The sequence below is a fragment of the Oryza glaberrima genome, chromosome 6, assembly GCF_000147395.1.
Source record: "Oryza glaberrima chromosome 6, OglaRS2, whole genome shotgun sequence".
Lineage (NCBI taxonomy): Eukaryota > Viridiplantae > Streptophyta > Magnoliopsida > Poales > Poaceae > Oryza > Oryza glaberrima.
This window is the reverse complement of record NC_068331.1, coordinates 18,703,360-18,773,633: the sequence shown is the minus strand read 5'-3', so window position 1 is coordinate 18,773,633 and position 70,274 is coordinate 18,703,360. Positions and strand designations below refer to the sequence as shown.

Genomic DNA, 70,274 nt, shown 5'->3' with positions numbered 1-70,274 from the left:
CCGCAACGTGACGCTCTAATAAATTAGAGAAAATCCTAGAAATTCTAAGAAAAAATTAAAACATCTACCCCTCGATTTTCACTTAAATTGGTGGGTCCAATATTATACATTGTTAGATGAAATTGATCTTAACACAAACCAAATACTATGGGTCCCACCTCTCCTCCTTCTCCCACGCATATGTACGTATACGTACGTATACTTCCTTCCTTTTCTTTTTCATTTTTTTCTTCTTTTTTTCCATTTATATAATGGATATTTTTTTTAAATAATCGATCATAATTTTACAAAGAAAGAATTAACCATCGTACAACTCACATGTAACTAAATTAACTCTACAATATTTGAAAGTAAAATTTACACCATTATATGTTACCCATTAAATTAATAATGTAAGATAATTTCCACTTAAACCGGTGTACTCATTACTTTGTACTATTATTTAAAAATAATGCACTATTTTAAAATAAAGTTTACACAATTATATTGTGCACCTATCAAATAAACAATTTAAGATCTATATACGTGCACTAAACCGATGGACCCATTATTTAAATCATCGTATCTATTTTTATTACATTGGACTCTTACTCTCAAATAATACACTGTTTCAAAATAAAGTCTACACCATTATATTATATTGTGTACCCATTAAATTAACAATTTAAAATCTATATTAACTAATTTACACTTATACTAGAACCAATGGACCCATCATTTAAATCATCGGATCTATTATTTGCAAATAAATAAAGCATCCAAAGTTCTCTTTTGGCCCATTGCACAATGCACGTCTACACCTTTACCTTTCGCACACGTGACAAGCGTTGTGTCTGAGACATTTAAGGTGATCACGACCGCTGCAACGCTATTGCTTTGCCACATATCAAATCATATATGGAGATCATTAATTTTGTTAATAACATGAAAAGAAAATTAAAGGTGTGTTGCAACGAGAGAAGAATTATGCACCGTGGGTTGTGTTTTTTCCAGCACTTAGTTCTGTTTAAGCTGAAACCGAGAGTTGGTTACAGAATAATTATAATGTATTATGTTATGTCGTATTTGGATTTTGTACTATTTGTTCGTATAGGTGAAAGAAATCATTATGTTATAAATATGAGCATAATATTAACGAATAACAATAGAACTCTTACTAAGACAAAGTTGTTATAAGGGAGTTTATGACCCTCTTTTTTTCCCCGATTCCATAGTTTTGATTTTTGTTCGCACACTTTCCAAGTTTCTAAATAGTGTATTTTTAAACGATAATTTAACTTTCTAGAACCTAATTCATTTATTTATATCCTCAAATAGCTATCACATAAATCAGATAATTCATCAATTTAACCTGTCCAACACTTTTTTTTCATGCGAGTCATGGTGATCAGTAAATTGGGGATCAACCAATAATCAAAGTCGTAAGATGAATATGTAAGAGCTACTATGCACAACTGTAAATAGGTGTCAAAATTAATTTTTATTAATTAGACACATAATTAATTTCTTATATAAACATGGATGAAGCTGGAACAAATATTACCATATGCCCCATGCATATATATTACATGGTTAATATTCTAATTATATGTGTTAAGTCCTTAAAAATTCCTTAAAATGCTCTCAAGCTGCCACATGGTGCTCTAATAAATTAGAGAAAATATTAGAAATTCTAAGGAAAAAAAGTAAAGTATCTATTACTTGATTTTCACTTAAATCGGTACGTCCAATATTATAAACTGTTAGATTAAATTAATCTTAGAACAAACTAAATACTACGAGGTCCTACCTCTCCTCCCGCGGCATAGGTACGCACCTACATACGTGGGTATGTACGCTTTCCCTCCCTTTTTTTTTTCATTTTTCCCTTTCTTCTTTTTTTCCATGCATACGCTTCCCTCTCTTTCTTAATATATCTTGCGCCTTCATGAGATAATTTAATCCCAGGAATTTTGAGTATCTTGCTCTCGCATTTTTCATTTGTGGCCATACTACATGATATGTATATAGATGGACTGCATTGATAATTAACTAGTAATAGTTTCTTATTTAGTCAAAAAAAAACATGATTCAAAAGTCGTAAGTACTTAATCTATCTCCTACTCAAAATTTTGTGAATGGTTTTCTAAGATATCTTAAGAGAAATAGAACCCTTAAATTATTATGAAATAACATTATATGAGATGAAATTTTTGAGCAAACAATAATCGTAACTTTCAATAATATAAGTGCCCGCACATGCGCGCGGGCCACCTTCCTAGTTTTTATATAAAATTTAGAGCATTCACGATGTAGAAATGACCTTATCAATTACTGTAAGAGCATGAGAAGGGACAGCACCAGCCACCAGCACTCATGCTGCAATGGTTTTGTGCGCGAGAATCAATCTAGCAGAAGTGCTCAAGCATAGTACCAACTAGCGAGAGGCCAAATGAAGTCTAAGTTTTCATTGATGCCATCTCTACCACTCCGCCACTGTCCGTTCTGGGGGCGCCGCCGGCGTTGATCCCGGTGACAAGAAGCCATCATCGATAGGCTCTGCCGCTAGATTTCAAGCTATGGTGAATCCCCAAACTTACACTGTAGGGGAGCGGCGCGCTAAGACCTGCGGCCACTAAAGCGCAGAAGGTCACAATTAAGAAATTTAGGATTATTGACAAGGATGAGGAGGTAAATGAGGAGGTGGTTCAAGATTACATCAGGTCTTCGACAAGCCGCTGCCGCCATAGCATGTGCAGGCACTGGTGGAACTTCTGCAGCTTGACATCTCTGCCTCTACACAGCAACTGCCAGAGGACGACGCGGTGACATTGCCAAACGCCACCCTGCAGGCTGTGGCATCGTTAACATGAGGCGTCTTGCCCTGTGTGGTACTGAATAGTGTGTGAGTGTGTATATGTCCTTTTAATGTCGAGTTTTAATCTGCTAGTGTGGAATGTTAGAGGTCTAAATGATGTTGCCAAGAGTGCTAGTCAAAGGGTCAGTGTTGTTCTCCAATTCTTATGGAGTTTGTTTCCAAGAGTCGAAATTGGATGTTGTAACTCCCTCATTGATCTATGAACTTTGTGGTCCTAGGTCCAATTGTTTTGTTGTGTTTCTTGCAATCCACACAAGGAGAGGAGTCATTATCATTTGTGTTGTCGAAAGACAACTACGTCACGTCAAAGGACGTGGTTCACTCAATGAGTTGTTGGAATAGTAAAGCAATATATTAATCGGTAAAAATTTTTGGGATCCCCCAATTACACGGCCCTAGGGAGCTATTTATAGTTTTAGTGCAGGCTCATACCCTCTAGGGTTTAGTTAATAAGGGGAATTTACATGGTTACCCCTATGATAGGGACACTAGAGTTGGTATACAATGTGTTTTGTATTCATGGGCCCTAAGGCGATCTTCTTGGGCCGGCCTATTAGTGGAGAAGGGCCTCTATGGGCCGCAGGACCTCCTTGGCCCTTAGCCGAAGGCATCTTCTACTTTGGACGACGACCTCATGCTTCGCCCTACGGCCTTCGCCCTTAGTGGTTCTTCGGCCGAATGGTGAGCTTGGTGGCGAACCCTTCGGTCTTTGTCGCCTGGCTTTGCCTAGGCTTGATGGTGAACCCTTTGGTCTTCGTCGTTTGACTTCGCCCAAGAGCTTCGCCTTAGGCGCACCCCTTAGACTTAGCCGAAGCTTGATGGATTAGGTTGTTTCGGCAGGTTGGTCGAAGGTCCTTGTGACATGCCTCCAACAATTTGGAAGGGGGATTTATTCCAGAGGGGGTGTGGTGCACATCGGGCAGTGGTTAGTCTCAGTTTACCTGAAATGGATTCAGGGGGGACAAATCTTGGTTTTGTCTTCGATGTACTGGCCTCAAAGGGATGATGAGATGTTGATGTTCCTGGAAGAGATGACAACTATTAGAGAGGTTTATCCAGGGGAATGGATAATTGTATGGGACTTCAATCTTATCACCTCAGCTACATACAAGAACAATTCTAGAATCAAACACCAGATGATGAACATTTTTAGAAGCAAGATAGATGAACTAGAACTCAAGAAGATGTACTTGTTTGAAAGAAGGTACACATGAAGCAATGAACAATAAAGACCAACCTTGGTGAAACTTAACAGGCTTTTTGTCACAACACAATGGTAGGAGGTTTTTCCTAAAGCGCATATGCAGGCCATGAGTTCTTCTGGCTTTGTCCACTGCCCTTTGTTGCTATCGTGTGGGGACAGACCAATTAGGCACAGAAGATTCAAATTTGAGACCTTTTGGACAAAGTTAGATGACTTCATGGTCCATGGAGGTGGTTTAGGAGGCATGGTAGAGGGATGTTGATAGTGAAGACCCCTATCGTATTCTATATGTCAAAAAAATGGAAGATTGTAAGGTGCTAACCAAATGGGGACAGCGACGCATCAACAACTTTAGGTTGCAACTGTAGATTGCGAATGAGATAATTCTCAGGTTGGATGTGGCGCAAGAAAATCAAGTTCTGACATATTTGTAGCGGCGACTTAGGGCACCGTTGAAGGAAAGATATCTTACACTGGCCTCTCTTGAAAGTATAAGAATAAGGCAATGAGCCAGAATAAGAGATCTGAAAGAGGGAGATTCAAGCATTGTCTTCTTCTTCATGAACATGAGAACTCGACGTAGAACGCTGTTGATCCCAAGGCTGGAACATGAGGACACTTTGGCTACGATAATGAAGGATAGGCAATAGATGACTACCAGCTATTTCAAGACGGTTATGGGCTTGGCCAGGAATGCATCTAAACAGATATTTTCCATGAGGTGCAGATGGCCACACTCAATCTGTCGGAGTTAAATGCCCCTTTTACTGAAGAAGAGGTGTGGGCATCAATCAAAAACATACCAATGAGAAGTCACTAGGCCCGGATGGGTATACATGCCTATTTTATCAAAAATATTGGAGTATCATCAAGCCAAAATTAATGGCAGTGTCGTTAAAGTTTGGTTATGGTAACAACCAAAACCTGGACCTACTGAACACGGTGATCATCACCCTGCTTCCTAAGAAAGAATTATGAACCCTGCTGAAAGATTACAGACCTATCAGTTTAATTCACAGCTTGGCCAAGCTGGCAACAAAGATCATGACTCTTACACTGACCATAAAAGGTCAAGAGCTCCAGCCAAAATTAGGTTCTTCATGTGGCTGGCCATTGTTTAACGGCTGACAACTTACTCAAAAGAGGACGGCCACATGAGACAACATGCATGCTGTGTAACACCGGCTTTGAGGACCGCAACCACCTATTCATCAAATGTGTCTACACCAACAGAGTTTGGACTTTGCTGCAGGACTGGATCAATATGAATTTCCAACTCCCTATCAGTGATGATTGGACGTTGGCAGATTGGTGGCAACTGGCGCGGAATCATTTCCGAACGAGCTATAGGAAGTCTTTTGACTCGCTGTTTTTGATGGTGTGTTGATTCATTTGGAAAGAGCAAAACGGGACAGTGTTTGAACACAGATTTGAAGTGGCAGAGCAGCTCGTCAATGATATCAAGGAAGAAATCTCCATTTGGAAGACAGCGGGCATTTTTTCAATCTGGTGAGGAGTACTCTTCTCTCTCTCTCTCTCTCTCTCTCTAGGTTTACATGTTTTCTTGAGGGTGCTCAACCACTCTTAACTTGGCAGTTTAATGTTGAGATTATACTCATGAAATTATCTTATCTAAATCTTAATGAAATTTGGTCGGCCAATTTTTCAGCTGACCCGGCAAAATATTTCATGCTCTTCCTTTTACTATTAAGAATAAGAATTAATCTCTGCATCAAATAGGGGCAGTTTCACAAGCATAAATTTTCTTAACCAGAAAAATCATCCTTAACCTTCAAAATGGTGGAAGAGGGCATATGTGCAAGGTAACCCATAGAACTGATGATGTGTTCTTTTAGAACTAATACTACCAAAATAAATCAAAAATCAAAACATCAAACTGAACAACAATCTTTTAATTGGCCAAACTTGGATGACCTCTGAAACTAAAAGAGATTCAGAAAGGCAGAAACTAACGACCTCATCTTTTTGCTTATGCTTATGCTTATCAACCAAAATTTGAATTTTCAACCTTAAATTTGAAGCCAATTTTGAGGTTTTTTCATTGAAGTTTATTTTTCAGCCTTTGCTTTTACTCCCTCCGTCCCATAAAATAGCAACCTAGTACTGGATGTAACATTTTATAGTGTCCAAATTCGTTGTACTATAAAATGTCCCATCCAGTTCTAAGTTGCTATATTATGGGACGGATGGAGTAGATCACTAAGGACACGTATATAAAAATTTTATTCACAAATTACTTTTCGTTTGCAAATATGCCGTTTGGCTTATTCCGCAGATAAGCCAAACGATGGGATGTAACTTATGAAGGCCAACACAAGTACTATGTACTCTTGACTCTTGACAGTCAAGGAACACAAAGCTGTAGCTGAAACTGTGAAGAGAGGATACATCGATCTGAGCTCTCAAGCTCAGCTTAGCTTGTGTGTCGCGGAGGTTGTAGTGTAGGAGTTGGAAGCAGCAATCTCTTTGGCTTGCCTCTATTTGGTTTGCCCTTCGAGGCTCGAGTCCCGATGACAACGACACAACAAACTTTGAACCCTATTATTGCTCTATCCTGACGATAGTGGTGTGAGCAGAGCAACCCACGAAGGGGATCCCAGCTACGACTGTGCGAGCAACGCGGGAGTGGATGGCGTGGGCAGTGGCGAAGCCAGGATTTAGAGATGGGGGGTGCCATCTACGAGACGTGGTAATTCACTTAAGGTTCAGTGAACAGTGATTTTGTAGTGTTGATGCATGATCGGTAACTCGATATCATACATGTTACAGCGATTAGCTACAAGAGAGAACAAGAACCCATATATCATGATTCGCCAATTTAAAATTCAGTAATATTTTTAATATATGGATGATTGAACAGTTTGTTCCATTAATTGGAGTCTTGCAATCACTTCTAAAATGATAAATCAGTTAGCTAAGTCATTTCATAAGTCAGTTGTCCTATATCCTATATAGTTAGTCTCATCTGTAACTAATGATATAATTAATAGCTAGATTATAAGTGCTAATCATCCTTGGGAGAAGAGAGGAGAGGGGAGGTCACATAGGGGTTAGGGGGGTGTTGGCCCTCCCTGGCCCCTACGGTGGCTTCGCCACTGGGCGTGGGAGCGATGACAGAGACAAGAGGGCGGAGGGGATTCCATGGTGGCGGTAGCTGAAAGACGAGCGTGGTGGATGAGCGAGCGAGGGTGATCCCACCGTGAGGAATACATAAAAAGTAGTAATACTAAGAGCAAGTTTTAGATTAGAGGTGATATTCATCTCTAATATTATCCACATCATCAACTCATTACTTAAGAGGTAATATACACAATACATTGCCTCTATCAAACTTGCTCCAATGCATTATGGTAATTTTTGTTTTATTTATTTACTCAATTCATTGGCCCATTTCTTTCATCTCTTGAAGTTTGTGTAGAGATTACCCCTTACGCAAGGGGTGGCTTCTCCTTTTTCCTCCCTTCTCTCCACCACCTCACCATGGGAGCTTATATGGCACATAGGAGTGAGTGTTTCGATGCTTATAGTACTTGTTGTAAACCAAATTTCTTTCAGGGATCCCGCTAAGCCTAATTCCCTTCAAGTGATCACATGTAAGATAGACATTAGAAATGAAATTTAAGAGCTTTTATGGTAATCTTTTTAGTTTTCTTCAATGTCTCCACTTCTCAAAGGATAGGATGGATACTTGGGCATCGCAACACTAGAAGTTTTTAAATAAACTAGAAAAAAATGCCCGTGCGTTGCAACGGGTAAAAATATTTTGAAATTGATATACATTATCCAGCTTGCTTGGTTTTTTTAGTTGAATACTCCTTGGTTTTAGGCTGAAAGTCCCATTCATTTCTTTTGAACCCTCAGCCTTGTTCGCTAGCTCCATCCGCTCGGCTTGCCTCTTTGGCACGGCCAGTGTTGGACTCAGGATGTTGCGGATGAAAAAATTTAGGTAAGGACGGACGAATCCTTACGTACTTTTTTATTATTAGGTACATATTAACACCATAAAAAGTGATCGTGGGCCCTTTGCATGTGCAGCAACCTTTTGTTTCTTTCATGGAAAGAAAGGGCATTAATTTTGTATACTTGAATATGTATTACATCCTATATATCGGTAAGCATATATTTATATATATTTTTGTGTATATAATATGATTATCTTTACTTTTCGAATTAAAAAATGGTTCATTATAAGATTTCAGAATCAATAATTTCGAATTAAAAAATGGTTCATTATAAGATTTCAGAATCAATCTGTTGAAGAAAGAGGTGCAATACATTTGATTTTTCAGCAATGGGATGTGCATGGTAATATGATTTGACATGAGGGAAGAAAAGTAGACTTATTCTAGGATGGGCCCATAGATATAGTGCCAGCAATAATAGGTGAAAAAATACGGGAGATTTGACACGAGGGAGGGAAAGTAGACTTATTCTAGGAGGGGCCCATTAGCCCATAGGCATAGTGCTAGCAATAATAGGTGAAAAAATGCAGGAGAGGAAGGTGGGAATCAAACCCTGGTCGCCGGGATGAAAACTTTCGATGTTAACCATGTAGGCAGATTACTATATGTGCTATGAGGTTACATGGAACTTACATATAGTATATAAACCTCGGTTTTGGAGTAGATTGAAAACTGTCCGATCCGTCTATTAATCAGATTAAAACGGATTTAGCTACACGTGTGGGACGGACGAAAAAACGCCCGGAATCCTTACATATTTTTTAATTAGGTATAGATAATCAAATTTATAGCTGGACGTGTAGTAAGAAATGTGACAAAGAGTTCATCTCATTTGTACTACCTCCGTTTCACAATGTAAGACTTTCTAGTATTGCTCACATTCATATATATGTTAATGAATATAGGCATATATATGTGTCTAGATTCATTAATATCTATACGAACATGAGCAATGCTAGAAAGTCTTACAATATGAAACAGAGGGAGTACTTCATAATATACTTAGTTACTTACTGAAAACAACCCACCACTTCTATAGTAAGAAGGTATGTTCGTCTCTTATATTAAGACGTAAGTCCCTAATAGGTGAGGCTCTCCCTTATAAAGTCATAAGCCCACACATCATAAGAGCTTTATTGGGATCTGTTCTTTAAATAGTCATGATTAGCTCCTTTGTAAGGTAGAACACAAACCGTAACATCTAACGAGATGTTGTAAGTTTGATCAGAATATAAACTCCACGCAGTTTGAGTTCTTTAGTTTATATTACACCGTCCATCTAACCCTCCTAATTCACTAAAAACTAGTACCACCTGTCATTATTGTGCTCTTCTCAGGAGACGACCAAATTGACAAGGTACTACATCAGAACTGCGAAGTTATGGATTCTTAGTTATTACTCCATCCGTTTCAATTTATAAGACTTTCTAGGATTGCCTACATTCATTCAGATGTTAATAAATTTAGACACGCACACACACATTTATTAATATATATATGAATATGAGCAATACTAGAAAGTCTTATAATATGAAACGGAGAAAGTACTATATTTTAGTTAATCTCTCTTATTAACTACCACCATCCAAAAAGAATGCGATTCTCATCTTCCTCAGCGAAGAAGCACGCACATCAGCGATAAATTAATCGCAAGTTCGGCATACACAAGAAACACTAAACAGTAACATACATAACTTGTATGTGAAATCAGTTAATCACACGAAGTACATGACAAAAGAAAACTTCTGCAATTAAAAAAAATGGCATGCTATATGTATTGATCCACCATTATCTAAGTTTCACATTTTGCAGGGAAGAGTTTAACTTCTAAAGAAACATAAGCTCATTAATCAGATCATTGTTGCAATCTAGAGTGGATGGCAACACCATAAACTTAATTGACTAGAGACCTCAAAAACAGCTTAAGTAGCAAGGAAACTCAATATCAGAGCTCAAACGGTTAAATGCATAGACAGGAGCCAATGTACCAACCATAATGCTAATATTGCAATCACAAACACTCAACATGAGTTTCGAAGATATGTTACATCTTCAACAAACATTAGAATTTTACAATTGCGCACTAATATAAATTACACTACTTTCCCCTTTTATTTATGACACAAGATGGCTACAAACGAAGCACTAGAAGCCCCCTATTAACACAGCACCACTAAATCATCAGGATCCACAGTTCCTAAATACACAGCACGGTAGGAACATATAAGTTACTTGCCAGTTGAAATGAAACAGGGCCCAGCGAAGGGAATGGTTGGTGTTTTTTATGCATGAACTGTATTACAGCCAGTTGCGATCAGAGGTGCTAGCCCCGGTGAAGTTCAATTGCTTCTGATAATCCATACTGTTAGCAAGCATAGCCGCAATGTTGCCACCATGCACCCTGCCTTCTGGAACAGGTGATTGAACATGATGAAAAGCCTGCTTGGTGTTAGCGGCAAATGTCTCACCAAAGTTGAAAGAGTTTCCAGGAAGGGTCCCATGACTAACATCAGAATCAGCACCAGTAGAACCAGGCAGGGCAATAGTTCCAACTGTCTGACCACCACGGACTCGGCTATCTTCCACCAGCGCATTGTGTGCAACGCACAGGCCTTTCTTACCCCTTGCAAAGCGCTCACAAGTACCGCTGCCGTCTCCAAGGCCAGACCCTGATTGGCCCCATAAGCAGCGTTTACCTCCCCCATGTGCCTTGCAAAAGTCTGTACTCCCCTGTGCACTCTTGCTGCAGCCGGTAAACTGGCACCGCTTACCACCGCCATGACGGACACAGCAGTCAGTCCGTCCCCTTGCACTCTTGGTGCATCCTGGTACCACACATCGCTTTCCGCCTCCATGGGCAACGCAGAACTCGGTGCCACCATGGACACTCTTAGGGCACCCTTCAGCTGAACAGCGTTTCCCTCCTCCATGGGCCTTGCAGAGAGCAGTGCTTCCCTCAGCACCCTTGCTGCAATTCGGATGTGTGCATCTCTTCCCACCTCCATGAGCTTTGCAGAAATTAGTGCTGCCCTGAGCTCCCTTTGTGCAACCATCATGTTTGCAGCGACGGCCACCACCATGAGCGATGCAAAAGCCTGATTGGCCCTCTGCACTCTTTGTGCAGTTCAGTTTTTGGCATCTCTTCCCTCCACCATGCTTAATACAAAGGCCAGATTTTCCTCTCGCTGCCTTTCTACACCCATCACGGCTACAACGGCGGCCACCTCCATGGGCTATGCAGAAATCTGTGCGGCCTTCAGCGCTCTTTGTGCATCCAAGGTGCTCGCAGCGTCTGCCACCTCCATGTGCTTTACAGAAGATAGTTTTTCCCTCGGCTCCTTTCTTGCAACCTTCTCTCTGGCACCTTCTACCCCCACCATGTGCAATGCAGCGCCCTGAAGAACCTCTAGCACCTTTTGCACATCCTGGTTGTGAACAGATTTTTGTGCTGTTGCAGCGTTGTTGAAAGCTGACAACACCAGAAGTACTGGTTACTGGACTTTGTGGCGTTTGTATCATTGTTGGCAGTGGGGCAAGATCTTGAGACTGGTTGGAGCTACCTGGTAACTCTTTACTTGAAAAATGACCAGTGTTGTTCCTGGACTGATACAGATAAGGAAGTAGCTTACCACCAGATTTCCAGCGAGCAGATGTTGATCCTTCGTCCACTGTAGGCACTGAGGACATATTGCATGATTGCAGAAATACGGCCTGTTGTTTGGTTGCTGCAGAGAAGTCCACATTCGTCACAGCAGATTCACAGGGTCCAAAATTCAAAGATAACTCGAGATCCACAGGCTTCTCCAAAACTTTCTTGCCATTACAATCATAACTATCCAGTTTTGAAGTGCCTTCATTATACAGAGTAAACTGAAAATTCATGTCCAAATCAACAGATGAACCATCGTCCCTGTCCTTTGCTGAAGACATGGTGCAGCATGTTCCCATGCTCTGCTTGCTCGAGTCTGATGAGCTTGAGGAGTTACCTAAACCCAATGACAAGTCAACCCACTTCCGCTTGATCCCTCTTGACAAAGGATTGTGCATGCTGTCTTGGGCAAGCACATCAAGTTGTGAAGAACAAGCCATTGGTTGGCTGACTGGTGGACTAACGGTGGTCCATTTTTCAACATTTCTTGGATTCGTGCCAGTAAATTCCAAGAATCCAAGCTGTTTATCCATTGCCTCTAGTGGATGAGGATATGCAGTAAATCCTGGGAGCCCAAGTTGTAATTCAACTGCTTCAGGTGGCTGAGAATATTAAGACTCAAATTTGACCAATCTTAAGGGAAAAGTACAGTCAGTGGCGCTTCTGGGTTACATAATACACAAAGAAACTAAGAAGTCAGAAATATAAGCAGCTCCTTTGCCTTTTTGCATCCCCCACTGACAAATCCAGAAGTATCATTGCGATCCATTTCTTAGTTTTTAATTAAGAGAAAGGCTTCTTATTCAGATGGCAACAGTAAAGCTACAATCAGAAGCAAATGTCGCTGCTTTCATCCGATCAAATCAAGGAAGTTAGATTCTGCATGAAAAGAAATACACGTGTTGAACAACCCATTTAGAAGAGCAACATATAAAAAACAAAATGCACATAATAGAAAAAAAAAAGAACATACTGCATGGCTGTAATAAAAGTGGAGCATTTGTTTTATGCCTTTGAATGTTTAGAGGCTTAAAGCCCATATAGAGTGGTTCAGAAGAAATGTTAATAGATTATTTCCATGCAGCACTGTAGCTAAAAAAGTTTTAGCATGGAATTTAGTCATATGGAATCTAGTCCTTCAATTCGATGTCTGAAATTTGGTTGAATTGCCTTTTTTATTTAAAAACAAGAAAAGTCCATATTTGATCTCCAATTTTTCGTCCCTCGATTACAGAACCATCCATTATTTGGTGCCTCAACTTTTACAACCGTGAACATCTCATTACTAGGCACAGATCATTTAATACCATCAATTTCAATGACACATCATTAGAGAAAACCCCGGTTTGGGCTCAAGGATGAAATATGGACAGTTTTAACTAGGTCAACGCGACAAAGTAATCTGGTTATCTGAATAGATGAAACCAAAACGATAACTTTTTACAGGAAAAGGACGTATACATCTAAAGCACTAGAAAAGTTTTATCACAATTGACACCAAGCCTAGCAGCTTTACACGAAGGGATCGAATATTTGCACATGCATGCAGTACAACAACTACCACAAAAGTAGAATCAGTGCACTCCAGATAGGTATCACAGTCAGCAACTTTACATGGTAGGATGATGCATCATATAAATCGAAAATCAGTGTCGGGCGAATATTATTATTATCACAGTCAGCAGCTTCAAATCTTAGGAGCCATGACAGATCGATATTCAACCTAAAGAGAATATTCTATATTCTAGCCATCATGCACCAGGAGAAGTGGAATTTGGTCTCCAGATTCAACTATATCACTTGATAACTAATGATCAGAAATTCATGGTTTACATCCAAGAATCTATGAAGCACCGGACGGATAAAAGAGAGCATCTTCCACGCATGCAACCTAATCAATAAACCGAATCAAAACCCCAAGATTTTATATAATACACCCCAAGCACCACACCTACATCCTCCATATGCCTCAATTAAGTTTTCTTTTTTTTTCTTTTAAATATTGCAAGATTCAGTATCCACACTTGTTGCACGGTAAAAGGTAAGAACAAATATTTCAAAAAAAAAAACTGAAGAGTTGTATCATGTGGATACTGGTAAAAAAGATTGGATCAGAGTTAACACTCCCAATAGGCAGGTTTACACACGCATCCATCCAAGCGTCCACTTGGAGCGAAGTCAGTGATCTAACAACTACCGAGGCAACGAGAGACAATGAAATAATCATGACGCAATACACAAACACTACAACTACAAGGGCTCGGGCTCCCCGCGAGAGAGACGGATAACAGTATCGTTCCCGGGGGCGGCGCAACGAAGTGAACGAGAAACCCTCTAATTCCCTTCCCCGTCGCCGGTTCGCCGCCAAGCGCCGCCGGAGGCCGGAGCAGCATGCGCCAGAGCAGCAATCGAACTCGCACACCAAACCAGCACGCGTCCCGCCGCGCGCCCGTTCCAGCGAGCTATGGTCGGGCACGGGAACAGGCGGCCGACAGGGGAGGAAGAAATGGAAGGGAAAAAAAAAAAAGAACTAGAGAGAGGCAGCAGGAGACGGACCTGTGGCAGCGGCGGCGGCGGAGGAAGAGGCGGCGAGTCGGAGGGGAGACAAGTGGAGGAGGGTGGAGAGGAGAGGCGAGACGAGACGAGGCGATGAGGTGGTGGGATGGGATGGGAGGAATGGAGTGGTGTGGTGGTATTGTGGTGGTGGAGGGAGAGGGAGGGTGATGGTGGTGGGGAAAAGGGAAATCTGAGGTGGGTGATGCAGAGACGGATGGATGGAGAGGGGGAGGGTGGGCCGTGGCGCCGTGCAAAAGTGGAGATCTGTTCTCGCAGATGTTTTGTCCCCTCCCCATGTGGGAAAGTGGGATGCGCGGTGGAAAAGTTTATTTTCATTTATACCCTTCACAAAGGTCATATTTACACATATTGCTTTTTTATTGTTGATTTTACAGTGAGTCATAATTTGGACAGCTCATGTTTAATTAACTAAGTCGTATAATGGTGTATATCTTAGCTTACGCTTTTACGCTGGACTATATTTTTTTCTACAAATTGTATGTGCATTTTGGATTTGGTTTTTCCCTTCTCTTCTACCATTATCAGTCGCACACCACCATCAATCTTGGCTATATATTGTCTCGCGACACCTAAGCGCTTGAGCTATTGAGCACGAGAACCACATGGCTACATCTACTCTACCTAGCAGCCAACAAGTCTTTGGCCACTACCGCCTCTATAATCTTTATCCAAATTGTGCTTACTCACCTTGGTGCTAAGCACATGACAACTCGAGCTCGAGGGCATACCACGTGTAGGTGAAGGTTGAGGCTAGTCGTCTCAAACTAGCACAGAGCAAAAGCATGTTGCTTGAGCTCGATGGTCACGTTAATCTGAGGTTGGCCACTACCACCTTTCTCCTATTTCTTTCTAGATTGAGCAACCGGTGCTTTCATCCAGATCGGGCTACTGGAATTGGATATGATCGCTTGTCCAGCCCGCTGCAAAAGAACTCTAGCATCCTATTTCTAGCCACCTCCCCATTCATTTCTTTCTCGATTGAGTGTGGAAAGGTTGGAGCGTTGTCATAAGGGACCGCTCTGCGAAGCTTACATTCCCTCCGCTTTCTCTACCAATCCTCCTCACTCCTCTCAGATCAACAGCTTTGTGACATGGCACCCAACGATGGAGAAGACCATTGCGGCCTATCTGTTGGCAACTTTTTTGACAAGTAGACAAGCACGATCGGACACCTAAACGCATTGCGGTAATATGGAGTCACCAACCACCCCCAATTTAGCAAAAAGCTAGACCAAGATGGGTTTTGATATATTAAACCGGTTAACATAGCCGATTTAGATAGAACGATAGATAACTACACGTCTTATGGGCAAACGGAAGGTTTACGGGACAAACCTACAAAAGATTTTGCACTCTCGCAGCGAAGGCGGACGATTTACAACGCAAATCGACAAAGATGGACGAACTAGACTAGAACTATGTGAAAAGTAGATGCAATGTTTGAAAAAGCGATTCAATTGGCTAATTATAATAGATCGTACATTGTATGTTCCTTGTCCCTTATATTAGGGTTGGTCTTGTCTACTACAGGTCCTCCTCCACGTCCAATTTGGCATAGGAACCAAAGGAAAGTCGAAACATAGCCTCCCGAGTAAGGAATCTCGAGACTCGACAAAAACTGACTTGGGCTTGGACCCTGCCGGTCTGCCCGACCCATACACGGCGATCAAACCGGTCCAGTGGAGGAAACTGGCAACTTTCCCAAATCTTGGCAATTTTCCTTATTTTGAACCTAGCTACCAAATTTGGGTGTAAACAATATCGTTGCTCGAATCCCCTCAAAGAGAGCTTGTCGCTGAATCGCATTGTTGTTGCGTTGCCTTAGTTTTCTCTCTGACTCGCTGATCAACAACATGTAGAAAAAAAATTTCACACAAAACATACTCCCTCCGTTCAAAAAAAAATTAATCTAGGAATAGATGTGACCTCTCATTGTATTAGGAAGGATCACATTTTTCCTAGGTTAAGTTTTTTTGGATGGAGGAAGTAAGTGATAGAAAGAAGTGGTTGTATAGATCTATGTTGGTACAGAGATCGGGTTTTATAAATTCCCAATATCTTTTAAAAAAAAGGTGACGAAGAGACCAAACCAAACGTAAGGATCCATAATCAGTAAATTCCTACAAAGCGAAGGCCGTAACTGCAAAGCTGGCAAGAAACAACGCCAGTAGTCCAGACTTCCAGTACACCAAAACCAGCACGAGGCAAAACGGGAAAACAGCCAGGAAGGCACCACCCTCGCACGTTGGAAATCGGCGGCAAATTAACCAGGCGACCTACCTACGATTCCCCGAATATCTCCACACCCGTGACAGACAGGTAGGCCACACCACCATCTGGGACCCACATGTCATCGGCAAAATCTGGGCTCGCTGGTCACCCCATCTCTCCCCAGTGGCTGCGGGCCGCGGCGACCGCGGGCATGGCGGAAAATCAAATCCCCACCTCCACGTCACCGCTGACGCGAACACCCCCGCCGCCTCTCGTACCACTGACACGTGGGGCCCACCCCGAGCGACGTAGCGTTCGCAATCTTGGATTTTTTTTATTCTTTACGCCGTTGTGTGGGCCCCACTCGCTCGCGCGCACGCACTAGGGGGAGGGGGAGGCGGAGGGGAGGACGAGATCTTTCGCGTGGGACCCACCCCGTGTGGCCTGTCGTGTGTCGGAGGCACCAACTTGGCACCGCCACCGTCCAATTTGGCACGCTGCAGTGCAGGCGCACGCTCCCTCTGTCGTTTCTTTTCAACTTTTCACTTAAGTACAAGTGTACAACTACCACTACTACCATATCAAAAAAAATACTGCCCGGTATATCATATAAAATACTAGTAATTCTGAAAATAATAGGCTCCGTGGACCTGCACGATTTGGCCATTTCGATAATTCGATTGTGTGACGGCGACCGTGTTTATAACACTGATAATTAACTATCATATAAAACACTGTGATAACTGGTAAATTAACATATAGGATTGTCTAAAAGCACTAGAAAATAAATGGAACTCATTTAGAATCAGAAATTGAAACGACGAGATGCGCCGGTTTTCTTCTTGTTTGCTTTTCTTTTAAAAATATCCAAGTAGCTCGCCCATACAACTTAATTTCGAAAGCATTGGAAAATAAATGGAACTCGATTTAGAATCTCAGGATGCGCCAGTTTTCTTCTTGTTTTATTTTCTTTTAAAAGAATCCAAGTAGCCCATGTAAGTCACTGCTATCTCTAATCTCGCCGATACAACTTAATTTCGTAAAAAGAACACTTCTTGTGGCTCTATTTTCTCTTCTAACTTTCTACCTTGATCTAGTTTGTAGTAATTTCCTGTTGCACTTAGCGATTTTCTTATACTCTATGGACCTCTAGCATGATGAGCTAAGTTGCTCCATGTCTTCTCTGGTTAGGCATGAAAAATACACATCTCCGTAGTATATGATTGTCGTTGTGTTTCGTCACCATAGTGTTAAAGGAATTAAAGTGCACAAAAGCATAAGGTGGAAGGAGGCTGAGGTACATGCACTTTTGGTGTCGAAGGGTTAACTTCGCTAACTAGAATGGAGGTTTATGGGTGTGAGAAATCGTATAAAATTGGATAGAGACGAGAAATAAACTTATGAACACCGTTATAAGGGTGAGAATTGAAAGACTAGTCATTTGTAATTGGTATTTAGATTCCTTTTTTTAAGAGGTTAATTGGATCCATGCCACTGTAACTTTGCGAGAACAAAAAAGGAAAAATTGGAACCATGTCATTATAATTTTGCAAAATTTGAAATATGCCATCCTGACCCACATGTCATTGACTCATGTGGGTCCTACATGTCATTGAGATACCGATAGCATATCTCAAATTTTGCAAAATTATAATGGCATATCTCAAAATGCCACTACTATTCATCATATCGGCTACTCCCGTCCCCTTTTCCGTCTCCTCTCCCACACCGTTTCTGTTCCCGTCCCACATGTCGGTCCCATCTCCCCATCTTTTCCTCCATCCGGCGCGACCGCAGAAGGACAACGGCAGCAGCGGCTCCCGAGCACTCTCTCCGCGGATGGCGTCGAGGACAGGGACGCGGGGGACGAGGCTGAGCACCATGTGGCGGAGGGTGGGGAGGGGCTGAAGGTGAGGTCGCGGTCAATGGCACGGCGCGCAGGGCGAGGTACAGGTTGTGGTTGCCGCCCTGCAGGTGCGCGTTGGCGCGGTTGGCGAGCACCAGCAGGCGGACGCGGCGGCGGGAGGAGGCGAGCGCGGAGGAGAGGTTCCCGGCGAGCCCACGTGCAACGAGGAAGGACTCGAGCGAGGCGAGCAGCAGCGCGGCGAAGGAGAGGAGCACAGCGTGGGAGCCCGAGAGGGAGCCCTTGAGTGCATCGGCGTCGGCGAGGAGGGAGCGGAGGTTGTCAATGGCGCAGATGAAGTCGTGGAAGTGCGCGCGGCAGAGCTCCTCGATCTCGGTCTCCCGGTCCCGCGCCGCGGCCCAGAGCGAGGCGAGTAGTGGCTCGGGGCACCTGCACGTGAACACGCGCCGCACTAACGGGCCCAGGTCCTCCCCGGCGGTGATGGCGATGGAGAGCTGGGCGAGGTCGGCCTCCGACGCCGCCGCCGACATCGGCACATCACCAGGCTGCTTCTGCCGCATCGGGATCTGGTCATCCCCATTGAGTTCTTCGTCGTGTTCTCGTCGTCCTGCCGCCTTTTGATTTGATTGGATTTGTTCGCTTTGGTCATTGCTTGTTGACGATGAAGTTGGGCATGGCAGATTCCGCCAGCAACAAGGTGGCGTCGGCGGGGCCTCCTCTCCCAGCTCGCTGTTGACGCCGCCCTCGCCGTCGTCGATCCAACTCACCCGGACCTCCTCGCCCAGTTCACCGTCGACGCCGCCCTCGCCAGGAAGTCCGCCGCGGTGGTCGGGATGAGGACGGGAATGGAGACGGCGTGAGAGAGGAGGACGGAAAATATGATTAAATTGGCATGGTTCTAATTTTAGAAATTTCCAATGGCATGTAGCCTATATAACGAATAGTAGTGGTATTTTTTCAATTTGACAAAGTTATAGTGACATGGATCCAATTAACTTTTTTTTTTAATGTTCACAATCATCCATATAAAAGGAAAATTTTGTTGCACACAACACTATGGTTTGGAATAAGAGGACTCGCCCATACCCTCTTTTTTTTTTCTCCTTTTGTCCTGACATCTTAAAGTTCTACGAAAAATGAAAGGATGGATAATGGATGAAACTCCTAGCCAGCCACTACGGCGAGACCTTTTAAAGTTTACACTTTATACATGTGGTGATGAGTAGGCAAACACTATACTCCCTAAGTCCAAAAAAAAAAAAAGTTCAATCCCAACTATAAATCTGGATACACTTATACACAAATTTATAGCTAGGATTTGATCTTTTATGGGACGGATGGTATACCGTATACACCACCAGATGATCCCTCCTGCATACATGGAAGCTCAGAGTACTCATCGGTTGAACACAAGAATTTAAGCGATTTCATATCGATTTACTTTCTCTGATTCACTTTTCATACTATAAGGCGTTGTGGGTATCAAATAGCTAGATTCATGGATCAATGTATGTGATTTATATATGTGTCCGAATTCATATGGATATGGAGTCCAAAACATATATAATGTGAAACTGAGGAATACATATTATAAAATGGCCAATTGCATAAATGCCACAGTTTCTTGTATTTGTCAAACTGCCAATGGTTTTTTTTATCTAATCTCATGTACCACTAGTTTCATTAAAAAAAAGTTGTTCTAAAATACCACTTACTTTTAAAGTTGACTAATAGCAAGTCAAAATGGTTTCAACTCTCCTTGAAAAAAAAATGTTTCACCTTTTTCAATACCAAAATGCTCTGAAGACTGAACAATTGACTAAAAATTTAAAAGCAAATTGATAAAAAGAATACAAAAAACATAGAAAACTCCTCATCTCTTCCCCTGCGTCACCATCCTCCTTGCCAATTGCCATGACTGGCCTTCCCGCACGTCTAGCGGGCCAACGACCTCCAAAACCGTTTACCCTCTCATTATACTGTTGCACGAGCTCTCTCTCTACGTGCATGGCCGATGGCCATGAGCTTTTAACACGTGAAACCGTTGATATTTTGATACACGTTTGAGTATTCATCTTAATTATTAAAGAAGTTTATAGAATTATTTATTTTTTATTATGATTTTGTTTATCGTTAAATGTACTTTTACCATTATTTACATTCGTATATTTACACGTGATTTTTTAAAAGAACAAACGATCAATCGCGTGTCAAATAGTTAACAACGTGATCTATGAAAATCCGAAGGTGATTTTAGTCCCTCCGGAAGTATATTGGATGCTTTATACATCGACATATCGTGTATCACTGAAATTAACCGTAATTATGAACACTTGTTAAATTTAGGATGTATATAAACCCGAGTTGACATGTTTTACCACAAGAAAACCTAACCTGCCGAGCTCCACACAATTCGCGGAGGGGGCATAATATATTAATGTAATGCTACAACTTAATTGCAATTTTAACCACTGTCATGCTTAATTAATCACCCGTAGAAGAAGAACACGACTAGTTGAGTCATGCATCTGATGCTGATCGAAGTTGTGTGCCGTGCAATGCGTACGTACGTAGGCTGCATGATCTCATCAGGCTATTTCATATTTTCCTCTTGGAGGCAGCAGGTGTGGAATAATCTAAGCTAGGAACCAATGGAAACTTCACCCACTTTGCCAGGAAATTAGGGGTAACCGTGTGTCTAATCACCTACTACTCTGCTCATGACCATGAACGCCTACGTTTCATTTGTTTCTTTGAAAGGTTGATTAATTAACCAGGCGATATATGGGCAACGCAATCAGCCTGGAAATATATTGTTAGAGGGAAGAAAATAGGCGTACGCTAAAGAACGTGAAGACGGCATGTCGACATTATGGGCCCACCAGTGACGCGAACGAGTCCAGCTATAAGCTAAATTAATTAAGTCTAGCACGATGACGAAATGTGATGAACTCATGATGGTTAATATCTCGATCGATCTGCTTTGATTAATTTCCGCTTCCATCGATGGTGAGAGCTTTCTTTTCTTTTCTTTTTGAATGAACAGTTAGACCAAAAGCAACCTCTACTCTACATCATCTATCAAAAAGAATGAAATTCGGGGAGGATGTACTCGTTCAGATTCATCTAAAAAATTGTTTCTACTAGGATGGAGGGAGTACTCATATTAAGGGGTATTCACGCTTTTGATCATATTTTGTAACTTAACTATAAATTAATTTGATCTTTTTTTCAAATTTACTCATTGGACCCTTTTTTTTAAAAAAATAAAGGTCAGATCTAACCCTATTAACTCAAGAAAAATATATTTTTTATGGCGTTGATTTGATCCAACTTTCTCAGTGTTTTTTTTGCGCAAACCTAATTAATCTTGATAAGTAATTGTTTTACCATGATAAAGCTCATGACATTTACATAAGTAAAAAAAGTTACACATCTAATTCCAGCACTATAAAAATGACAGAAACGTTCACTTCCACCGCCACACGCTCGCTCAAAGCCGAATCCTGCAGACCATCACTTCCAACCGCACCAATGTCCTCCTGATCGGATCGAGGAGGAGGAGCGCCGCCGATGCCTGTCATCCATCGTCCTCCTCATTATTTGGATCGCCCACTGCTACCCGTCATCCTCCCCGAGTCCTCACTCGGATCAAGGAGGAGGAGAAGCGACGCCACTCGTCGTCCTCCACGTTTAGATCTAGGAGAAGAAACGTCGTCGTCCTGCCACCTTTGAGCACGCAGCCGTCCTCCCTATTCGGATCAAGGAGGAGCGTCGCTGTTACTGCCTCCCACAGCTTGCACATGCCCTCCGCGCGTCACCGCCGCCATTCCCTCCCTCCACGTGCCGTCCCTCCCTCCGAGTCCCCGTTGACAAGCGAGATCCCAATAGCCTGCTAGCCCCGACGCTTCCCTTCCACTGCATGAAAAACCCTACAACTTGAAGTTGTGGCTGTAGAGATGGAAGGATAAGGCCAAGTGAGTTAAGGGGCATTTTGATCATTTTCCGCCTCTAAATATACTTTCTAGTTGCATTACTAATGTTATGGTTACGATAGGGGCCAAATGGTAGGTTTGGTTTGGAAAATAGGATCTAATGGGCAAAGTAAAAAAAAACCAGGGTCAAATTAATAGTTAGCTTTTGGAATGGAGTCAAACGCACAATTAACCCTTAATGTTAATTAGTGGCAGCAATTGACGTAGGCTAAGTTCGAGCAAACGAATAGCCTAGCATTTTAGGCAGCACGTAAAATGAATTATAATAATCAGAGTGTATTAATTATGAGTAAATTTAATAAAACATCACCTATTATGATACAAGTTGTACGAAACCATGGGGATTTTGGCATGTGACATATATAATATTAGTATTATGTATTATGGTTCTAAAATTTCACAAAACCACAAACGTTAACCAATTTTACATACTTCCATACTAATAAATTTCAGATGTGATTATAGAACACAAAAGTGTGATAGATTAAAGTAAAAATGATGTATAGTGTGGTTTTGTGAAACTTGGTTATGTGCCACATGGTAAAACCCTAGTGGTTTTTGTGCAAAAGTTTACTCTTGGCTGCTACGGGTGGCTGGGTTAGTAGTAGTACTGGGCTTTGCACCCTGCGGGCTAGAGCTTCCGGCCTCGTGAATGTCTTGGGCTCTTGGCGTGTGCTGCTGGGCTAGTCATTTCACCGGAGCCTGTGGCGCTCGTTGTCACCGTGTGGCATAGAAAGCCACAGGGCCTTCTGTCATGTGGGACATCTCTTTCAGTGTGCTACTATGGTGCAACGGCGGCCCCCCGGAGTCGAGGGATGTAGTAGGGAGCACATCACACTCACACCGGCAGGTGATCCGGAGGAGGTGGCGGTAGTGGCAAGCGGATCGGAGGTGATCCAAGCGATCGAGCATCATCTCAGACCCTCTCTCTATTCCTTTCCTGCCCTCTCCAGTCCACAGTCCCTATCGCCCATCAAAGGTACGTAGCTCACTATTTTCCCAAGCCCTAAAATCTCTCAGAGAATTTGTAGTATTTTTCTGTGGGAATGAATGAATATTAGGCTGATTAAGGGATTAGTTGCTATCATTCAAAGAAACTGTATATTGTGTGAGTTTTATAATTTGTCATGGTCTATATATGCAGATAGAAGTAATATTGGAATCAGCCAATCTGATTCCAAATTCTCGAGGAGACGTCCTCTCGTTATTTGCATGTCATTTAAATAATTATGAAAAAAAATTATAAGATATATTAATATGTGATAAATTAGATCACTCCACAAACTTTGCAGTGATACCTTTTTCATACGTGCACCAGACGAATGATGTGTTAAGATAAGAGAGATGAAAAGTTCCTGAGTATAGAGGACATAATTAAAATGTCTATGTTGATAAATAAACTTTTTCCTTCCTCGTACCTTTGACGAAGTTCCTTGATTTCTAGCGAATAAATATATCCGCCTTATAGCAGTCTGCTGCTGTGAGAAGGAACAACTAGTTTGTAGTATTTTTATGGTGCGGACTAAGAAGTATGGTCCCTACTGCATGATCACTTCAATTTCTTCATTGAGACAAGATTGGTGTGTGTGAGTGGATGTCACACTTCAACTTTCTTCAGAGATATCATCTAAATGATTGGAATAAATTATTGGCCTTCTTGGCTGAACTTTTGAGAACTGCACCAAAAGATTGATGACATTCAGGATACAACTTTTGAGACCTTTACATGCATGTCTTGTAGTTGGGTTGTCACCGCAGCATAACAATTGTAGTGTAATTAAATTTATTCCCGTTGCAGCGCAAGCCATTTGGCCAATATAAAAAGTATCATTTAGGTTCCTTCTTATATTTACCTAAGAAAAGTGTACAGAGTACCAAATAGACTTATTATGACAAACATTACCCAAATCTCACATCTAAATAGCTGAAAATATATGCAACAGCACTCAAATAGACTTATTTTGAAGTTCTCTATTGTGCTGTATGCATTATAATTTTTTCGTATTCACATATCTAATTTATATTGCTGGTTGCTAAAAATATGAGAAACTTTGCTGAGATCTGACTTATAAACAGTACATACATCATACATGTACAGGAACAATGACTGTAGATGTACAGTACACTATCTCTGTCAATTAGCGGTACCATTCATTTATAAATCCATATAGTCCATGATTAATGAAATTTTGAAGTACATGCACTGGTTAGGCCAATTTCTGATTCAAGTCCACATCCATTCTTTATTATTCCTTTGGGATATCAATCATTTGACATGTGAAATACTGTGTTCGTTTGTGATATCATTCATTATTCGTTTGGGATAGAGTTTTGAAGGAATTAAATTCAAGATTGTGTTCTCAATGGAAATGGACATGAACTCATAACTTAACATATTGGTTTTCTAATAAACATACTTTTATATTAGATTGCTACTCAAATAAAAGGTGAGGAGACCGATCGATGGGATCTGGCAGTCTTAACCTGTGATTGATTGAGCGAGTCTTGTTCTCTGATCCTGACGACCTACTCTGCTCCAGATTGGAAGGAATGCGGCACCCTCACCTTTACACGCCGGTAGACCTGCACCTCCCAAACTTCGTTCCTCTGTGATTGTCACAAGGGGAAATCATCGTGCCCTACCTGGGAACCTCCATCTTTATCGTCTTTGCCATCTGGTTCATCTCTGGTACGCGACTCTCCTTCTACCTACTGTCTATCGTATCATCTGTATCCCCTACTTCCTTTCCAATCCCGCATTTGTCTCCAAAATTGTTTTTTTTCAGAGTCCAGAAATCATTCCTTTGACCTCCTTTGTGCAAAGTTGGGATCTTTAACTACATATCACTATGCTTATTGTTTGCTTTGGCAGTTATTGGCATGCTTCTAAGTCTCTAAAGACCAAGACCCAATGACTATAAACACTACCAGTTAGCAGCAATCTCCATCAGTGGCGTAGCCAGGAACTTTTCGCCGGGTAGTCCTACTTTGGAAGTTTACATCACATACGAAAATTTTATCGCAAACCCCACATATAAGTATAAATTTAGGTAAAAGGTGATACAAATATAGCAATAATAATATCTTAATTGACTAAAGGAGCTGCGCACTGGTGAAGGCCGAAAGGAGCTGCGGCTCCATCCTCACAACTCTAGCGCCTGGCCGCCTGATCTAGTTGGGTTCTTGGGCTTGTGTTGTTGGGCCAGTTGGGTCTGATTTTTTTTAGGGTTGGGGGATCTGGTCTCTGGGCCAAAATCGGGGTAGTCACGAGCCCATCGGGACTACCCCTGCTACGCCCCTGATCTCCATGCCATTGCTTCTGCTTTTACCTTTGCAGGAAGATGTGGAGGCAAGCTGTCCAAGACTCCAAGACCGATCGTTTGCTCATGTGCTGGTGGGCCTTCACCGGTCTCACTCACATAATGGAGGGAACCTATGCCTTCGCGAGCTCATGAGAAGAAGGTTAAAGTCCTCTTCAGCAATCAAAACCCCTCTTTCTTCGATGAAGTTTGTATGTCGTCCCTGCTGCTTACTTGCCCTGCCCTTGCCATCGTTTATTCACCTTGGAGGTAACAGGTATATATGGCCTCTGCATTTGTTCAGGGAAAGAGTACAGCAAAGGCGACTCCAGATATGTCGCCAGAGACCCAGCAACAGTTACAGTTGAAGCAATTACAGCCGTGTTGGAAGGCCCTGCATTACTCCTTTCTGTGTATGGTTTCTCTCATCTTGTGTTCTGATTCAGGATAGACAGCTTACTTTATTTCATTTTCCGGTTATAAATATTCAACGCAATTAACTTTGACCATCCATCTTATTTAAAAATTATGTAAATATTATTTATTTTGTTGTGGCTTGTTTTATTATTAAATGCATTTTAAACGTGACTTATATTTTTGCATATTTACACTAAATAAGATGAATGGTCAAATTTCATGGTCAAAGTTTATTTCCTCAAATATTTATGACTGAACAGAGTAAGAGTATATTCCTCTTACCTTGAATTTCATTCGTTAAGTGTACAACACTACTGATGTACATCTTGCATTCCATGTAGTTCAGAATATAGCCTTTTGTTTTCTAGTTTCTAGCTGACAAAAGGTTTCACTGCTTGCAGCTATGCCATCGCACGCCAGAAGTCTGACAGCCATATCCTCCAGTTCACTGTCTGTCTTGGTCAGCTCTACGGATGCTTGGTTTACTTGCCTACTTGGGTGGCTTCAACTTCTGGGCTAGTCCGTTCTACTTCTGGGCTTATTTCATTGGACCCAACAGTTTGTGGGTTGTGATACCAACTCGGAAAAAGTATACATTGATTCTCTCAACTATCGCCGGAGTATGATTCATATCTTCCAACCACAAAACCGGGTATATCGACTCCTCCAACTATCAAAACCGGAGCAAACAATATCCCTGGGTGGTTTTGGATGGCGTGCCACCTATGTGGCGGTCTTGACCGAGTCTTTGTCCTACGTGGTGCTTACGTGGCATTAGAATAAAAACAAAAAAATAAAAAGGAATATGTTGGACCCACATGTCATTCAAACAAATAAAGTATTGTGGGAGCCACTGACATGTGGGACCCACATGTCATCCTCCCTCGCCATCCCTTCTTCCTGCTCCCTCCCTCTCTCTCCCTTATCTCTCTCTCTCCCCTGCCTTTCTCCTCACCTTGGCCGGAGCAGCGGTGGGGAGCGGCAGCGACAACGGGCAGGAGTGGCGGCGGTGGCGGTGGGGACGGCGGTAGGGAGAGGGAGGTCCTAGCCAAGGGCGCGGAGGTCGGCGAGGGTGTAGACGCCGGGAGGCATGTAGGAGGCGAGGTCACCGGCGGCGGCAGCGGGTCCGAGGCGGCTTTGTCGGGTACCCATGTCGCGGTGAGGTGGCAGCAGGCGGTGTCGACGGAGTCGCGGGCGGCGGCGGCGGAGGGTTGGGGGTGGATGCAGAGGTTCTTGCAGGAAGAGAGGCTGAGGGCGAGGAGGGAGCGGGAGGCAGTGGCGGGTTGGTGGGCGAAGAGGAGGCGGAGCTCGGCGAGGGTCTTCTCTATCAGGCCCTCCAGGTCGGACTTCATCGCTGCGGTGAGGATGGGGCCGGTGGGCCACCGGAGTTTGGAGGAGAGTCGGATCTCGTGCTTCGGTCGGCCACCGTCACCGCCCGCCGCCACTCCCTACCGCCGTCCCCACCTTCATCGCCGCCTCTCCCGCCCGCTACCGCCGCCGCTCTTGCCCGCTGTCGCCACCGCTCCCCACCGCCATCCCCACCGAAGAGAAAGGCCGAGGGAGAGAGAGATAAGGGAGAGAGAGGGAGGGAGGAGGAAGAAGGGAAGGAGAGGGAGGATGACATGTGGGTCCCACATGTCAGTGGATCCCGCAATACTTTATTTGTGTGAATGGCATGTAGGTCCCACATATTCTTTTTATTTTTTGTTCTTATTCTAATGCCACGTAAGCGTCACATAGGACAAAGACTCGGTCAAGACCGCCAATTAGGCGCCACGTCATCCAAAACCACCTCCAAAATCACACATGGGCATTTTTTGCACCGGTTTTGATAGTTGGAGGAGTCGATATACCCGGTTTTGTGGTTGGAGGACATAAATCATACTCGAGCGATAGTTGAGGGAGTCAAAGTATACTTTTTCCTACCAACTCTCATCGCCATAAAGAGATGGAAGAAGATTTTTGCGGCACTTGAGTTTGAAAAGGTGGAGGCTAAATATGCAAAGGGTGTACCTTAGTCACAGTTTGGCTGGAATAAATACACACCTGTACTGTGGACAATATCATTTGTTCCTGCCAATGTTTTAAATAGCAGGATAAGGCATTTAGCGGTTAGCTTCTCAAACAGCTATAGTGGGCTAAATGGTGCTATAGCAGCTAAATTGTACATGAGAGCAAATAGCTAGAACTCTTCTCAAACAGCTATAGCGGGGGATTTAAAACCCTGGTTCCTGCTATGGAAACCCTTGTGTTACTGAAAAAAAATTGCCTTGTATACCCTTTGGGCAAACAAGCAAACATCACTGTTAAAATGGTGGTGACTTTGTGCTACTATGTCTTGCTGTAAAAATAAAGTTTTATATCTAGATCATCAATCAGGTTTGCATGCAGTTGTCCTCCTTGAAGAAACAATATGGTAGGGTTTGCCCATTGGAAAACCCTACATGTCCTACTGCAAGTTGCATTTCAGTTTGCCCGATCGAACACAATAACACTCCCTGTTTGAGCGTGGACACTAATACCCATCCTATGTGAAGCTATTTTGCTTCCCCTTTTCTTGTTTGGATTAAGTCTACATAACCCCCAACCTATTGTCAGGAGATTACTTAACCCCCTCACCTTACAGACCAGGTATTTAACCCCCTAATCTTACTAAAACCGTTTAATTAACCCCTTATGGTGGTTTTGCTCCCTGGTTTTGCCTTGCTGGCATGCCACGTTGGACAAATGGATTGATAGGCATGCTGTGAGGGTCGCTTGATTTTCTCCGGCAAAGCCTTGTCCTCTATCCCTCTATTTACATTGAAAATCTATACCATTTTTATGGTTCCTGACATTGCCATTGAAGTTGGAATTGCATACAAGTGCAAGAATTCAGCAGCCCGAACAAAATAAGAGGCAGAATATAAATCTTTAGACAAACCATTTACAAACACAAATATGCTCCACAATCTTTCATGAAACAAGTAGAAAAAAAAACTAAGTAGCATTCAGGTCTGACAAAGCAGAGTAGCAAGTGTCTCTCACAAAACAAGAGACATGTAGTAGGATGCACTTAATTCCTGATAAAAAAGACAAATATCTCATCTTTCCGCAACACACATCTTTGGTTATAGTTCCATATGATGGAGTAAAACAGTAAGTGGGCAAGTCTCGAAGTGTTTCAAGCTGGTCTAGCCCTCTTCCTGCACTTCTATTGCACAAGTGGAGCAGAGCTTGGAGCAGCAACACTTGGAGGCAGAGAGCTTCTGCTAATGCTCTGTTGGGTGCCCACATCACCCTACAAGATGAAAAAAAAACATACTTTAGATAGGTTAAGCCAGTGAGCAAAACAACAGAAAATCTGAGAATAACAACTTTATAAGACCATGGTGAATGAGGTAGCAACAACAGAAGTTGTTACCTCACTTTGCTTCCGTTTTCTTGTAGCATCCCTCCTGATATAACCATTCCTCTTACTCCCAGCTTCTTTATTCCGAGCACAGGTCCGACTGTTATGAGTAGTTTGGTGGCACAATTTACATCTCATCTTGATGCCAACCTTGCTTAGCTTAGCTCCCTTAGGTTTCTCAGTTGGCTCTCTTGTTCTCTGAGTTTTGGGCCTCCCGGGCATTTTAACATAAGCAGGTGGATGTGGCTTTGGCATGTCAGAAACTGGCCATTTGTCCTGCCCTTCAACAAGCTGCGAGCAATATTGGTATGTCTTCATGTACTCTAAGATAGAGAAGCTTGATGCTACGTAGTCATCCAATTGTTTTGATGCCTTATATATTGCACTGATAGCATGACAACATGGTAGTCCTGATAGTTGCCAATACCTGCAGCTGCATGTTTTTTGTTCTAAGTTGACCGTGTACTTCCTCTTCTCTTTCTCTTGAATCTCAAATCCATGTTGTCCATTTCACAACACATAACATTGGCCAGATATCTCAATGTTGAGTTTCAGCTTCTTGAATATGTTTGGGCATATTGTACCTTGCCACTTATCTGCCTTTGTCCTATTGTCAGCAATTCTAACCATAACTTTGCATCTTATGGCCTCATTCATATAGAGGTGACTGGAAAGAACCTTGAATCCATGATAGAGTTGTTGAAAGACTCACACATGTTGTTATCAACGGATTCACAATTTGAACCTAGCTAGAAGAATGCCCTGCTCCAATGTTCAGGTGCGGTGGTCATCATGTCCTTAGCTCCTTGAGGGATGTCTTGTGCTAGCTTTTCTCTATTGTAGTTGAAAAGCTCTCTACAAGATGACTTTGCACAGTTCCAAAACTTTTTCTGAAGCTTCTGATTAGTGTACTTTTTCCTCTAGTTTGCATATATATGCCTTGCACACATCCTATGTTCTACTCTAGGGATAAGATCAGCCACTGCCTTTAAGAGTCCCTACAAAACAAAATTCAAAATATTTATTACAACTTATGACCCATTGCACTTTTTGTTAAAAGATAAACAGTTAAAAAGCATACCTTTTGCTAGTCAGAAATTATCACCCATCCTTCACCTCCATCATTTATATTGAGATCTTTTTGTAGCAACCCAATAAACCAATACATCAAGTTGTTCAGCTTGAGATCAAGTTTGCATCATCAAGTATCTCTACAGCCTAGCTGTTATGCACTCCTAGCTTCCTTGCCCTGATGTTTCTCTTGATTTCCTTTGCAAATTTCCTAAGTTGTTCAGCTTCCTCATCATCATCAGAGCTATTTTGCTCTATAGGCTGCCTATAATCTGAGTCTGAACTATCAGATACTTGCCCTTCAGGGTTGCTCTTATTTTCAGGCCTATCTACATCTTCAGACTTCTCTAGAATTTGAGATGATGCTCTTCTTGGTTTCAATTTTCCCTTCTTATCTGTATATAGAACAACAGTAGGATGTAGCTCTGCCTCTGAATCTGATTTCGCTTCATCGTCAGCTTCTGCCATGTCATAGCGCCAATCAGCAATCTGATTATCATCTTACCCCTCATCAATTGCTACATGCTCAACATAAATGTCTGCAACTTGACCATTATTAGACATATGGTTTGCCATTTCTATGCAAGCATTGTCATCAAGCAAAAACCTTAGCCCATTTGACAACTGCTTTCCAGGATATAGCCAATGCAAGTGTAATAAACCACTAACTAGCATGTGGTCACCGAGGAAACCTATAATCTCAGGTAAAGATAACTTGTCAAGCTCTATGTATGACAATGCAGTACGCTCTGCCACATAATACAATTGCCCCCTAGAAAACATGAATTCCCCACCATAGTGAAACATGACCGGAAGAAAATCTGATGGATCCATTCCCGCAAAAATAAGAAAAAAAATAATCCTAACTTTTGTTGAGATTAAATTACTACAACCAGCAAGATCGTACAGTATATATTATTTGAGGCTTCTAGCCTACGTTAGTCTTCAAAAAAACAAAGCAAGATCATACACAAACAGAGCAAATTTATGTGTCCTCTGGTACCAACATAGGAGCAAATTTCTGTGTTCATAAGCCCTAAACCCCAAAGTCATCAAGATAGTAAAATTATCGAGAAATTCACAAAAAGGGATGAGAATTTTACTACCTACAATATAGCACTATCCAAATTTCACAAAGAAAATACATAACCCACCACTAAAAGACCTTGTAGAATTAACCCTAATCCTTGAAGAGATAACCTGGTTGGAAAAAAAAAAACACAGAAACGGGTTGTGGAGACTCACCTTTACCTCACCCTGCAATCCAATCAAGTGGATCTACTGCCTGTCATCAGCAGCTTGTTCGCCTCGTCGGAGTTGCGCTCGTGCGACTGTGTGTATGTAAGAGAGAGGAGGTGCCAAGGAAAACGATGAGAGAACCGCTCGTGTTTTATTCACGCCATCCTCCACACACGCGTCGATCCACCGTGGCAGGCTGGTCAAGTGTGGCCTAGGGTTAATTAAATGGTTTTAGTAAGGTTAGGGGGTTAAATACCTGGTTTGTTAGGTGAGGGGGTTAAGTAATCACCTGGTAATAGGTTAGGGGGTTATGTAGATTTATTCCTTCTTGTTTATTTAGGACGGTTGTGTATAATTCAATGATGCAGCCATGCAGGTATTGCTCAGATCAACAGCTATATCAGCTTTAGTTTTCTGATCCATGAGAACAAGTACTTAGCAATTTCTGGCTAGTTTAACACGAGTCTGCTTCGAATAAAATTGCAAAATGCAACTCAATCAAGATCAATTGCACCGATAAGGTGGCTTCGGCTTCGGCCACGGAAGAGGACGACGATGGGCCGGTGTTAACGGCAGGCTAGCTAATTGGGCTTAGAGAACGGCCAGTGACGAGCTGACGATGAAGCAGGAATGTTGGGCCGAAAGTTCATATAAGGAAGGGGAAAAGTAGACCGAAGGTCCCTCAACTTGTCATTGGGATAAAAAACGTCCTCGAACTGCAAAACCAGATATACAAGGTCCCTTAACTATACAAAATCGGTCATCCAAGATCCTTTGTGGTGTTGACCCCGGTTTCGGTCTACGTGACGGCTGAGTCAGCGTGGAACTCACGTGGGCCCCACATGTCAGATTTATCCACGTCAGCCTCCTCTCCCCTCTTCTCTCCCTTCCTCATCTCTCTGTCCTCCTCGCCATCAGCCGGTTCGTCGCCGCCTGCGCACCACCGTCGACTCGATGGGGACGGTCGAGATGCCCACCGCTGACGCGGTCGCCGACTTGCTCTCACCGCCGGAGGGCCGCTGCATAGGCCTAGAGAAGAAGGTGAAGTTCATGACGCCGCCGTTGGCGCTCGTGCGAGCCTGCTTGGCGGCGAACGTGGACGGGACGACGGCGCCGTGGGAGGAGGAGCAGGGGTCTCTGGTCACTGCGGCGAGCGGCGGGAGGTGGTCGGAGAAGCCGGAGCTGAGCAAGGCGGCACAGTAGTCCACTCCACCCGCGCAAGTACGTCCGCCTTTCGAAGCTCCACGCCGCCTCCTGCTGCGATTCCTGCCCAAACATGAGCTACAGCAAAATTGGAATCATCAGAATAAGTAACTGATCATAACTGACAAACAAACAAGCAATTAGGACTGAATCTGATAGGGGAAAACCAAAGCCTGGGCTGGGCTCCAACTTCATTCCACCAGAAAAAGGATTTAAGACAAAAGAAAATATCACCCCGAAGTAAAAAAGAAGATGAAAACACTAATGTGAAATAAGAAGAAGCAAACTGAACTGAATCAAGTCTGTCCCTCAAAACACCTTTCTCAACAGTGCATATGGAAATATCGATCGATCGGTTCCTTCAACCTCACAAGCAGCATAACGTCGACATGCCGTGGAGGGAGCACCAACTGAACTGAATCAAGTGCTCAGATTACTAAACTGCTCATCACTGGGACAGACCACATGAAAATCCATCGCACGCCTCAGCAATTCAATTGACTAATCAAAAAATCTGACATATATAGAGACATAAATGCAAGGGCAAACTAAATACAGGTAGGTAGCAATGGACAGCAAGGGATTGGTACTGACTACTCCATGGCCTTGAGCTTGATCCAGGCGGGCGACGGGCTTCCGCTTCTGCTGCTTCCAATTGGTGGAGGAAATGGCGCTAGGAGGCCACCGCGACGCGCCGCAGTGGAGAGGATGAGGAGAATGGAGGCGAGAGATGGGCTCCCCGTATCCTTCCTCTTCAAGTGGTGCCACTCCGGCGAGTCACAGAGGGATCGAAGCGTTGGCGGCGACAACAACAAACAACGCGACGCATCGCCGCGGTGCCTCTTCCACGGTGCCCGCTTCCACCTCCGCGTCCGTCGCCGCAGCGCCGCCACACCACCCCGCCGCCCGTCGCCGGCCGCCCTTTCCTGCCTCGCCCCGCCTGCCGGCCCGCACGAGGGGGGTGGGGAGCCGGCGAGCCCGCGCGCCGCCGTGGGCGCTAGCCCTAGCGCGCCCATGCGGTAGTAGAGAGCGAGAGGAAGGAGAGAAACAGAGAAAGAGAAGAGGGAAAGAGAGTAGGAGCTGACATGGTCACCCTGACATGTGGGGTCCATATAGATCCCAAGGATAAAACCGGTTTCAAAACCATCGAAGGATCTATTGTGACCGGTTTTGATTAGTTAAGGGACGCCGGATATCTGGTTTTGTGGTTGGGAGACGATTTTGTAACTCGATGACAAGTTGAGGGACCTTCAGTGTACTTTTTCCTATATGGATATGAGGTTGAATATGAATCCATGACGAATTCATCACAGCAACTGTGTGATTGTGATCAGAACCTTTCAAAACTCGAACATATGCATTCAGCATTCGGAATGCTCATCGCATGAATTCTTACGCGGTGGTCCAAATAATCAGCTCGATCTATTTCGGACAACAAAGCTACAGAGACGTGCTTGCAGCTTAATTAATTAATTCCAAATAAAAACTGGCCTCACCATCAAAGATTATTTTTTTAGTGAAAATCAGTCCTTGTCCACCTGCCTCGTTGGAGACTTGGAATAGATCAAGGATCGATCGGTCGTCATCACCGAGTTCCTTTTCTTGAATAACTACGGATGCATGCATGCATCGAATCAGGACTTCAGAAGTCACCAAATGATTAGGTCCCTGCTTAATAAAATAATTAAGAGATGTCGACAGTATAATTCATTTGTTCCGACGATATATGTATCGATCAAAATCTAGCGCGCGCCCGTCCAGTGGCGATGTATATATATCCTTTGATCAATTCATTGATGTATATGTACGATGACTGGAATTATTTGACAACATTGGGTTGGTACGTGACAACTTGTTACTAATATACTATTTGAGTGATACACGTTTTGTTTTGTTTTGTAACTTTTGTTTGCTTACGTTTTTTCTCTCCTTTCCCATTTTTCCTCTTGTTGGTGACCTCGTCACGAGTTGCCGCCAAGTGAGCACGAGCTTTGCACTCTTGCAGACCAGGACCCCGTCGTCGTGCGCTCTCGTATTCTCCCGAGCACGCGCGCGCGCGCAGGTTGGGGACACGCCACGCCCACGCGTGAACTAGCCACCTATATAACGCAAACGATTCGCTGCATGCTAAGTACTCATCATCAACCACAACATCTCCTCCAATCAGCAGCAGCAGCAGCAGAGCTCACCATCACTTCGGAGCTTGTCAGCACAAGGCTAATTATTAAGCTAGGGCTCGATCGATCTGATCGTGATCGATCTCTCAAGGCCATATAGGGAAACCATCAGCAGCCATGGCGTTTAGGTGTAAGGGCGGCGTCGCTTGGGTTGCTCTGCTCGTCGCTGTCGCGGCACTCGCCTCCACCGCTCAGGGATTTCCAAATCCCTTCGGTCACGAGGAGTTCACGGAGAGTTACTACGACGAGACGTGCCCCAACGCGCAGAGCATCATCCGCTCGGTCATGGAGCGCCACGCCGCCGCCGACCCCCGCACGGCGCCGGCCATCCTCCGCCTTTTCTTCCACGACTGCTTCGTCAATGTAAGCACAACAATCTCTCCATCGTACGAGGAGGCCACCATTAGAAGAATCACGAATGCTTTTGTCTAACAATCATCGGTGACATTTGTAGGGTTGTGATGCCTCCATCCTTCTGAACGCTACGGACTCCATGGAGAGCGAGAAGGATGCCGAGCCCAACGCCACCCTCGCCGGCTTCGACGTGATCGACGGCATCAAGTCCGAGCTCGAGCGCAGCTGCCCGGCCACCGTCTCCTGCGCCGATGTTCTCGCGCTCGCCGCCCGCGACGCCGTCGCCATGCTCGGCGGGCCCAGCTGGGGCGTGCTCCTCGGCCGCAAGGACTCCCTCACCGCCAGCATAGACATGGCCAACAAGGATCTCCCGAACCCGAAAGACAGCCTGGCCGAACTCATCAGGATGTTCGAGAAGAACGGCCTCGACGAACGCGACCTCACCGCGCTCTCCGGTGCGCACACCGTCGGCATGGCACATGACTGCAAGAACTACGACGACCGCATCTACAGCCGCTTCGGCCAGGGCGGCGACAGCATCGACCCATCCTTCGCGGCGCTCTGCAGGCACGAGTGCGAGCAGAAGCACGACAAGGCCACGGCACCGTTCGACGAGCGGACGCCAGCCAAGTTCGACAACGCCTACTACGTCGACCTGCTCGCGAGGCGTGGGCTCCTCACCTCTGACCAGGAGCTCTACACCCAGGGCTGCGAGACCGGCGACCTGGTGAAGACGTACGCCATGAACGGCAACGTGTTCTTCGCCGACTTCACAAGAGCGATGGTGAAGATGGGGAACATACGCCCAAAGCATTGGTGGACTCCGGCGGAGGTCAGGCTCAAGTGCTCGGTGGCCAACACACATTATTGATGCTCATACTGTTGAGTACAACACAATTATGTTGCACTCATTTGTAAGTGTGAAATTCCTTTCGATTTAATTGTGCAATAAACTGTAAGATGTATTATTCTTTTGTACCTCAATTTATTTATTCATTTTTTTATAATGTATGGGAGATCACTTTGCCTTGAATGTTCAACCACTCGCATGCATGCACAATGCAACATCACATCAATAAATAATTTTTTTAAAGAGTACTCATTTTTAAATAATGTTTTCTTTCAAATTACTTCTATATTCTATTAGCGGATCACATCAATAAATTCGTTGTAATTAAATCTTTTTACAACAAGACCACACTCGTAGTAATTAGTTTTTTAGTTTATTTCTTTTAAACTTTGCATGTTTTTTATTTAAATGTTTCAGTTGATATGTTATGATATTTCACTACTAGTTAATTTGTAAATGTTGTATGGTATTATTCGAATTTTATAGTAAGTATTTTATAATGTTTCAATATTTAATGTTTTGAATATGATATTAAAACGTTTCAACATTATCATGTTTTTGCAAAATATGGTATTTTTATATGATTTTTTTGTATGTTTTGCTCGTTGGCAATTACTGTTTCATATAGTTGTTGTTAGTGTTGCAGTTAGTATCATTGAATGTTTTATTTTTCTCATACATTTTACATAGTGAGTTGAAACGTTTTGACAAAGGGGGAACAAATTTCGAGTGCAACAACTCTAATTTTTTTAACCATCACGTGAGATCGTGTTATAAATATTTAATTATAAGGAATGCAATAATATAATTGAATCGTAAATTAGATAATTAATTGAACCATTTGATTCACAGGAAGATAATAGCAAATTTCATTGGAATACATTCCTATGGAGGTTATGGGTACCGGGAATCTGCCTACATATTTGACTACAGAGGTCGGATCCATTTAATATATAATAGAGTAGGACTCGATCCCTATGTTGTCTTGTATCCTAAAACATGGCATAAAGCCCTGGCTGAATACTATCATTTATATATTAGGAAAATGAAGTAGTATCCAGCTAACTTTTCCTCTCTATAACCTTCTCCCCAACATATAAGGTAGGTAGGGGGCTCCCTCAAGGGCATCCAGATAAAAACCAAAGATCACATGATTAATACAATCTGACAAATTCAATCCACCAAACAGGACAGGAGTAGAGGATAACCTCTCACCGAGAGGGTCTGAACTTATCTAAGCCCTTGTCTTCCACATCCGTCCACTTTTAGGTCTTATATCCATTCACTTTTAGGTTTCGTATACTTCTTGCTGATATAAAACATCAACAATTCCTATGGTCAATTGCATAGGAAAATAAGCAACATGTTAAATCTCTTGTGAAACATTCGTTTGTGCCATGGTTACGGATAAGGCATATCTCCTACCCTACAACTTATAGAATATACGAGTATGGTATACCTTCATATACACGGATTGTTTCCGTGTGCGTTGTAGGAATCTGTCATGAATTATGGAAAATATCTCTACGGGTTGGGTGATTTACAAAGTCCTAACCGGAGAGGATAGAATTAACAGCAATCTCCATGCCATTGATTCTGCTTTTACCTTCGCAAGAAGATGTGGAGGCAAGCTGTCCAAGACCGATCGCTTGCAAGCACTGTAAGTCTTCCATAGTTTCCCGTCAACTAGGCCTTAATTGTCATGGGTGCGACTAGCAAAACCATGCACCCACAGCCGACCATTCAATCGAATTTTAGTTGGATAATTACGACCTATGAAACATGGTCGGGTGTCTCGAGCACGCAGCTCGTCATGATACTAAAAGATCTAATACTGTAATTATCCCATTATGTGAGCTAGTGGTAACTAAGCATGGCTAAGCATATATAATTCTAGCTAGATCAACATAAGTATCATGAGCTAGATAAATTATCACCCAGGGTTGATAAAGGACGGGTAACAAGTAAACATGGCACAAGCGAGCAGATAGGTTATACCCTGATCCCATGTAATTAGCAAAACATGCATATTTATTTGCAAACGGTAAATCATTTATAAATCGGGATCAACATGCTCAATGGGAATGTGTGACTTGCCTTGCTTCTTCACTTTGATCTTTTGAACTCTTTTTCATGCAACTGTGGACTTCCGAAACGGCGGATTCTACACGCTAGCACGCAAAATGAGAAAAAACCCTAACAAAAACCAAGTAAACAGTACATAAAATGTAAACAAACATGTAGAGCTCACTTTTAGATGAATTTTGCAAGTTGAGCGGCTCAATTTGGAGTTTGTATGAATTAGATATGAATTTTAGAAATTTTGAGCCATTTAAATGGATTTTTGGAATTATTATTGATTTATGACGTAATTAATGATTTGTTTTCTCAAAGGAAAGGCTTGCTGAGGTCTTCAAAGGGGTGAGGGGCGGACCGCGTCCACAAAGGGGTGGGCCCCACACGTCAGCGACACATGGGGGAACCGGTCCACCATGGACCGAGTCCACGGTGGCGACCTGCTCACGCGGGCACGAACCCGATATCCTAGATCGGCCGAGGGCGATCGGACGGCCGAGGGAGGCTGGGCGGCGGCTAGCGCAGGAGCGCAGCACAGAGCTGGCTCGGCCGAGCGATGGCGCGCGCGGCGGCGCGACCACCGGCGGCGAGCGGCGGCGCGGGACGGCGCGTGGAGGGCGGCAAAGAGGGAGAGGAGGAGGAGGCGGAGATGAAGGCGGCGCTCACCGAGGGGCGCGGCACCGAGACGACAACAAGAGGCGGCCGGCGGAGCTCGGGGCAAAGGAAGGCGGCGGAGCTCCGGCGATGGGCAGCGTGCGGGAATGGGCGGACGGGCCCGGCCTCGATCTGAGGAAGAGAAAGGAGGGATTAGGGAGGAGAAAGGGCGACCGGAGCGGCAAGAAACAATGGCTAGCGGTGACAACACGAGATGGAGCTCACCTTGAGCGGAGGGAGCGGAGCTCCGGCGACCTTTTTGCGAATGTGGAGGGGTGGCTGGGCTAGGCACGATGGCTGCGGTGCCGAGGAAGGCGGCGGCACAGCACGGGGTGGACCGGAGAGGCGGCGCGGCGTGGCTGGAGGTGGCAAATGCGGCGGTGACCTCAGGTTCGCGGCGGAGGGGTGGTTGCAGTGGTGATCTGGGGAAGCAAAGTGGATGCCGGGGTGGTACTCGGCACGGTGATGCCGACAGTAGCCTCGATGCTGCGCGGGGTGGTTAGGGGTGGCGGCAAGGTGCGGATGGACGCGACGGGAGGTGGTGGAGCTCGGGTTCGTGGTGGAGGGGTGATTGCGGTGGTGATTCGGGTAAATAAAGGAGCGGCCGGTGTGTGGGGAGGGGTGGCGTAGCTAGTGGTGGCGGCGGCGCAGAGCAGCGATGGCCAGGGCGGCAGTGGCGCGCGGCTGGAGTCGTCGGTAGCGGCGGAGAGAGGTGGTGCGCGTGGGGGCGGCGTTTCGGAGGCGGAGAGGGAGAATGGAGTATGGGCTGGGGTGGAGCTCGGCGCGGCGATGCCGATGGTGGTAGCTGTGGAGTGCGGGCGCAGCTAGAGCAGTGGTGGCGGGCGGTTGGAGGGCGCCGGCAAGCGACGGCGATGGGGATCGACACGAGAAGAGCGGTGGAAGGCGCGGGGAGCTCGGGAAAATGGGGAAAAAGGGAGAGGGTGGTGCGAGGAGCATTTTTATAGGCTCAGGGAGGGGAGAACATGGCCGGACGGGGCGGCAACGGGCGGCGGCGTGGGACTCTGGCGATGTGGGCGAGTGGATCGGCTCGGCGCCGATTTTCTCGGGGAGAGTGGGGGATTTGAGTGGAGGAGTGGAGGGGATCCGATCCCTCTCGGTTTGGGCACGATGGCGCGAGCGGGAGGGCTGGAATCGACGGCGACGTGGGCGGCTCGGGTGGCCATGGCGGTTGCTGGCCCGGGCTGGAGGTTGGGGAATGGGGAAGAAGCTTGTTGGCCAGAGGGGGAGAGGGGGGATTATGTGGACTTTGGAGGGGAATGGAGCGAGCTGGGCCGGCCCGAAGGAGGGAGACTGGGCCGAGCCCAAAGGGAGGAGGGGAGGGGTTTTGTTTGGTTTTTCTTTTTATTTAAATTGATTAAATGAATTTTGTAACTTTAAAATTACTTCTTGAGCTCCGAAAATTCGCGGGAAATTTTAGAGAGTATTTTAGGGCACAAAGAATATTACAAAATATTCCCGGCCATGATTTTTGAAGGAAATTTTCAATTCCCTCTATAATTCACTTGATTAAATTGCTTTAACTTTTAATATGATTTCTAGAAAATGCATTATTTAATGATTTTTAATCGGAACAAAAATCGGGGAGTTACAGTGAGGAGGCGGTGGAGCTTAGCCCCGGCACCGCCGCTGTTACCGCTCCAGTGCCTACTGCCGCCACTCCCTCATCTTTGCCTCTCGCAGGCCGCCACGCCTCCGCCGCTTGCCGCCGTCTCCGCCCGCCGCTGCTCTGGCCCTCACCGCCCGCCGCGGGAGAGAGAGAGGAGCGGCGAGGAGGGAGGGGAGAGAGAGAAGGGACACGTGAGTCCCACAATTTCTTTTTACGTGTCAATGACAAATGGGTCCCACACATATTTTTTATTCTACATGCCACCTAAACACCACGTCATCCCTACGTGTAAAGGAGACCCGGTCAATACCGCCACATGGGTGTCACGTCAGTAAAACCACCCTCCAAAACCGTCAAAGGAGTCAAATTGCACTGGTTTTGAGTGTTTGGGGTCGAAATATCCGGTTTTATGATTTAGGGTCACGGATTAGATTTCGATCACTTTTGAGGGTCACAAAGTGAACTTATTCCGAATATGAATCCATGTACGAATTCATCACAGTAACTGTGTGACCGTGATCAGAATTAACCTTTCAAAACTCAAACACAGGCATTCAGCATTCGGAATGTTCATCGCATGAATTCTTACGCGGTGGTCCAAATAATCAGCTCGATCTATTTCGGACAAAGAAAGCTGCAGATACGTGCCTGCAGCTTAATTTATTAATTCCAAATAAAAACTAGCCTCACCATCAAAGATTATTTTTTAGTGAAAACCAGTCCTTGTCCACCTGCCTCGTTGGAGACTTGGAATAGATCAAGGATCGATCGGTCATCATCGCGCGAGTTCCTTTTCTTGAATAACTACAGATGATGCATGCATCGAATCAGAACTTGAGAAGTCACCAAATGATTAGGTCCCTGCTTAACAAAATAATTAAGAGATGTGGACAGTATAATTCATATATTCCGACGATATATGTTTCGATCAAAATCTAGCACGCGTCCGTCCAGTGGCGATGTCACTCATATAAAAAGGCAAATAGGTGTCGCCACTATACATGCCGACACACCAAAAACCGGCACCTATAATGCCTTTCCCGCCCATGCACCCACCCCCACGCGCCAAATATTCAAAACCGGCACCTTTATATTCAAATAGGTGCTGGTTTTTAAATAAAACCGCACCTAAAACTTGTGTTAGTGAAAGGTGCCAGTTCTAGACCCAAAACCAGCACCTTTAATCTTCTCCCTCCCACACTAGCCGTTGGTGGGCCCCACACATAGGTGCCGGTTTTAAGACAAAGGTGCCGGTTCTCAACCCAAAAGACAAAGGTGTTCCAATAATGCTTTTCATGCCCGACGACGGGCCCTACACATAGGTGCCGGTTTTTTATGACAAGATAAAGGTGCCGGTTCTCGACTGAAAGCCGGCACCTTTAATCTTCTCCCTTCCACACTAGCCGTTGGTGGGCCCTATACATAGATGCTGGTTTTTTTATGACAAGACAAAGGTGCCGATTCTCGACAAAAAATCGGCACCTTTATTTCAATAGTGCTTTTTAAGTCTGATGGTGGGCCCTACACATAGGTGCCGGTTTTTTATGACAAGACAAAGGTATCAATTCTAGACAAAAACCGGCACCTTTGTCTTGCCATAAAAAACCGGCACCTATTAGGACCATATAAGTATCGGTTTTGACCTCGAAACCTGTTTTAGAACCGGCACCGATGACAAGTATCATCAGTGCCGTCTTCTTTGTGCCTGTTAAGAAAACCAACACCTATTAGGGTTTTTGAACCAGCACGTTTTATCTTTTCTGTAGTAGTAGTAGTAGTAGTAGTAGTAGTGTGTGTATAACCTTTTATCAATTCATTGATGCTTACTGCAAGTGTACGATGTGTGACCACTGAATTATTTGACAACATTGGGTTGGTACGTGACAACTTGTTACTAATATACTATTTGAGTGATACACGTTTTGTTTTGTTTTGTAACTTTTGTTTGCTTACGTTTTTTCTCTCCTTTCCCATTTTTCCTCTTGTTGGCGACCTCGTCACGAGTTGCCGCCAAGTGAGCACGAGCTTTGCACTCTTGCAGACCAGGACCCCGTCGTCGTGCGCTCTCGTATTCTCCCAAGCACGAGCGCGCGCGCAGCTTGGGGACACGCCACGCGTGAACTAGCCACCTATATAACTCACGCCATTCGATGCATGCTAAGTACTCACCATCCACCACAACATCTCCAATCAGCAGCAGCAGCAGAGCTCACCATATCACTTCGGAGCTTGTCAGCAGAAAGCTAATTCTTAAGCTAGGGCTCGCCCGATATCTCGTTTCGGAGCTTGTCGATCGTGATCGATCTCTCGAGGCCGGAAGGAGGTGAGGTCATCAGCCATGGCGTTTAGGTGTAAGGGCGGCGTCGCTTCGGTAGCTCTGCTCGTCGCTGTCGCGGCTCTCGCCTCCGCCGCTCAGGGATTTCCAAATCCCTTCGGTCATGAGGAGTTCACGGAGAGTTACTACGACGAGACGTGCCCCAACGCGCAGAGCATCATCCGCTCGGTCATGGAGCGCCACGCCGCCGCCGACCCCCGCACGGCGCCGGCCATCCTCCGCCTTTTCTTCCACGACTGCTTCGTCAATGTAAGCACAACAATCTCTCGATCGTACGAGGAGGCCACCATTAGAAGAATCACGAATGCTTTTGTCTAACAATCATCGGTGACATGCATTGCAGGGTTGTGATGCCTCCATCCTTCTGAACGCTACGGACTCCATGGAGAGCGAGAAGGATGCCGAGCCCAACGCCACCCTCGCCGGCTTCGACGTGATCGACGGCATCAAGTCCGAGCTCGAGCGCAGCTGCCCGGCCACCGTGTCCTGCGCCGATGTTCTCGCGCTCGCCGCCCGCGACGCCGTCGCCATGCTCGGTGGGCCCAGCTGGGGCGTGCTCCTCGGCCGCAAGGACTCCCTCACCGCCAGCATAGACATGGCCAAAGAGGATCTCCCGAACCCGAAAGACAGCCTGGCCGAACTCATCAGGATGTTCGAGAAGAACGGCCTCGACGAGCGCGACCTCACCGCGCTCTCCGGTGCGCATACCGTCGGCGTGGCACATGACTGCAAGAACTACGACGACCGCATCTACAGCCGCGTTGGCCAGGGCGGCGACAGCATCGACCCATCCTTCGCGGCGCAACGCCGGCAGGAGTGCGAGCAGAAGCACGGCAACGCCACGGCGCCGTTCGACGAGCGGACGCCGGCCAAGTTCGACAACGCCTACTACATCGACTTGCTTGCGAGGCGCGGGCTCCTCACATCCGACCAGGAGCTCTACACCCAGGGGTGCGAGACCGGCGACCTGGTGAAGACGTACGCCATGAACGGCAACGTGTTCTTCGCCGACTTCACAAGAGCGATGGTGAAGATGGGGAACATACGCCCAAAGCATTGGTGGACTCCGGCGGAGGTCAGGCTCAAGTGCTCGGTGGCCAACACCCATTATTGATGCCCATACTATTAAGTACAACACAATTATTTTGGAATCATTTGTAAGTGTGAAATTCCTTTCGATTTAATTGTACAACAAACTGTAAGCTGTATTATTCTTTTGTACTTCATTTGTTTATTCATTTTTTTTATGATGTATGGGAGATCACTTTGCCCTGGAAGTTCAATCACTCGCATACATGCACAATGCCCGCTCTGATACTATGTTGGATAGTACAGGGAAGACAGGAATAATGCAAATATTTGACAAATATACAGAGAGGAGATAAGGAAAGATTACAGATATGGAAGTAATCCACACAAATCAATCTTATCCTAATATAACTCTAACTACCATATATTCTAACACCGACCACCACAACACCCGCCACCTGCCGTCGCCTACTCGCCAAAATCCATCAGCTCTTTCTTCATTGCCATCACTTACTTCATTGCAACTGATTTTATTTTTATTTGCTCACGATTTAAAAGGTATGATAGGATTTGGGATCTATGGTTCATAGAGGTAGAAGGAGGGGATCGTTCTGGCTTGTGGTTAGGTCGGGACCTAGGGCCGGGAGGACATAAACTTAACCAAGGGCAAAACAGTCTTATCAAGTTGCTTTGTATTTCAATTAAGGGAAAATTGGAACCATTCCATTATAATTTTGCAAAATTTAAGATATGCCATCCTGACCCACATGTCATTGACTCATGTGGGTCCTACATGTCATTGAAATACCGATGGCATATCTTAAACTTTACAAAATTATAATGGCATGGTTCCAATTTACCCTTCTATTAATTATTTTTGTCCTATTAATTACATCAGTTTGGACGGCAGTGGCAAACAGAAGCACAGAAAATCAACTTCAGTTTTAAATTTGCAGTTTGTGTTTTTATAATGACTATTTCGAATTAGGGGTTGAAAGTTGTGGCATATTTGCAATTCTCCCTAAAATATAATATCTGGTCAGCTAAGGAGAGAAAGCTATGCAAAATATCTATATTGCCCTGTTCTTCTAAAGCCTCCATAAGTGATGAATGTGTTGGTGCATCTGTAGGTGAGGTACAGCAGGCTTGAAACCATCTATTGGTGCACCTAGACACATCTGTCCCATTCATGTAAAAAATACAAAGTATATGGGGCCCACTGTACAAAATACACTGGATGCAATCTCTCCTCCTTCGGAGAAAATTTTGGTGCCATACTGGTTATAAACTCCAGGCACTGCAACTCGGTCACGCTGAATGACGCTTGGACAACCGACCTACCGGACGCATGCAAGAAGACATTTGTTGCCTCGGCTCCAGGTGCAGCGCGATGACGAAACCCGCGGCTTAGCTCGGGTCCACGCGCCGACGCAGTCGCGACTCCCATCTTGATCTCCTCGCTCACCGCCGCCCCTCTCATTCAATTCTGTGCCGATTGCCATCTTCGGTTGTTGACGGCTGAGTGATGCAGTGCGAGCGGCAGCCACTACAATATAATTGAGCTATTGCCACCAAATTATTACAACAAAAAATAATTCGTAGCAATATATTATACTATTGCAATGATATTTTTTCTGTGGCAAATAAATATTTTTATTGCAATGATCTACATTCGTTGTTTTATTTAGTACTTTTGTTGTAATAGAAAATAAGATATCGCCACAAAAAATTCGTACGGTTGCAAAACATGTTATATCGCCACAATTTTAATTTTTGTGGCAATTTATATAGTACATGGTACTTTTCACTATTTTTTGTTGCCACGATCAATAAATTCGTTGCAATAAAAAAATTGTCGTCTCATAATTTAACTTAACCTTTTCATATGGACACGGATTGAGACAAATTTTATTTGGAAATTATAGCTCTCGATGAGATCTAGTACAATTTTATAGTTGATAACTTTTTCATTTGAAATCTTTTAGATATTCAAATCTATGATTCAAATCTCAGTTAGCTAGACTCAGATGGAATGATATGCATTTTCCAACAGAATTGATGCGTAGGTGAGTTGGTAAAGGAGAGCACGCGTGAAGGATAGGTCTTGGGTTCGAATCCTAGTCGAGACACAAAATCAAAAAAATAATAGATTAGGATGATAGATTAATATTTGAACTTTTAATTTGGTACGTAAAACTAATGCCACATATGGAGTGATGGCAATAATTTTTATTACAACGATGTGAAGTGTTGCAATATGACTTTTTGCCACATCCATTCCGTGGCAACATCTAAATTTATTACCACAAAATAAAAATCGTTGCAATAACCTATTACCATGCTATTTATTACCACGGCTAGCAACGATTTTATAATTGTGGCAACATGTATCTATTGCCACAATTTTAGTATTGATGCCACGATTTTTTTCATGGTAACAAATAATTTTTCTAGTAGTGAGCGTCCACGCCAGCATGGCGAAGCGCCAGAAATGGCGCAAGTGTTGCCGCCGACCCCACATGCATGATCGTCACCTTCACTGCCCAAGTTTTGTCTATTTCATGTGTTTCTCTCTGCATTAAACACAGAAATAATAAAATAATCGTTGCGGCGTCTTTCAAGAAATTACCAAGCTTTTAGGGTGTCCTATAGCTAATTCACGTTTTAGCGGTGTCTACCAGCAAAGGCCACAAACTTTAGATGTCATATAACAATTTTTGCCATTCCGTTGTATGGTGGCTGGAAGAAACTTGTCAATAGACAAACATTTATCAGCAATGTTAGTACAAAATACTTCAATTTTCTGCATGTTCTATCTAAGTTATGCAAATTCTGGCACCGTACACCCCTCCCTCACAGGGGTGATAACGGCACACGCGACAGCTGTGCAGGCGCTGTCCTGTCGCCTATTGCCCTGGTCACACACTAGGTTGTTATGCGTTGCCTCATATCTAATACAAGGCTAACTTGGTTGGTAACAACTACATCATGTCGTATCCCATCACGGTCAATGTGCTGCCTCTACCTCGAGCAACTCTTGGGGCCTGAGCTTGTGGGAAGGTGGCAGCTGCTCATCGAGCTCAGGGCCCAACCTACTCTCGTAGGAATGACCCCAAGCTCAAGATACCCGGCCATATGGATGACCCATAGCTCACCGGCCCCTGCTAGGTCACGGGCATATGATATTGTTCCGTTTCTCCTCAGGTGCATCTTAGTCATTTTGCTTAGGGCGGATTGCTAGTTGTGTGGTCCACCAAATCAGATGGCGTGTCCCTAGGCACCCTGAGCATCCGGTGGTAGGGGTCTTTGTACCCATTTCACTGATAGTAGCCCCTGGTCTCGACCCCGGGCATGGAGCTAAGCCTGCCAATGAGTTGGATTGGAACGGGTCTAATGGATTGGTTTTCAATTTGGATTCACTTGGTATGGGTGTAAATGGGTTGAGATAGCTAATGGACTGGAGCGGTTTGGTGTGGGATGGAGGTGGGTTGGATTGGATTGGTTTTTGGTTATAAGTTTTGGGTCTAAAATGGATGGAGTCCATGGATTTCAATTGGATTCACCCCAAATACCAGCCATCAGTTCATCACTAGTCTTCTCGACAGCCATGTCACCAGCGCCGGCGGGATGGCGCTGCAAAGCAGCTGCTCCTCCTCCTTCGTGCCCGCGACCTGTTCGGCGCTTTGCCTCGCGGAAGCCACGCGCGCCGCGAGCCTCTTTGAGCACGCTGCGAGGAGGCTCGAGCTCGCGCAATGCGCGCGGGAGCGGGAGGGCACCAACTCCAAGGCGGTGCAGCTGGTGCTCGGCGGCCGCGCGCGCGACGACGGGTCCGAGTCCGAGTCCAGCGACGACAGCTACCGGCCAGCGTGTGCTCTGCTTGCTTGCTGCTGCTGCTTCAAGTGGCTGCGGCTGCACACGTACAACATACACTGCATAGCTTAGCTTAGCTTCTTTTCCGACATCGTCGTCGTCGCCGCTTGCCAGCATCTGAGACAGCATCGCATACACGACGACGATGAGTCGATGTAGATGACGGACGCTGCGGAGGAAGATACAGGACGGCGCCTGCAGCGGCAGCCCCACCCCCAGCGTCGCCGGGCTCATGCCGGCGGCTCCCCTCCACCCGTTGACCCGGCGGCACGGCCGCGGCCTCTCGAGCAGCAGCGCAGTCGACCAGGTCGCCGCCGTCGGCGGCGGCTTGCCGTCTCCTTCTCCAGCCTCGCCTCCTGCTTGCCCGCTGAGTGCTTGGTGTGGATTTGGAAGGGGGTGAAATGGATTGGGGAAGTGAACTGAATCCATAAAGTTGAAATGGGTTGGGTTGGTTTGGGTTGAAATAGAAAATGGGTTGGATTGGTTTGGATTCTAAGAAAAGACAAATGGATTGAATGGGTTAGACTTGCGTAGCTTACTACCTTGGTTTGGGCTGGTTGTGGGTTGGATTTCAAACCATTGGCAGGCTTACACAGAGCAAATGGGACCAAGGTCAAGATTCTCCTTGTTGATATGTTATAACTTCATTGTTAACTGGGTCGTTCCTTCGCTCGCTTGCAACCTAGGTTGGGTGCTCCGCATGCTCGGGAGCAGGAGGAAGCCCCAAAGCGTTCGGTCCCAGGCTAATGACTGTGGTCCTTGGACATCGGCAATGCCTAGAGGGTAACAGTCCAGACCGAGCACCACATCCTATCGCCAACTCGCTGTAGTCTAAGCTGGCCTGACCTTGGGGGTTCGCTTGAGGCACCGGGACTTCGGCAATGGTTGGGGCGCAGTCTACGTTCTGGATACTTGTCCTCTGTATACAAATCTAAGTTGCCTCAAGGTCATAAAACAAAATTACACAGTAGTTAAAATGTAACTTTTAAGTTATGTATTAATACTTTTACTTTAAATTAGGAAATATATATAATGTAGTCCAATAATCTACAATATAAGTACTTTATATATACTTGGAGCTCTCTAGTGTTAGAAATGTGTTTAAAAAATATGACTTATTTCGTTAGGAGTCTCGGGTGATTTGTTTTTAATGAAGCTACTTATTGTTTTAATCTAGTTAATTGCTTTTATTTGTCTCATATTGTTCGTATATTCTAATGTGAAGATATATATTATGCATGGTTAAAAATCAGTGTAATTTTCTGTTAAGATAGTGTGAATGAGCAATAACTCACTGGTGGAAAAACCATCTTTCGTTGATCGGCCGAATTCCACAATAGTCCCGGATGCAATAAAAACCGGGGCTAAAGATGATCTTTAGTCCCGGTTAAAAAGGGTAACGGGCATATTTGATCTTTAGTCCTGGTTGGTAACACTAACCGGGACTAAAGATCACTTTACCAACCGGGACTAAAGATAGCGATCTTTAGTCCCGGATTGGTAGTCCCGGTTTGGAAACCAGGACTAAGGGGATTACGAACCGGGACTACAAACGCTTTCTCCACCAGTAACTAGTCCCGAGGTTGAATATGAATCCATCAACGAACTTCTCACAGCAACTGTGTGATTGATCAGAACCTTTCCAAACATAAAAAACATGCATCGGATTCATAGCATCAATTCTTACGCGGTTGTCCAAATAGTTAATCAGCTCGATTGTCTATTTGCGACAACAAAGCTACAGAGACGTCAGCAGCTTCATTAATTAATACCAGTTACTAATAAACTACAGCCTCACGATCAGAGATCAATTAATCGTAAAATCAGTCCTTGTCCATCTTCCCCATTGGAGACTTGGAATGGATCAAGGATTCATGGGTCATCAAGTTATTTTTTCTTGAATATTACCCCCTCAATCCTATAATATGAGGCGCGCACGTATTTTAAGATTTAACCTTTAAAATGTTTGACCAACACTTTGTATAATATGAAATAAATTTTACTCCCTCCGTCCTAAAATGTAAATATTTTTAGCAATGAATCTGGACAACTGTGTGTTCAGATTCATAGCCAAAAGTTGTTAATTATATTTTAGGATGGATGTAGTATTTGTTAAAATTATATCATTAGATTGAGATTTTATTTTCATATGGTTATAATTTTGTTGCTACAAACCTTATAATGTATGAGAAATTATAAGCTAAAGATTAGTTTTAGAGACCATGCCAACTTTAATCGTGCATTATATTATGGGATAGAGGGAGTAACAGATGCATGCATGCAGGCATCGAATCATTAATTGAGAAGTCACCAAATGATTAGGCTCGTGCTAAATAGAATAACTAAGACATGTGAACAGTAATTTATACATATGTTAATCCGACCATGTAATAATGATCAAAGTCTAGCCCGTCCAGCAGCGATGAATATACCTTTGATTGATGGGTTCATTTGCTGCAACCCTGCAACTGTACGATGTGACCACTACCCGTAGAGAGACAGAGACACGTTTTGTTTGGGTTTGTTTCCTTACGTCTTTTTTTTTTCTCTGTACTTTCCCATTTTTTCTCTTGTTGGTGACCTCGTCACGAGTTGCCGCACGAGCTTTGCTGGTCTTGCGCTTGCAGAGACCAGGGACCCCGTCGTGCGCACGTTCGCCACGCGTTAACTGGCCATCTATAAAACGCACGCTTCGTACTCATCATCATCCACCACAACATCTGCAATCAGCAGCAGCCAGCAGCAGCAGAGCTCACCATCACTTCGGAGTTTGTCAGTACCAAGGCGAAGCTAATCATTAAGCTAGGGGCCTAAGGCTCGATCGATCTCTCGTTTCGGAGCTTGTCGATCGTGATCGATTTCTCGAGGCCGGAGGGAGATCATCAGCCATGGCGTTTAGGTGTAAGGGCGGCGTCGCTTCGGTTGCTCTGCTCGTCGCTGTCGCGGCACTCGCCTCCACCGCTCAGGGATTTCCAAATCCCTTCGGTCACGAGGAGTTCACGGAGAGTTACTACGACGACACCTGCCCCAACGCGCAGAGCATCGTGCGCTCGGTCATGGAGCGCCACGCCGCCGCCAACCCCCGCACGGCGCCGGCCATCCTCCGCCTCTTCTTCCACGACTGCTTCGTCAACGTAAGTACACCACAATCTCTCGATCGTACGAGGAGGCCACCATTAGAGCATCACGAAATGCATTTGTCTAACAATCATCGGTGACATTTTCAGGGTTGTGATGCCTCCATCCTTCTGAACGCTACGGACTCCATGGAGAGCGAGAAGGACGCCAAGCCCAACGCCTCCGTCGTCGGCTACGACGTGATCGAAGGCATCAAGTCGGAACTCGAGCGCAGCTGCCCGGCCACCGTCTCCTGCGCCGATGTTCTCGCGCTCGCCGCACGCGACGCCGTCGCCATGCTCGGCGGCCCTAGCTGGGGCGTGCTCCTCGGCCGCAAGGACTCCCTTGCCGCCCGCATGGACATGGCCAACAAGGATCTCCCGAGACCGACAGACAGCCTGGCCGAGCTCATCAGGATGTTCAAGGAGAACAACCTCGACGAGCGCGACCTCACCGCGCTCTCCGGCGCGCACACCGTCGGCAGGACGCACAGCTGCGAGCACTACGAGGAACGCATCTACAGCCTCGTCGGCCAGGGCGGCGACAGCATCGACCCCTCATTCGCGGCGCAACGCAGGCAGGAGTGCGAGCAGAAGCACGGCAACGCCACGGCGCCGTTCGACGAGCGGACGCCAGCCAAGTTTGACAACGCCTACTACGTCGACTTGCTTGCGAGGCGCGGGCTCCTCACATCCGACCAGGAGCTCTACACCCAGGGGTGCGAGACCGGCAACCTGGTGAAGACGTACGCCATGAACGGCGATGTGTTCTTCGCCGACTTCGCGAGGGCCATGGTTAAGATGGGGAACATGCGGCCGAAGCATTGGTGGCCAACACCCATTATTGATGCTCCTCTTGTTAATTATACTGTCGAGTACAACACAAATATGTTGGATACTCATTTGTAAGTGTGAAATTCCTTTCGATTTGATTGTGCAATAAACTGTAAGCTGTATTATTCTTTTATACTTCATTTGTTTATTCATTTCTATAATGTATGAGAGATTGCCACTACTACAAATCACCTAATAGATTATGGCTCGTACTTACCGGTTTTACTGTCTCCCACCTTGCATGAGGAAAAATCTACATAAAAACCGGCACCTATGAGGAGTTTGAAATCAACACTGATGAGGCTTTCTGCAGTAATGTACTTTGCCCCAAAAGTCCTGTCACTCTCACTCTAATGCATGCATCATGCATCATCACCCATAACATGCAAACATACCTCCCTCTTAGTATAATTTTTAAATACTTATTTCTTCCAAATTACTTTTTTATTCAATGATCTGATTACACCATTAAATTTGTTGTGATCAAATCTTTATAAAGGAATCACATATAACACATGGTTATATTTCGATGAAAAAATATTTAGCTTTTTAAAATTTTATTTTTTTTAAACATTGCATGTGGTTTGATTTAAATGTTTCAACTAGCATTTTATGTTATTTCACTACTAGTTAATTTGTAAATGTTACACGGTGTTATTTGAATGTTTTAGTAAGTATTTTATAATGTTTCAATATTTACAACTTAATGTTTCAGACATAATATGAAAATGTTTCAACATAATCAAGTTTCTGCAAATACATGGTAACTTTTATATGATTTTTTTTTCTATGTTTCACTCGTTAGTAATCAATGTTTCATATAGTTGTTATTAGTGTTACAGTCAGTATTGTTGAATTTTATATGTTTCTAAAATATATTTAATATTATATTGCAAAAATTATACACTGGAGTGACGGATAAATGTGGCTGCATGCAAAGAAACACACCTCCGATGAATCACGTGAGAGCACACGGGCTGATGGCTCCACATTTCAGTTCAAACCAACATAAAGCGAGGCCAAGCCACTGTGCACCACCTTAGGGGCCCACATGGCAGCCCATGGTGAAGGTCGGTAGCAAGAGGTAGGGACCTATGGTCGGCCGAACCCCTTGTTCGGCGGAACCGCCTCTGGCTCGTCTCATTGCCACCTTACACATGGACGTTCCTGATGAAGCTCCCAATGACGGTTGTGAGAATTACCGCCCTTTCTAAGCATCATTAGCAGCTATAAAAAAAGAACGCTTCTTCACTCTCGCAACACACACTAAAGGAACAAATCTCTCATTCCTATAGTTGTATTCTTTCTAGTAGTAGTGCAGTTAGGTTTAGAGTAGTCTTTGGTTTCAAAGTCTTCTTGGAGATTCGGGTATGTCGCTAGTATTTTACTTTTCTTGTAAGACTGAGTAACAAAGAAATTATCTTCTTTACTTATTAGTGTTCATAATACATAGACTACTTTATTAGTTATGTGTAATCTATACTTCAATTATATGCTCCACTTGATTAAGCTAGTCGATATATGCCACGATATCGGTCCAATGATCTTAACGGGTTGTACTAGTTCTGACTTGTCCATCCGAAGGATGGGAGCACTGGGGGAATTAGTACCATTATTTTTTAATGTGAGCATGGTGGTTAGATTAATTAAATGTCATTGGATCTTGGTATACCTCACGAAAAGTGAGATAGGTGACAGGTGGTGACAACACTATTTACTATTTGTATTCCTTCATGTCCGATATGATGTATGAGTTCGTAAAATGCCATAACCATACTGACAGACCTGCAGGGAGTTGTCTTTCAGCAGTGCGTGAGCGGCTAGAACTTAGTTCTAGCCTTGTAAGCATGTATTTGTTAAGTATAGTCTAAACACCATAAATATAGAACTACATGTGAACCTTAGGTCTCTTTTGTCTTTCTTCACTATCTCGTGTATTATTATTAGAGATGAATCTCCTTGGTGTAAAATACTACCCATATATTATTATTACATCATTTATCCCTGTTTAGGCTATGGTATATTAATTACATCACGATTATGACTATATGAACCAACTCTTTACATTGCCGCCTTCCCAGTGGAAAAACAAATATGATACCCTTGGAATACTTCCACGTGAAATGCTGCAGTGGTATTCATACGCTTATAGATTTATCTGTGATCGTATAAAATACCTACAGTGTGCTACCCCTTTATTCGAGCTGATATAAAACATCGACAAATCCGAAGACTAATTCCATAGGAAAACAAGCAAAATGTTAGACCTCTTATGAAACTTTCGTTTGGTTGAATTATTTCAACAGTCCTCTTGTGTGTTCTCATTCCCTTTTGTATTGAAATATCATAGTATTTCACTTCAATACCTGCGTTTCAAAGGGAACCATGCCACTGGCCACTGGGCATCCCTTAATTGGCAAGAATATTGTTAATGCAATTTCAGTCCTTTAATTTAGTAGCATGTTAGTATTGTGCTTACAACGGTATATTCCATTGATGTACAACCTCTCAGTGAGCAATATTCAAATTATTTGCCACTTATCTATTATTATATACTAAAAGCCCATTAAACTTCCTATAATCGCTCCCAAGCCACCACATAGCATCTCTACAAACACTCCTAGGCTGCCAAGTGGCGTTTAAAACATCTAGCCATTAATTTTAACTTAATCTGGTAGACCCATATTTTTAACCGTTAGATCTAAGAATACCAAGTAGATTTAATTTATCTTTAGAATTTAGAAAGCCACACGTCCACGTCGATAGCTCCCATACATTCATGCACGAACATACTTCGTACATATCCCCCTTTCCTTTCTTTTATTTTTTATTTTTCTTTTTCACTCTGATGAGATAAAAACCAAATTAATAATTTCAGCCAATAGTGGTAAAATATATGTTATTTCGTGTTGTAATGTACAATATGCACATCATCGAAACATCCATAAAAAATCTAAATAAATGAATAATATGTATTATACAATTGTATGTTGTATAGTAAAATTAGACTTGCACTTTAAAAAATAAAACAACTCCAGTTGTGAGTAACATTTCCCAAAATTATACTCACTCCATACTTTATAAAATATTGATATATGTATCAAAATAATATTACTAAATATATCATGAATGTATTTTCATGTATTGTGAGTTATCTTTATTTATTTATTATTAGAAATTAAGCATCAAATATATTCTGTTGGCATTGTGTCGATGTCTTTTATCTTCTGCTTAGGTTTCGTTCGATTTAGCTGATTACGTGAGCTTATCCAGGACATGCAAAATGATACGTGTCATTAGCATAGTATTATTTTTGTATTGATATTACAAAAATACAAATGAATCTATTTGATTTATTAAAACACTTTTATATAAAAAGTATCTGTAAAACACGTACCATATAATGCACCGTTTAGTAGTTTGAGAAACGTACTCGCTATAAATAGGGAGTAGCTAATCCTATAAGCACTTCATAAAATTGTCTTAAATTTATTACTTAGGTCATACAAACTTAATATATACTATGCAATATATTTGGTCAATCCTAGCATAAAATATCAATTGTATGCCCTTAGTTGTAACACCCCGGGTAACCACGTACCTAGAATGCCACACCAAAATACACTCAAAAACTAAGTCCCAAAATTATTAGAAATTTCGGCGGAGTCTCCCCTAAAAATACGGACATCCACGACAGGCCGTTATAAGAGAAGTCAATACCGATATAATCCACACAATCCAAACCATCCTAGCTCCACAAATCCCACGTGAAAAAATAAGAATCAGAACCTTCAATGACCCTTATAAGTTCTATGCAAAACTTATGCTGAGCAAAGTATAATCTAAAACTAAATTTCAGTTGTGTGCAATAATAATGTGTTGTCCAAGGGTGCTACTCCCGCCCCATGCCGATCGATGTCATTAGGTACCTAAAAACCAAATTAAACATAAGAATGAGTAAAGAATACTCAACATGTACAATCTTGAACTAGTAAAACATACACATGATTTATGCATTAAGAAACCAATATGAATGGTTGGATTTACTTTATTTTAAACCAAAGAAGTCAAAAGATGGTAGTTCCCTCCCGGGCAGGTGTGAATATCCTCTTAGCATTACCGGTAAGCTGAGCAAGCGTGATCAGCGCTTCTCAAGGATCATGAATAAAGACCCAAATTGCACTCCCATGGCTACGCATGGTTCTTGAATAATGTAAACAGAACATCCGGAATAATGAAACATGAATAACGTCATGAATTTGAATATGGGTCGAAACACGAATAAGTAGCATAACGTCAGAGCCATACAATCAGTAATATCAAGCAATTGAATAATAATTATGCAAGTAAAGCCAAACAAAACAACTCAGTTTGTCCATCACATAAGTCCGTCTTGTACTTGGCTTAACTCCTTCGATACTCCGACTCAACTCCTCCAACATTGAAACCCTCCACACCTGTGGAGCAAAATTACGCATAAACCACTATATTCAACTAACGATGGTTACAAGGGATATTTACCAAAATCGAAACCTAGAACATATAAACCTTTTACCAATTTGTATTAAATAACCTATAGCTGTTCCATTACTGTTTTATGCGTAACTCACAAACCGTCTAACGGAAACTAGCAAATAATACAACTTTGGACATCTAGACAAAATTGTCTATAACTTTCATGATGAGCACAAAATCAGATTATGCCTCTGAAAATCCCAGATTAAGGAAAACGAACTGCTGTCCTGATTTCCGGACCCGGTCAGCAGTACTGTTTTTGCTGTTTCTCCTAAACCGTTTATCGGAATCGAGTGAAACTAGCACCGTTGGAAAGATATCGACGCTGACTACAATATATATTTAGGACAACTAACCAGAATCCTGATGGTTTAACGCCAGTTTTGAAAATACGGTTTCCAGCCCATAAATAGCGACTATGAACACTCTCAACCGGCGATTTAATCGATTCCCACGTGCAAATTGAATTTCTAGGACTAAGAGGAGTTACCCTTACAGCCTTACTGTGGAGAAAAATCAACTTTGAGATCAATTTGTGAAATCTTGGAAAATAAAATCCCCAACCTTGCCTCTATTCCTCCCAATTCCTTGACTTCTCTGCTCTTCCTGCCCTGCCCCCAGTCGTTGGCTGCTGCAGCAACTCACGGAAGTAGCTGGTCAGGACACACAGCAGTAGGAGAAATTGGGACTTCACCGCGCTGGAGACAAACACAAATCAAGGAGCAGAGCCAAACCTGCTGCTCTGCAAATCAATCCACCGAACAGCAGCAGAAAACGGAGCAGCAGCACAGCGGTGACGGTGGTGGTGGCGACCGGCGACACTGCACCAACGGCGGCGGCGTAGAGACGGCGCCGGTGGTCGTAGAAACGCGGCAGGAGCGGCAGGGCGCAGGAGCCTGGCGGCTAGGGCTACAGGATCGATCTCTCGATCCCTTTTTTTCCTTTTTTTTTTCTCTTTTGGTTGGTTATATAAAGAAACTGAGAAGATCTAACGGCCCACATTATTTTAATCCCCGGAACTTTGATCGGGCTCCGATTGCTATAAACTTATAGTCTATTTTGCACTACTCTACGAGCTCTACGCATCCACGGTTACTGATCGCCTATTCAAATAACGGTTTAAAAATTGAACTTTTGCGCGTTTGTGCTAATATTCCCTAGGGCAATAAATTAGTGATCCCCATATATGTAAGTTTTATATACAAGTCACTATTTACTAATCACCAAGTCATATTAGTTACAAGGTATCCGTGCACAGTGCACCTAACGGCCGGTTAGCTAATATCTAATGAGCATGTATGTCATCAAACACCGAAGATAAAGGGCAACACTAAGTGTGCAACGATCAACAAATTATAGGTGAGCAGATGATGCAACCAATTCACCGCAAACAATAGTTGACTATGAGTAATAGCATTTCTACACTCCTACAAATGCTTCTAAGATGTCATGTGATGCTCTAATTAGAGAGAATCTAAGAGAAACTATAAAATAAAATAAAAATAACTATTCATCGATTTACACACAAAATCGGTGATCCATTATTTTTCAACCATTAAATTATATCTATAACAATAATCCCTCTGTCTAAAAACCATATAATCCATCCTTGCGTACATACAAATTAAAACTCCTATGTACATACCTACACAAGATATATAAAAAGAAAAATAAGAAGAGTGTGTATATGATTTGACCCATATGGTAGTTTTCTCTTCCTTTCCAGCTCTAAGGTTTTTTCTAAATTGAGCATATACGTAGTGACCACTCCTTGCGAGGAGGTAAAAGAAGCCATGCCACGGCGTCGTCTCATGCCACCCGTTGCTCCACCCTCTTCCCGTTAAAATTTTAAAAGTACTTTTTTACTAACAATTTAAAAGATAATCACAGGAGCTCATATAAATGTATGCAGACGCACATTATGAATACATATACACACACCCTATTCATATGATAGACAAATATTCGTCCGAGAAGAAAAAAAAGCATCCATACGAGAGACTACTATTCGCTAGAAAAAAAAACATACATGTAACTATATTATATCTCTTTGTTATGGCATCCCCATCCAAATAGTGTTAACAATTAGCACAAAAAATTTTAACAAATTTCATCAAATATTAATCCCCACGAACATGCATAGGCGAATTAGATGTATAATACAAGAAAAAAATAAAAACCTATATCAACTTGTACGTTAGCAAAGGATCACAGTTTGAGCAAATATTTTTTTACGTGGTCCTCACCACTGAAGCTATTAGATTTTTCGAAGTAGAGTCCAATGATCAACCCTGCTAATTTTTAAAAGAGAAAATTATATATGTACCACCAGAAGTACCACTAAAATTTAGTAGTACCGATTAACACCATAAACAAATTATGTATAGTCTATACAATAAATCAAGTCAAGACATAAAAAAACTATTTTCATCACCTCCATTTTTTCTTACTCATACCCCGAAGAGTGCCAAGCATGGATCTTAACTGGCTACATTGTAGTAACTATGGTAGGAGTATGCATTATATTGAGCTGAAGTCATCATACCCAAACCAATGGACCTTATTTTAAACTGTTAGATCTATATATTAAAAAAAAAACTACCGATTGATCGTATGTACAACACATGTATCCAGTTCCCTCCTCACGGACGAGACGAACCCACTGGCTCTCTATCACGCCCTGAAGTTTTCGCCTTTTTCTTGCTTTAAAAATTGGTTTAATAAATCGTCTGAAGAAATTGTTTAAATTAACCTAGAGCTAAATACCTAATTAATAAATACATTTAATAATCGAATTTGGCGTGGTGGGATTTTTCTTGAGTTCCCCATGCCCTAATCCATTAACAGGATTTTTAGTGGAATTTTCAGAGCCTTAAAAGTAATTTTAACCAATTAAAAATGAGCAAGTGCAATATTTAAATCTCAGGGAAATTCCTTTTTCCTTTTTTTTCTTTCCCTTCTTTTTTTTTTCTTTTTTGGGCCGTCAGCCCAACCTCCCTCCCGCGCGCCCTCCTTGCTAGGCCGTGGCCCAGACCGTGCCGCTCTTCCTCCTCTCGGGGACGCCGATAGGTGGGGCCCACCTATCGGGGTCGTCCCCTTCCTCCAGCCGACCGCGCCCGGCCGGCAACCGCCGCTCCCTCGTCACCGTCCGCGTTTCCCGCGCCCACTCCGCGCGCTGTGCCCACGTCGCCGCCTCTCCCCCGCGTCTCCCGCCCTCGCGCGCCCCGCAAATGGGGTGGGATTCGAATCCCACCCCTCTCTCTCCCCACCTTCCCACGTCATAGGCGCAATAGGGTGGGTTCCCGGCCACATTCGTTTCCCCTTCCACCTATAAATTGCTTCCCCGAGCATCCTCTTCCCCTTTCCGCTCTCGCCGCCCCCTCCAGTGCCTCCTACCGAGCCCGAGCCGCTCGCCGTTAGCGCCGCCGCTTGCCGCCGCCTCCGGCCGCACGCCGCCGTCGCTAGAGCCGTCGCCTCGCCGCGCAATCACCGCCGCTAGCTTCGCCGCCGCGAGAGCTACCTCGGCCGCCGCTTGATTTCCGTTCGCCGCCGCCGTACCGCTCTCCCCACGTGCCGCCGCCTACTACCGCCTCCGGCCGCGCGCCACCGCCTCTAAAGCCGCCGCCACGCCGTGAAACCATCGCCGTCGCGCTCGCCAGTGTCGCCCGCACCTCGGTCGCCACTCGGTTGCCATCCGCCACCGCCGGAACCCGATTCCCTCACATCGCCGGTGAGGACCCCTTCCCTCCCCCTCCTTTCCTTCCCCTTCCCGCGAGCGCCGAGCCACGCCACCGTTCCGGCCGTGCGCCGCCTCCTTCGCGCCGGCCGCCGCCGCCTCGTCGTCCGCCGGTTGTCATCGGAGGCCGTGCGCCACCGCCGCCGCCCTGCCATGGTCGGCCGAACCACCATCCACTCTCCCTCCCGCCTTGTGCCGCTACCCGGTGGGCCCCACCAGCCGGTGGACCACTCCTCCCCTTGAGCCACCAGCCGGCGCCCCCTCACTCTCCCCTTGTGCCACTGACAAGAGGGGCCCGCCTGTCGGTGCCCCCCCTCCGTTGGGTGACGTCAGCCCTGGGGATTTATTGCACAATAAATAATTAAGGACTTTTTCTTTGTTAGTAAAAACACAGTTTATCGTCTAAAATTCATAAGTAATTCATCCGAGCTCCGTTTAAGTCCATTCAAGTCTCAGTAAATTCATAAAAATGCAATGAATCCATTAAAAATGGTTTTGTTCCCTGTTTTGCTTGTGTGCCTTGTTTGTCACGTAGATTTCGGCCGTTTCGTCGATCCGCGGTTTCTCGAAGATGTTGCTGAGGTCTCATCAGTGCGAGAGCAAGGCAAGTCATGCATTACAATTGATCATATTGTACCCAATTTACAAATATCCCGTATTTCTATTAAATGTTGCATTCTTTGACAATGTCATGTGGGATGGATCCTATTACTCAGCCATATATTGTTTACCATATGCCATTGATAACTTGGGTATCAAAATGACTAGATGTTGGCTTAGAAAATGCTTAGCCATGCTTAGTTCAACTAGTACACAAATGGGGATCACATTATTACATATACTTTGTCTATTAGCATAGCTTTGGATTGGTGCCACCGCAATAGTGTTAGTTAATTAAAATACACTGAATGGTGGGCTGTGGGTGCATGGTTTTGCTGGTCGCACCCATAGCAATTAAGGACCGGTTCACGGGAACCCTGGGAGACTTACCGAGCTTACCACAAGCGGGAGTGGGTAACTGTAGCTCGACCCTTTCCTAGGCACCGGTGGCGAGGGTGGGCATGATGGAGTTGGGTCGGCCGGGGTGTCCGGTTGTCCAGCTACCGGATTCACCGCGGTGCAAGAGGGGACCGCCCACTGCCTTTTGAGGGGTGGGGGTGAAACCTTAGCGTGGTGTGGATGGTTAGGGGAGGGTTATGCGGAGGGTCTTGTCACGATTTCCCCCTTTGCAGTATCATGGTGATACTTCGGGGCATGGCAACATGTGTGGAATCGTGTCTTGTGGGTACAGTTGTACACCTCTGGCCAGAGTAAAACTATTCGAATAGCCGTGCCCGCGGTTATGGGCGATCAACCAGATTCACTGTGATTAGTCTCACCCCTAGTTTAGCTTAATGAACTGGTGTAGTTCAGGTGGTTGGTTGGGCCTGTTGCAACGTGCTGTAGCGTTGGACAGTGATTGGTTAATATTGATTAATTACTACAATTGTTTTACTGCTTTCAACTTCTGCTTTTAAATGCCTACTTTATGCAAAAGAACCTTTAGCCTCCTTTGGTTATATCCTGCATCATACCTCCACTTCCGGTATGACTTGCTGAGTACAGTGGGTAGTACTCAGCCTTCCTCTCTTTCCCTCCCACGCCAGAGCTGAAGATCTTCCTGGTGGGAGCTGTTTTGTCGAAGTTGGTTTTGTCGCTGCCGTCAAGGATTGCCTGTGGAGTCGAGTCGCCCCACTGCTGAATTCAAGCTTCCCGGTTTAGCTCGCTTTTATCTTTTCCGCTGCATTTGTAATCTTTTCTATTTTTGTAAGACGTGGATCTGTATGTCAACAATTGTCGTTTGTGTACCCTGGCTAGTCCTGGACAGGGATTTAATGCACATTCAGCTTAGAAATTCTGGTTCGTGAATTTCTGGGCGTGACACTCTCCCCTCTTTGTTTTCCTTACAACAATTAAGTTAACCACCGAATAAAAGAAGATCCTAAAAAGTACCCCGAAAAAATATCCACCTTAATTTTCTAATAAAATTGGTGTACTAATTACTTCATACCATTAGACATCTAACTACTTTCTACCAACTTAATTATATTTCTCAACTTGTATACGAGGTCTATTTACCTATAAAAATATGTAAAGGTAAATAATCTACAAAGGTACAAATAAATCAGTCTATGAATGAAGCACTTTTTTATTACTATATATCTCCGTCCTATAATGGATCCTAAAATTTTATAGGAATTAAGGAGAAATAAAAAAAAACTGAGATACCCATCATTAAATAAGGGGTATGTAGAGAGTTAGAAGATGGTTAGAATAATGTTGGATACAAATTAAACTAAGAATGGCTGGATGGAACGAGTAGTATTAAACATCCCTTATATTTTGGGATAAAATTTGAATCCTTCGATTTATGGATGGAGGTAGTAGAAGTAAGTAGAAGTACGTGAGTATGTCTTTAATTAGATAAAGAAGTCATGTTATCATATTTTTAATAGAAAATTTCATAAATTAATATATCCTAAAATCTACAAAGACATCTTTAGTATACAAGAAAAAATATTACTTAAAAGTTTAAATTAATATGCTAAATATTATTTTTTTAAAAAAAATGAACACATGTAGTATAAAAATGATAGTTTCATATGAACCAGCTCCATTGTTGCAACATTTTTTTCTCATAAATTTAAGACAACATGTTGCAAGTAATTTTAGTTTACAATTTGTAACAACCAATCCTTGAGAATAAGGTAGCCCAGCCTCCATCCAACTAGCACACTCAGTTATAAATATCACCTTACTTATGCTTTCATTCTCGCTTCACGTAAAATAGTCAACCTAAAAATAATATGGTTGGAGGGGCAATGCCTTACAAGTTGGCTATACACTCTTGCTTAACTAGCAAAGATGGTACTACTCAAGTGCACACAATGCTTATGAACAACACATGTCACGTCAATTAAATAAAAAAACATAGGCCCTCATCCTAATTGCACTAGGATGTCACAGACACCCCCTCAAAGGATATGACGTCTCCGTCATATAAGAACCTAGAACCGGACGGAACTTTTTCTAAGATAGTTAATAGACAAAATTGGTACTCCCTCCGCCCCAAAATATAAGAACCTAGAAACGGACGGAACTTTTTCTAGTACTACGAATTTGGACAGAAAGTTTGTCCAGATTTGTAGTACTAGGAAATATGCTATTCGGTCATAGGTTCTTATATTTTAATACAGAGAGAGTACTTAACAACCGTCAACACACGCTCGCTATTATTTTTGGCTCCCTGTGACTCTCCACGATCTCCCTTTGCCCATCGGTTTTTCTTGCTCTCCATGCACTATCTCTCTCCTCCCTATCCTCCCTCTCCCACCTCTCTCGTATTCTCCCTCTCTAGCAGACAACGCAACTATAGTGGCGGCGGCAAAGTAGATAGGAGGGACAGTGGTGGAGTTTCCGGATCTGGTGGAGGTAATGAAGGGGATGGAAGGGGCGGCAACTGTGGCAAAGAGGATGGGCGACATTGGTGGATGTGCTGGATCCGACGTAGGTTTGCTCGGAGCATTGGATCTGGTGTAGGGATTCTCAGGCTAGGGTTCCTAGATGTGAATTTTGAAGAAAATTAAATTGCTGTGAATTTGGGGATGAATGGAGACCTAACTAGCTTAAATTAATTAATTCCAAGTTATGTTGAATAGTACATCAGAAAGATATTATTGACGTGTTGTACTTAGTCTCAGAGGACAAGTATATATATTTAGAATATATATGGGTAGACATAAGAAAGGATTAGAAATAAGAAAGACAAATCAATCCTATCCTAATATATCTCTTACAATCATATACTATATACTATATACTTTAAAATCTCCTCACAGTTTAAGTATGAGCACCGTGAATGCTTGGACTGAAGAAAAAACCAACGAGAATGCTTAACACAGATGATAGCTAGCTTTTGTGTCATTTTCAAGGTTTCTGAACAGAAAAGCAGGCCCGTTGACTAGGGCGTGTGAACGGAGCATCAGCGCAGGGCCCCACAAAAATTTGAGACCCCCTGTTAACGACCAAATTTGGTAATCCAAGGATCGGATATGTAGGAGGAATCGAGAAGGAGTTCGAGATAGAGATTGTCCTGGAATCAGAGTGAGGAGTCCGAATCGGCTACAACTAAAATCGGCAGAGTTCGAGTCGGATAGGATTAGCCGATTGAGCCGAATCCGACAATATGACACGGTGTATGTTGTCGGATTAGGTTGACGTGCTCCATGATGATTGCCACGCATGGATAGAGTCCTGAGAAGGCAATTGTATCTATTAATTAAGATATTTTATATAATTTCCTTAGAGATATGTTTGGGCAAAAATCTGCCGTAAAGACTTATGGTATCTTAGAGTTTGTTAGAGATAAGAGTCGTGTCCGATATGGACATATTTTGTAATTATCGGGTATAAATAGACCCGAGCCCCATGTAATCAAACGAACACACGTTCAATACAATCTCGGCATATCGCCACGCTTTTTACTTTCGTTTTGTTTCGACGAGTTCTTGCTTTCGGGTTGAGCTGTATCGGTTTCGATTTTTAACAAGAGGTAAAACTTGTTATGGTGGCTTGCATTCTCGGGATTAGTGCTTCCATCTTTATGACACTCTAATCTCGTTTATGTAATTTGTCGAGTTATCATATATTTTACATAATCTCTGACAATATCGCTAATCGGCTAACATCTATTAGTAGAAGGCAGCCGATTAGGTTAAATATCGACATTGACTTAGATTATATAGGATATCTACCGCTCTATGAAACATTCAATGGCTTGATTGTCTAGATATTATCCTTCTTTTCATACCTATAGCTGATCAGTTGAGTTTGATCTTATGAGTCGTGATTAGAATCTCAGTCTCTAGCCTGTCTTTGGTTGCTGATTAGGGTAGTATCGGGGTTTCAGCCGATCTTATCTGATTTAACTATATTTATTCCATGTGCTTGATTGACATGTTAAATCTGCCCTTTATGTTAAGATTTTGTTGCATTTAAGTATATTATGCTTTTGTTTAGTATATTCTACTTGCTTTAATATCTTAATATAGAGTGGTATATCGGAGTATTAGCCGATACATGCTAGATTTATCTGATCGGCTATGCTATGAATATATATAGTCTTGTTGTTAATATATATTTCGATCTAAGTGATTTATACTGTCTCAGCATGGTGATCGATCTATCCTAATCACTTGATTTAAGTATATATCGACATAAGGATTATATATCGTTAATATCTACAGCCGATCAAGTAGATTTAGTTCTTTCTTACTTATTTACTACTGCCGATCGATCCACATATGGCATCGGCTCAAAGATAAATGATACGTCATTGGCAACTAGCCGATCGGCTATCGTTTATGGATTTAACCGCGGTTTCTTTGTTTTTGTTTCTTGTTGATTGCAGGATCAAATCAACTTGCACTTTCACACACCCAAAGGCAAGTTTTGGACCTGCATTGGAGTTAAGCAGATCTCCCAGGCCTCGTGTTTTTACAATAACACCCCGAAATCAGGAGAGATCTGATAATTCAGAGAGACCAGCACAACCAGCCAGCCTTAATCAACAATGTGTGTTCATGTGCATGCATGCGAAACCAGCTTCTGAATCCTTAATCAACAATGACGATGCCCAAAGCAGCTGGCCGACTACCTCGTCTATACCATATTAGAGTAGACTAGACAACTGGTAATTAAGTCAAATACTGAATTGTAGATACTTAATTGTTGAATTGTATGCATGTATCCATGCATGATCAATTGAATGTTTCAGTACTATTTTTTTAAATCAAATTATCATGAATATAATTTACTAATTTAAATGATCGACTGAATTATAAGTAAATTTAGGATCTCAAATTATATTTTGTTCCGGGGCCACAATTTCTGAAGACGGCCCTGCCGAAAAGTGTGAGGGAGCCTGGTCGAGGTAACCGTACGTAAGTAGACACGATCAAATTAAGTTATTATTAGAAAGATCAGCGTTTTGTCGCGAGCTAGAACGAAAAATAAATCATTGTCGATCAATCAAATCTACCTCGTTCTGGAGACTTGGAATGAATCAAGGATCGCGAACCGAGTTAATTTTCTTGAATAGTGACACATGCTCAGTTCTTCAAAAGTCGCCGAATGATAAGGAGACGACCGTGATTACGAAAAGTATTGCTACAAGTAAATTCGTACGGAATTAACTCAATTGTTAATGATCGGAAAATTAATTGTCAATCCTAAGGCGATGTATCTATCCTAATTTGATGAGTTCATCGATGCAAGCTGCGAGGGTACGATGTGACCACTTACTGGCCAGCATTGGGTAGGTACGTGTCAACTTGCTCATATAATAGAGGGACACGTTATTTTGATTTTGGTTAGTTTCCGTATATTTTTTCTCTCATTTTCCCCCTTTTCTTTTTGCGACCTCGTCTTGAGCTGCCGCCCAGTGAGCACGAGCTAGCCAGCCAATAGGCGTGCAGCGTGCAGACCAGGACCCCGTCGTCGTGGCGCTCTCGTATTCTCACAAGGAGATCGACGCGTTAAGTTGCAAATCTATATAAACACACGCTTCGCTGCATGCTTCAACATCCACACTGCCAACATCTGCAAGCAGCAGCAGCAGCAGCTCACCATCACTTGGGAGTTCGGAGCTGGTCAGCATTATCAAGCTTGAGCTGAGCTAGGTACGTAGGCGGGCTTGATCTCGTGGTCGACACACGAGCTCATCGTCAGCCATGGCGTTTAGCTCTAGGGCCGTCGTCGCCGTCGCTTCGGTTGCTCTGCTCGTCGCGGCTCTGGCCTCCTCCGCCGCAGCCGAGGGCTATCCCGTCGAGTACACGGAGAGTTACTACGATAACACGTGCCCCAACGCGCAGAACATCGTGCGATCGGTTATGGAGCGGAGTGTCGCCGCCAACCCGAGGATGGCGCCGGCCATCCTCCGCCTCTTCTTCCACGACTGCTTCGTCAATGTAAGTATTACCTTCGTTTATTTAGTATGATGCTAGTTACTTACTAAAAAATATTATTATTATTATTAATTTTGTTATGATTTCTTTTACATTAAAGATTCTTTAATAATTACTTCTATTTCATGGAATGATTTTGTCTCACAATCATCGGTCACATGGATATGCAGGGTTGTGATGGCTCCCTCCTCCTGAACAGCACGGATTCCTTCGAGAGCGAGAAGAAGGAAACACCCAACGCCTCTCTCGCCGGCTTCGACGTGATCGACGACATCAAGTCCGAGCTCGAGCGCAGCTGCCCGGCCACCGTCTCCTGCGCCGACGTCCTCGCGCTCGCCTCCCGCGACGCTGTCGCCATGCTCGGCGGGCCCAGCTGGGGCGTGCTGCTCGGCCGCAAGGACTCGCGCTACGTCACCAAGAACGCCACGGAGGAGCTCCCGGACCCGAGAAACGGCCACCTCGACGTCCTCCTCGGGGTGTTCGGCAAGCACGGCCTCGACGAACGCGACCTCACCGCGCTCTCCGGCGCGCACACCGTCGGCAAGGCCCACAGCTGCGACAACTTCGAGGACCGCATCGACAGCGGCGAGGGCTACGACGACATCGACCCGTCCTACGCGGCGGAGCTCCGGCAGACGTGCCAGCGGCCGGACAACTGCGAGGAGGCCGGCGTGCCATTCGACGAGCGGACGCCGATGAAGTTCGACACGCTCTACTACCAGGACCTGCTCTTCAAGCGGGGGCTCCTCGCCACCGACCAGGCGCTCTACACCCCGGGCAGCTGGGCCGGCGAGCTTGTGCTGACCTACTCCCGCAACCAGGAGGCGTTCTTCGCCGACTTCGCGAGGGCGATGGTGAAGATGGGGAACATACGCCCCGACCCGTGGACTCCGACGGAGGTCAGGATCAAGTGCTCCGTGGCCAATGGTCATTATTGATGGCCGGCCGTCATATCTCCTTTTGTTTAAGCTTTGAGTCCACCCAACTCTTTTTGGACTCATGTGTATTTGTCTAATTCAAAATTTTACGTTTACTGTATTCGTTTGTATATGTCAATTTTTGTTTCTTCTAACGATGCATTCGTATATGAATTCGTATATGTGCAATATGATGTGATGCGAAATTAAAAATGTGTATTGGCACGTTTTGAATGATCAAAATCTACTACATGTACACGGAAGAATCTTTGAATCGGGCGCCCGATCATTTTCAAAAAAATCAATCGGTCAAATATTGTAGTTGACCAATAGTGAAACATTAAGTTATACATGGTGAAACAAAAAAAAAATCACTGAGACATTTAACATTTTTGTGAAACACAGTGGAGACATACGTTGAAACATGTTGTTATCACGTATGAGACATTGTGTGTTAACGGACTGAAACGTATGTTTTTCTTTCATCAAAATATAATCATGCGATATCTTGTTATATAGATATAATTACAACGAATATAACAATGTGATCTAATCGTAGATTAGATAAGTAGTTTAGGAAAAAATAACTTTTTGAAGGTCACTAAATGTATGCATGTATGTATGGATAAGGTGGAGAGAGAGAAGTATCAGGTAGTTTCGGGAATATTGTGTAACACGCTGAAGACATGCATTGAAACATATTACTATTACATATGAAACATTAAGTTTTAGTGATTTGAAACACATGTTTTTTTAACATAATATAATTATATGATATATTGCTGTAAAGATTTAGTTACAACGAATACAAATGTGTGATTGGATCGTAGATCGGATAAGTAGTTTAGGAGAAAAAATATTTAAAAATAAGAAACAACATTTTCAGAGAGGGTTCGTCCGATCCATCAGCATCCCAATTTGTAGCATTCCCGCACTTATACATTGGGGTGTGTAAACGGATGGTACGGGAATTCCCAAAAGTACCGGACTGATATGATCCGCACACAGTAGAAAATGGATCAGAAGTAGGTTTTTTCTGACCATTTTGACAGAATATTATGTTTCTGTAAAGTTTTTACAATTTCGGTAGCCAGCGGTTGCTGAAATATTGAAAAATCGTGAATTTTGTTGTTTTCTAACCCTTTTTTTTAATTTTATTACTATATATATTTTGATTGAATTATAATAAATTGTGATAAAATTCATAAATATTTGAAAAAAAATCCAAAAACTTCAGGGAGACTTGTTCTTGTAGATGGGGTCCAAAATTACCAATATTTCGTTCCAAAATTTCAAACCAAAATTTAATTAGAACCTCTATTCTGGAATTTCCAAAATAGCAGTTGGCCCAAGATGTCATCTAGGCTTATATTTTGCGTTGCAGTTGGACCAATATAATGTATCAGTTCTACTGATGTTGGGGCAAAAAATAATTGAGAACATATCCGATGAAAAATCATACCTAAAAGTTTCGTGAATTCATAAAAAAATACTAAAGATAGGTGTAGATATAAAATACATATTCTCATCAAATCTCAACTCCAAACTCAACTTTGTTTAAGAGAAACAAAAAGACAAATTTCAGGTGAATAGTGTCATGTTACTATTCACCTAAAATTTGTCTTTTTTGTTACCCTAAATGAAGTTGAGTTTGAACTTGAAATTTGGTGAAAATGTATTTCATATCTACACCAATTTCTACTATTATTTTTTTATAAATTTACAAAACTTTTAGGTATGATTTTCACGAGTTTCCAACACTTAGCTCATTTTCACTAGATATGTCCCCTAAATAATTAGTGAGATATATAAGGGCGCCACTGGGCATCCATTAATTCAGAAGTATATACATGTTTATGTGCTTTCAGTCGATTAGTTCACAACCATCTTAATGTGCTCTCAGTACTGCATTTGAGGGCCTGATCGCAACTAAAGATTAACACTCAAATTATTTGCCAGTTTCGTCCTAAATTTTTCTCTTTACCCAATAATGTAATGCTCTTCATTAATTGTCGATCAAGTTCTTTGTATTGCGTTGGTCAATGTCAACTAAAACTGATCTATTTTTGGAAGTCGCTAGATGATGTGTGTTTAATTTGTTCCCAAATTGGTGTAGCTCAGCCCTCAGGATCAATTAAGCTATTAAAAAAAATCGTTATCTATATATGTTGTTGGAGACTTGGAAACGGATCAAACGACTTTCAAATATCGTCGAGTACC

General features: G+C 43.7%; 8 protein-coding genes, 1 long non-coding RNA gene and 1 pseudogene across 9 annotated transcripts; 5 read left to right on the top strand and 5 right to left on the bottom strand.

Annotated features, from left to right (window-relative positions):
* Positions 1 to 10,019: 10,019 nt before the first annotated feature.
* Positions 10,020 to 14,448, bottom strand: LOC127776567 (uncharacterized). Its single transcript, XM_052302983.1, has 2 exons — positions 14,250 to 14,448; positions 10,020 to 12,572 (listed from the first exon to the last, which is right to left on the bottom strand). The coding sequence occupies exon 2, from the start codon at positions 12,224 to 12,226 to the stop codon at positions 10,343 to 10,345; it is 1,884 nt and encodes a 627-aa protein (XP_052158943.1). The 5' UTR covers positions 12,227 to 12,572; positions 14,250 to 14,448; the 3' UTR covers positions 10,020 to 10,342.
* On the bottom strand, positions 13,776 to 18,905 carry LOC127776969 (exocyst complex component SEC15B-like). Its single transcript, XM_052303511.1, has 2 exons — positions 18,362 to 18,905; positions 13,776 to 13,786 (listed from the first exon to the last, which is right to left on the bottom strand). The coding sequence occupies exons 1-2, from the start codon at positions 18,903 to 18,905 to the stop codon at positions 13,776 to 13,778; spliced, it is 555 nt and encodes a 184-aa protein (XP_052159471.1).
* Positions 18,906 to 24,890: 5,985 nt separating this feature from the next.
* LOC127776968 (probable 3-beta-hydroxysteroid-Delta(8),Delta(7)-isomerase) lies at positions 24,891 to 28,074 on the top strand (annotated as a pseudogene).
* Positions 28,075 to 32,408: 4,334 nt separating this feature from the next.
* Positions 32,409 to 34,547, bottom strand: LOC127778138 (uncharacterized). Its single transcript, XM_052304798.1, has 2 exons — positions 33,555 to 34,547; positions 32,409 to 33,038 (listed from the first exon to the last, which is right to left on the bottom strand). Exons 1-2 carry the CDS (start codon positions 34,070 to 34,072, stop codon positions 32,672 to 32,674), a joined length of 885 nt encoding a protein of 294 aa, XP_052160758.1. The 5' UTR covers positions 34,073 to 34,547; the 3' UTR covers positions 32,409 to 32,671.
* A 584-nt stretch (positions 34,548 to 35,131) lies between these two features.
* LOC127778137 (peroxidase 2-like) lies at positions 35,132 to 36,772 on the top strand. Its single transcript, XM_052304797.1, has 2 exons — positions 35,132 to 35,500; positions 35,592 to 36,772. The coding sequence occupies exons 1-2, from the start codon at positions 35,255 to 35,257 to the stop codon at positions 36,360 to 36,362; spliced, it is 1,017 nt and encodes a 338-aa protein (XP_052160757.1). The 5' UTR covers positions 35,132 to 35,254; the 3' UTR covers positions 36,363 to 36,772.
* A 2,148-nt stretch (positions 36,773 to 38,920) lies between these two features.
* On the bottom strand, positions 38,921 to 40,255 carry LOC127776967 (uncharacterized). Its single transcript, XM_052303508.1, has 3 exons — positions 40,199 to 40,255; positions 39,297 to 39,701; positions 38,921 to 39,203 (listed from the first exon to the last, which is right to left on the bottom strand). Exons 1-3 carry the CDS (start codon positions 40,253 to 40,255, stop codon positions 38,934 to 38,936), a joined length of 732 nt encoding a protein of 243 aa, XP_052159468.1. The 3' UTR covers positions 38,921 to 38,933.
* A 2,609-nt stretch (positions 40,256 to 42,864) lies between these two features.
* On the top strand, positions 42,865 to 44,364 carry LOC127778136 (peroxidase 22.3-like). The gene is made up of 2 exons (XM_052304796.1): positions 42,865 to 43,282; positions 43,377 to 44,364. Exons 1-2 carry the CDS (start codon positions 43,037 to 43,039, stop codon positions 44,145 to 44,147), a joined length of 1,017 nt encoding a protein of 338 aa, XP_052160756.1. The 5' UTR covers positions 42,865 to 43,036; the 3' UTR covers positions 44,148 to 44,364.
* Positions 44,365 to 50,753: 6,389 nt separating this feature from the next.
* On the top strand, positions 50,754 to 51,957 carry LOC127776966 (peroxidase P7-like). Its single transcript, XM_052303507.1, has 2 exons — positions 50,754 to 51,066; positions 51,160 to 51,957. Exons 1-2 carry the CDS (start codon positions 50,821 to 50,823, stop codon positions 51,955 to 51,957), a joined length of 1,044 nt encoding a protein of 347 aa, XP_052159467.1. The 5' UTR covers positions 50,754 to 50,820.
* Positions 51,958 to 55,428: 3,471 nt separating this feature from the next.
* LOC127777601 (uncharacterized) lies at positions 55,429 to 57,318 on the bottom strand. The gene is made up of 3 exons (XR_008018353.1): positions 57,132 to 57,318; positions 56,962 to 57,028; positions 55,429 to 55,811 (listed from the first exon to the last, which is right to left on the bottom strand). It is a non-coding gene; the product is annotated as an uncharacterized LOC127777601 (long non-coding RNA).
* A 9,453-nt stretch (positions 57,319 to 66,771) lies between these two features.
* On the top strand, positions 66,772 to 68,278 carry LOC127777570 (peroxidase 2-like). Its single transcript, XM_052304175.1, has 2 exons — positions 66,772 to 67,140; positions 67,308 to 68,278. Exons 1-2 carry the CDS (start codon positions 66,904 to 66,906, stop codon positions 68,073 to 68,075), a joined length of 1,005 nt encoding a protein of 334 aa, XP_052160135.1. The 5' UTR covers positions 66,772 to 66,903; the 3' UTR covers positions 68,076 to 68,278.
* The last annotated feature ends 1,996 nt before the right edge of the window (positions 68,279 to 70,274 follow it).

What these genes read in the sequence shown, in the direction of transcription:
- LOC127776967 (XM_052303508.1), bottom strand. Translation starts at nt 40,255, where the DNA reads ATGGCCACCCGAGCCGCCCACGTCGCCGTCGATTCCAGCCCTCCCGCT. An exon ending in GCCCTCCCGCTCGCGCCATC is followed by an intron (nt 39,702 to 40,198) that starts GTGCCCAAACCG and finishes CGCCACCACTAG; the next exon opens with CTACGCCACCCCTCCCCACA. An exon ending in CTCCGCTCCCTCCGCTCAAG is followed by an intron (nt 39,204 to 39,296) that starts GTGAGCTCCATC and finishes TCTCTTCCTCAG; the next exon opens with ATCGAGGCCGGGCCCGTCCG.
- LOC127776969 (XM_052303511.1), bottom strand. Translation starts at nt 18,905, where the DNA reads ATGCGGCAGAAGCAGCCTGGTGATGTGCCGATGTCGGCGGCGGCGTCG.
- LOC127778136 (XM_052304796.1), top strand. Translation starts at nt 43,037, where the DNA reads ATGGCGTTTAGGTGTAAGGGCGGCGTCGCTTCGGTAGCTCTGCTCGTC. An exon ending in TCCACGACTGCTTCGTCAAT is followed by an intron (nt 43,283 to 43,376) that starts GTAAGCACAACA and finishes CATGCATTGCAG; the next exon opens with GGTTGTGATGCCTCCATCCT.
- LOC127777570 (XM_052304175.1), top strand. Translation starts at nt 66,904, where the DNA reads ATGGCGTTTAGCTCTAGGGCCGTCGTCGCCGTCGCTTCGGTTGCTCTG. An exon ending in TCCACGACTGCTTCGTCAAT is followed by an intron (nt 67,141 to 67,307) that starts GTAAGTATTACC and finishes ATGGATATGCAG; the next exon opens with GGTTGTGATGGCTCCCTCCT.
- LOC127778137 (XM_052304797.1), top strand. Translation starts at nt 35,255, where the DNA reads ATGGCGTTTAGGTGTAAGGGCGGCGTCGCTTGGGTTGCTCTGCTCGTC. An exon ending in TCCACGACTGCTTCGTCAAT is followed by an intron (nt 35,501 to 35,591) that starts GTAAGCACAACA and finishes TGACATTTGTAG; the next exon opens with GGTTGTGATGCCTCCATCCT.
- LOC127778138 (XM_052304798.1), bottom strand. Translation starts at nt 34,072, where the DNA reads ATGGACCCCACATGTCAGGGTGACCATGTCAGCTCCTACTCTCTTTCC. An exon ending in AAGCTCAAGGCCATGGAGTA is followed by an intron (nt 33,039 to 33,554) that starts GTCAGTACCAAT and finishes ATTTTGCTGTAG; the next exon opens with CTCATGTTTGGGCAGGAATC.
- LOC127776567 (XM_052302983.1), bottom strand. Translation starts at nt 12,226, where the DNA reads ATGGATAAACAGCTTGGATTCTTGGAATTTACTGGCACGAATCCAAGA.
- LOC127776966 (XM_052303507.1), top strand. Translation starts at nt 50,821, where the DNA reads ATGGCGTTTAGGTGTAAGGGCGGCGTCGCTTCGGTTGCTCTGCTCGTC. An exon ending in TCCACGACTGCTTCGTCAAC is followed by an intron (nt 51,067 to 51,159) that starts GTAAGTACACCA and finishes TGACATTTTCAG; the next exon opens with GGTTGTGATGCCTCCATCCT.